Source organism: Nyctereutes procyonoides, unplaced genomic scaffold (genome assembly GCF_905146905.1).
Source record: "Nyctereutes procyonoides isolate TBG_1078 unplaced genomic scaffold, NYPRO_anot_genome, whole genome shotgun sequence".
Lineage (NCBI taxonomy): Eukaryota > Metazoa > Chordata > Mammalia > Carnivora > Canidae > Nyctereutes > Nyctereutes procyonoides.
The window spans coordinates 27792428-27864516 of NW_026575142.1; the positions used below are offsets into that span (position 1 = coordinate 27792428).

General features: G+C 39.8%; 1 protein-coding gene across 1 annotated transcript; it reads left to right on the plus strand.

Moving 5' to 3' along the window:
• Window positions 1-7631: 7631 nt before the first annotated feature.
• On the plus strand, window positions 7632-38324 carry CYTIP (cytohesin 1 interacting protein). The gene is given in 9 exon segments (XM_055307652.1): window positions 7632-7774; window positions 7777-7847; window positions 14062-14111; window positions 14339-14393; window positions 18154-18256; window positions 18465-18558; window positions 21402-21471; window positions 32379-32445; window positions 34988-38324. Coding segments are annotated over 9 exon segments (1065 nt in total). The 5' UTR covers window positions 7632-7677; the 3' UTR covers window positions 35446-38324.
• Window positions 38325-72089: the final 33765 nt, after the last annotated feature.

Sequence of the window (72089 nt, forward strand, 5' to 3'; positions counted from 1 at the left end):
TATTTGGCAGCTCCCACATTCGGGGCATATATATTGAGGATTGTTAAGTCCTCTTGTTGGATAGATCCTTTAAGTATGATATAGTGTCCCTCTTCGTCTCTCACTACTGTCTTCGGAGTGAATTTTAGTTTATCTGATATAAGGATGGCTACCCCTGCTTTCTTTTGAGAACCATTTGAATGGTAAATGGTTCTCCAACCTTTTATTTTCAGGTTGTAGGTGTCCTTCTGTCTAAAATGAGTCTCTTGTAGACAGCAAATAGATGGGTCCTGCTTTTTTATCCAGTCTGAAACCCTGCGCCTTTTGATGGGGTCATTAAGCCCGTTCACGTTCAGAGTTACTATTGACAGATATGAGTTTAGTGTCATCATGATATCTATTTAGTCCTTGTTTTTGTGGATTGTTCCACTGAACTTCTTCTTAAAGGGGAATTTTAAGAGTCCCCCTTAAAATTTCTTGCAGAGCTGGTTTGGAGGTCACATATTCTTTCAGTTCCTGCCTGTCTTGGAAGCTCTTTATCTCTCCTTCCATTTTGAATGAGAGCCTTGCTGGATAAAGTATTCTTGGTTGCATGTTCTTCTCATTTAGGACCCTGAATATATCCTGCCAGCCCTTTCTGGCCTGCCAGGTCTCTGTGGAGAGGTCTGCTGTTACCCTAATATTCCTCCCCATGAAAGTCAGGGACTTCTTGTCTCTTGCTGCTTTAAGGATCTTCTCTTTATCTTTGGAATTTGCAAGCTTCACTATTAGATGTCGAGGTGTTGAACGGTTTTTATTGATTTTAGGGGGGGATCTCTCTATTTCCTGGATCTGAATGCCTGTTTCCCTTCCCAGATTGGGAAAGTTTTCAGCTAGGATTTGTTCAAATACATATTCTGGCCCTCTGTCCCTTTCGGCGCCCTCGGGAACCCCAATTAAACGTAGGTTTTTCTTCCTTAGAGTGTCATTTATTTCCCTTAATCTGTCTTCATGGTTCTTTAATTGTTTATCTCTTTTTTCCTCAGTTTCCCTCTTTGCCATTAACTTGTCTTCTATGTCACTCACTCGTTCTTCCACCTCGTTAACCCTCGTCGTTAGGACTTCTAGTTTGGATTGCATCTCATTCAGTTGATTTTTAATTTCTGCCTGATTGGATCTAAATTCTGCAGTCATGAAGTCTCGTGAGTCCTTAATGCTTTTTTCTAGAGCCACCAGTAGCTGTATAATAGTGCTTCTGAATTGGCTTTCTGACATTGAATTGTAATCCAGATTTTGTAGCTCTGTGGGAGAGAGGGCTGTTTCTGATTCTTTCTTTTGAGGTGAGGTTTTCCTTCTAGTCATTTTGCTCAGTGCAGAGTGGCCAAAAACAAGTTGTATTGGGAAAAGGAGAAAAAGAGAGAGAAGGAAAGAAAAGAGAAAAAGAAAAAAGAAAAAGAAAAGAAAAAGGAAAGAAGAGAAGAAAAAGGGAAAGAAAAAGAAAGAAAGGTGAAAAAAAAAGGGGTGGGGGAAGCAATCAGAAATCAAAAAGAAAAGAAAAAAGAAAAGAAAAAAAAAAAACCACGGGGGAGTATTTCTGTAGACTTTAAGTCCCTTGACTTCCCCTGGAACTGGTCCGTCCAGCTGGTCTTCTGGGGGAGGGGCCTGTTGCGCTGATTTTCAGGTGTTAGCACTTGGGGGAGCTGCTCTGCCCCTGCCTGCTGCAGGGCTCAGCGGGGGTTGTTTACCCCGTGAGGTCTCAGGAGGAACAGTTGCAGTTGCTATGGCAACTCTGGAAGCCTGGATTCAGCCTCCGCAGGAACTACGGGGCTCGGGGCTCTCGGCTTTCCATCTGCAGGGCCTGGAGGCTCCCGGGCTGGGCCGCTGATCTGCTCAGTTCGGGGCAGGAGCGTCCTTGCTGTCCTGGGCCCTCCCGGCCTCTGCCTGTCCCGGGGGAGGCCGGATCCTGGGCTGTGTCCCGGCGCCCTGTGCTCCGGGGCCTGCGTTGTTGGATTCGCGCTCCCGCCCCGCAGCTCCCTCCCTGGAGCCGCTCCCGAGCCCCTCCGAGCTGCTCCGGCCCCGCCGTGCGCGCTGCAGCCCTTAGGGAGCTCGGAGCACTCTCCCTGAGCTGCAGGTGTCTGTTAGTGTCCCCGGGAGCCCGAGGGCATCCCCGCCCTCCTGGGTCCTGCTCCAACTCCCTGCGAGCCCCTTTCCGCCGCCCGGGAAGGTTGGTGCAGCTCCTGCTCCTCCGGGACGGGGCTCTCCTGTCCTGGGGACACTCGCCCCGGCCTCAGCCCGGCTCCTCGCGGGGCCCCTCCCCCTCGGAGGCCTTTTGTTCCTTTATTTCTTTTTCCCCGTCTTCCTACCTTGATAGAAGCGTGAACTCCTCTCACTGTAGCATTCCAGCTGGTCTCTCTTTAAATCTCAGGCCGAATTTGTAGATTTTCAGGATGGTTTGAAGGTTATCTAGGTAATTTGTTGGGGACAGGTGATTTGGGGACCCTACTCTTCCGCCATCTTGCCCCTCCTCCTCCTGCACAGTATATGTTGATTCTTTTCTCTCTTCTATAAGCCTATTCTTTTCATTCACTTATCTTCTAACCCAAGGAAACTATGTGATAGGAGGAGAAAAAAGTAGAAAAAATATAAAAGCAGAGCAGCTGTGGTTGAAGTCAGGGATGGAAATCTCAGAAGCTCTCACATCTACTTTCGCCTCCTCTCCAGGTAACTCAAAGGATCTCCTTACATTCAGAAGTGTACAGCCTTAAAATCATTGTAGAGACTTTCTCCTAAAGACTTAACTCCTCTGTACCTACGGAGCATTTTGTCTAGATAACATTGATGTGCCTACAAAGATCCCATAAAAACCCTGCATACCTACCTATCACCTCCAAGTGGCCCACGTGTAACTTTATATCTTTAACATGGACACTCCCAGAGATCCATCTTTGGTATGTTTCACTGTGCTCACAGGATTCTCCTTAAACCTGAAGGGGGTTAAAAAATAAATAAATAGAATTTTTTAAAATGCAGTTGATGACTTTTCTATAGGATAAATGCACAAAATGAACATATCAAGATCATGCATTTTTACATTTAAAAGAAGGCTTGAAATTATCTTACTGAGTGGATTCATGAAACACTGATCTAGATAATCTGTTTAAAGACCCAGATGAATTCAGTGGCTAAATCTCTTGTCTGATAGTAATATACCCATAGCTTCATGATTTGTTTGGATTTAGCTTTAATAGGTCAGAAAATAGTTTCCTTGCACTTATAGTAAAACATAATGGATATGATCTATTGTTACTGCTATTTATATTAGATTTAGAGTTGTGCGTATGTGTGGTTTTAAACACAGACGTCACAACTCTTAGCTAATATTTGGTTTGTACCCACATTACGATGTCCAATATAGAGACTTCATGACCTCGTTTTCTGTTATTTCCCTTTCCTGAGCTCGCTATTTTTCAGAACCAGGCCCAGTTGTAATTTACCCTTTCCTGAAAAAGGTTCCTCCTCTCTAGGGAATGCTCTCATAATCCCAGTGACCCACACTGAGTGTTTGGGGAAGACAGAGACGCCCATCCACCCAGTCCAGTTACTCAAATGAGGTGAGAAATAGGACAAAGCAGTTGTCACTATTGATTGGCTCTCAGATATGAGAGTAAGCTTACCAAACTAAATTTACTTTATATAAATTCAAACATAAAAGACTCAAATATTATCTGGATGACTTTATCCTGTCTCTTATTTCAGTCCATGTAGCCAAATAAGGACTTCCTGAACAAATAAATAAAGGCAAAATGCTGAAATAAAACAAATAAGCAAAATGAAGAAGCCAAACAAAACAAAACCCTATGGTATTCCAGGAAGCAAATAAAGGCCTCCTGTGCAAATAAAGGCAAATGGCCAAAATAAAACAAACTAACTCAGCAACTATCTTAAAATCTGAAGGACACAGAAGAATTCTTGTTTATTTTGAACAATCACTTACTCCTTTCCCATATCTACGCTAATGAATAGATGAATTGGGCTGATGGTAACCCAGAAATTCAGACATTGGCTTTCACAATGCTTTACCTGGTACACGACAGCAAGGATTTGCATATGCATTCTAGCCCAGTCTGCTCCTGGATTCTTGCTTTCTTGCTGTATATAGGAGCATTTGGTAATAGATAAGACAGTTTGTAGGAAATTCGAGTAATTTCCTTTGAAGTTTTTCCTTTGAATTCTTATTACTTAAAACTATTGAGTAATACTTTGTACCAAGTGCTATGCTTGGACTATTTTATCTGTTCCTCCCTATAAATTTTTATTTTAGATATGTGAAAATTGAGGTTTAGAAAGCATATTAGGCAGCTTGCACCAATACCATAATAATGAATACCACAGACCGGATATCTTAAACAACAGAAATTTATTATAGCTCTAGAATGTGAAGCGTCAAAGAGCAAGGTGCCAGTAGATTGGGTTCCTCACGAGAGTTCTCTTTCTGGTTTGCAGACGGCTACCCCCCTCTCAGTCCTCACACGGCAGACAGAGGATATTAGTCCTGTGGGATCAAGACTCACCCTATGACTTCATAATTTTAATTTTAATTACCTCCCTAATTATAGGTCCTGTCTCCAAATACAATCACATTGGGGTTTGGAGCCTCAACGTATGAGTGTAGAGGGACACAATTCAGTCCATAGCAGAAAGATTAAGTGACTTTCACAAGGTCACAATACTGTTGAACAGCAGAACCAGGCTTTGAATCTAAGCAGTTCAACACTGAAACCCATGTTGTCAACCTCCTTATAGCTGTCTGTGAGTCTTATGGTTGTTACAGAGTTGGCCAAGTTTGTCTTCTAGCCCCTTCTGCCTTTCTGTGTTCTGTACTCTGGGCATACCTTTTTCACCTGCTCCATCACATCTTCCCCATGTTCTAGCTAGTTCTTCAGGGGTCATCTAATTTGTGCTAAAGCTTTATCCACTCCAAGAGTACTTGCACATTTATGAACAAAATGCCTCAAATAAAAAGGCTCTTCCCCCCAATAATGAGATGTTAGCTTTCTAAATACCTGACAGACATATTTTAAAAGAGATTCTTTCCACATCCCTCAGATTACTCCTTGCAGAAGATTGTGGCACTTTGGAATATGAGTGCATAATACAAACATTTTCTGCTAGTTTAGTTTTTCTTCTGTGATGCTTTAGAAGAATATTGTTTAATTCATTTTGTTAAACATCTACTTCCTTACCCTTTTCACTTTATTCACAAACATATCTTGAACACTTTTTATATATACAACATGAATGTAAATTTAAAGATACAAAATGGCCCTTGCTTCCAAGGTATAATCTAAGTATATTAAGTCTCAAAAGACAGATCTGGGGAGAAAAAAAAGGATATGACATTTCAGAGAATAAAGTTAGATAAGAACTGCAATTTTTAAAGTTTTATTTTATTTAATGAACAAGGAGGCCTTTCTGAAATCTTTTGAGTGGGTAGGTAGCTTGATCTGATTCATTTTCAGAATCACCTTTATAAAATAAAGGGGAGGATGAAGAGGAGGAGAGTTCACAGAATAGCGTAATTGTCCTGAGGTAAATTCCACAGAAAAAAGAAGTTGTAAATAATAGAACACCTTTGTGAATCAAAGGTTTGAGGCTTGAAGTCATATTTGTATGAAAAAAATTAGTGTTTCCCCACATTATATCAAAAGGATATGTTTGATCCAGAATATTATTCAGAATATTTAATGACTGGTATGATGTGATACTTTAACAATCAGAACAGGGAACTGGCCAATCAAACCAGAACAGGTTTTTATATATATATATTTAACAAATGTGACCATGATGGTATGTTCTGGCTGAATGTGAGACATGTCTTAGTCTCTACTTCTACAGCCATAAATCTCATGATTTGAAAGATTCTTCTCAAATGCATTTCATAAATTAAGTAAAAAAATTATTTTCCAATTTCTTAATTTAATAATATACTTCTGTAATTTATATTAGCTTAAGATCAGTATAACCTACTAAACTGATACAATTTTGGCATCCATCTATAACACTTGCTTGTCAGTTGGCCTATATGGCCTTATATCAGGCAAATGCATAATTTCTGCTTGGCATTTTGAAATATTAAAATATTTACCTAATTTCATAAAATTCGTAGGCGACAGATGGACTGATGTCCTTAATTAATAGTGTTGATTTAAGTCATGTACCTCATAGCCTAGAGATGTTTTGAAATCTCTCTCTCTCTCAGACACACACACACACCATAAATGTCTTCATAATTGACATATCATTTAGCTGCCAAAGCCTCTACCACTCTCTTTTGTTTTACACATTTACGTTACATTATTTTACCCACCTGGCCCCTGAAGGCAAATGCATTTATAATCCCTGATTTAGATATTTTTAAGTTTTTGGAGACATCATTTTGTTCATGTCATAATCCAGTTCCAAGTGTAGTGAATTATGCTGTGATCAGGTTTTAGAAACTTCTGAAGTAGTTCTATCTCTTGAAGTACTGTTAACTCAGAAGATTTTACCAGTTATATCTGGCAGGGTCTGCTTGAACTGTATCACCATAGCTTCCATTTTAGTTTAAAATGTTCATGAGTAAATAAATAAAATCTTTAAAAATAAATAAATAAAACTTTCTCACCTTTCATGTTCTACTACTGACCTTCAAAATTATTTTGAAAACCACAGTTGACTTTTTGTAGTATGTTAAACTTCTCTTTTTGATTTTTGTTTTGATTCTTTCCTCTGCTTACATCCCCTGCTCCTCCTCTGAAACCAATTCTCTTGAAACTGCAATGCCCCACACCCTCACCAAAAAAAGTATCTGTGATCTTGTGTATGCCATGATGGGGCCGTTGGCCCATATGAGCAAGCAGGGGCCAACAGGTGACATGCTTGTGCTACCTTGGTTTGCCTGATACCTTCCTGTCCTTTCCATCCCTCCCCCAGGACCTCATGCTGATGCTGCAGCAAAGTCCAGTCTAAGAAAGGGCCAACTTGGAGCTGTGAGTGTCCCGGTCTTCTCCTTCAATTGTTCCTTGTAAATATGATGGATAACTTTAGTCAGGACAAAGTAGTAGAAGGGCAACCAGAAGAGTGCTGAATGGTTACAGCCCAAGTGGCAGATGTAATGTCTTTTAGATGAACATTAATGAGCTAGGGTGTGCTTTCGGGAAAGTACGTTACAAGGACTTCATGAGAGACGCTATGACTGGACCCTGTAATTCTTGCTTAGGTCCACAAGAACTGAACGTCTGCATATCCTGACTTTGACATTGCGCTGCCCATATTAAGTAGGAGAACGGGTGGATAACAAATGGCAGAACTTGGGGACATTTTTCTTTCTTCCTTTAAAAAAAAAAAGGCAGATGGTGTTTTGAACACAACTTGCGGTAGAACATAAAAGCATGAGAGTTCTGGCTGTTTGAAAGAGAAAAAAATAAGTTGATTTTTTTTTTTTTTTAATGGCAGAACTAACTTTAGTTTCTCCCAAGGCCTTAAAGAAAAAAAAAAAAAGCCTTGAGAAATGGGAGTGAACTGCAAGAGAGGGTTTGTGTAACAAGTACCTAAAACCACAGAAGTCACATGGGTTCTTTCTGCTTTGCTACTTTTGATTACTTGTCAGAGTTCTACTCTTAGCTTCCCCCATCCTGCGGCCGGTCAACCATGTGCGAGCTGGAGTGATCTTTATTCACTATGTCTTTGCAAAGGCTCCTGCAGCAGAGCAGCAATGGCAACCCGGTGGACTACTGTGCTGGTCCAGCCTATAGCACTTACCCCCCCTCCCGGCCTTCCACATGGATGATAATAGAAGGATTCAAATGCTGGCAGACACGGTGGCCACTTTGCCCCGGGGAAGAAAGCAGGTAGGATTGCTCTTTTGTACTTTGAGAGTGTGTGTGTGCTCTTGAGAGCAGACTTGATAGGTTTGTCTGACTTGACACTAAAATTGTATTTTAGAGGCTTTGCAGTGAGTCACCAAGAGTATGGGTGAGGAAGGCAACAAGGAGTCCAGAGAGCTCGTGGACTAGTCCAAAATATGTTAAGACCGTAATAAAAAAAGGGGTTTCTTCGAGGCAAAACTTAAAAGGAGATTGTTTTTCTAATTTGAAGAGGCGTTAAGGTAAAATGAACATCATTAAGGACATGGAACGTAGACAGTGCTTATAGACACGGCCAGTTGGAGAGTTAGCGATGTGTTCTCCCCGCCTGGGTCCCATTGATTCCGTCCCTCCCAGCTTCACTCCTTGGCAGTCACTTCCAATCCAATGAGGCTACTTTTTCTTCAGGATGAATTTTGTCGACTAAATTATTTCTAGCTCTGGGGCACAGGCACGCACCTACTGCTATTGGGAATGAAGGCTTTTACTGGATAAGTGGATGGCTGATCGAATACAGCTCAGCCACGTCCTAGCTGTGGGACCTTGGGCAAGTCACTTGCCTCTCTAAGATTTAGTTTTCTTTTTCCTGCAATGGCGATTATAACAGAAGCACCCGAAGGAGCTCTTCTGTGGCTTCAGCGAGGAAATGTGCAGTGCTTACACAGAGACTGACATGTAGTGTGTGCTCTAAAATTATGCTACCATTTTAATTTTTACTGCAAGGTATTTCCCTAGAGATGAAAACTTGTTTAGAAAAATCCACATCTAGTCGCATGTCTTTAGTTTCATTCATGCTACAATTTCCAATTTTTATTTTTATTTATTTATTTAAGATTTTATTTATTTATTCATGAGAAAGGGAGAGAGAGAGGCAGAGACACAGGTAGAGGGAGAAGCAGGCTCCTGCAAGGAGCCTGACGTGGGACTCGATCCTGGGACTCCAGGATCATGCCCTGGGCCAAAGGCAGGCACTAAACCGCTGAGCCACCCAGGGAATCCCCAATTTCCAATTTTTAAAACAATGTTTTGACTATAACACCTCGTCAGGTTTTGGTAATACAACTTGCTACCAAGCCTCCAAGAACGTTTCTAAATTTAACATTAGAATTGGTTTAAAGCATGAAGTTTTGCCCTTAAATCCTGCATTCACATCACGGGCTCCTCTTAAGCCATCTAATTTCAGGATTAGAGAGTCAGAGCACAGAGGGAGAGTCATGATCTTTTCTCAGTGATGTATATAGCTGATTCCTCGTTATTTTTCGCAACGAAGATAAGGGCATAATTTGCCATGGTTTGGATTTTTGATCTTTTTTTAATCCAAAATGCTTTTATGACATTAAGCTTAATCAAATGATGAACATGTCTATCAATTTACTACTTGCCTGAAAGTAAAGCAGCTGTGGGAAGCACCAAGATCTTTGTTGAGGTTTCAGATATAGAGCAGTGTGGAAGGACAGAGGTGAGAAGAACCTGTTTCCCGGCCTTGTAGGGTCAACAGTTCAGTTCGCAGGACCAGTAGGCCTGATACACCATAAATGCTCTAACCCAAGGACACGCCTTTTAATGTAACCTTGAAGGATAGACGTTCCAGTTACTGAAGGGTATTCCAGAGCAAGGCAGTCATTAGCGCCGAGGCACAGATGTCCGCCTTTAGGGTACATTGAGGTCACAGCACCTTGGCGCGTCTGTGGGAGGGGAGGGGAGCCCTGGAGCTGGGCTGCTTTCCTAGACACTTGAACACTCCCCCCTGAGGAAGTGGTAATTTGACCAGCACAGGAGCCACGGGGTGTGTCTGAGCAGAAGAGGGTTTTAGGAACCTCACCCTAGAAATGTGGTGTTTCGGTAAGTGGGTAGGGAGCAACTTTTGCAGTAATTGGAGGAAGAGGAAAAGGGAGGGGGTAAGGGAGAGGAGACCCAGAGACGTGGCTGTGAGAGGCAGGGAAGATGCAGGAGTCCCATCTGGGTTTAGGGCTGCGAGAAGCAAGCATGGCCTAGAAGGCAGGCGCCTTCGTAGGGGGTTATTGGAAGGAGATATTGAGGGGGACTGAGGCACACCAAACACACGCATTGTGCGTATGAATCTACCACTTCCACTTCCACGCACACCCCGATGGCTTTATCTCCTGTTCACATCTTTTTAGGTCCTCTCTCCTCCCTTTTCTCCTATTCTTTCCCAGAGTAAATCCCTATTGAAACAGCTTTTTCTTCCTGTTGTGAGAATCACTTGAAGGGGGGGGGGGGAAGCAAAACAAAACCTCTTCTACACGATACTTAGGGTTCTGTACAATTATCATCAATGAGACTTGATGCAAGTTTATCCCAACATTTCAGAATTTTCCAAATGGATGTTCATTTCTTTTAAGTGGTTTTTAGAGAATAATCACCCACTTGGCACCGACTGAATTGCAGGCAACAAGATCCCTGTGAGGCAATCACATGAGCAGGTGTTTCTCTGCCCACTGTTATTTTCAACACTTTCGGGGCTGACGTCAACAATTCATACTTCTCCTTATTGTTGGCTTTGGTTTCCGCAAAGCTGTATCTGTGAGCCTGTAGTTTCAGATTAATCTTCAGAAGCATTTGGGTGTTTACACTTGGAATGGCTTAAAAATAGACTTGTGTGTGTGCCTATTACCTCGATACCTGTGTTTGTGGGAGGTGACAGGCACTGCAGTGCGGCTTCTCCTCCTGAATGCAGTTTTAGGGGAAAGAAATCCCTGCAATGTGTGGGAAGGAGACAGGAGGAAGTGAGCAGAGGCTCTACAGGCGGCGGATGGCAGAGGAGTAGTGACGGTGCCGGGCCCCGCCCAGGGTAGGAGGCTGCGTTTGGAGGGCAGGTTTCCCCAAAAGCTGCGACGAGAGCCAGGGACCTGAGGCCCACGGGCGAGAAGCTGGAGTGTGCCTCGGTGGTACCAGCGGCGCCTTGGCCCGGCAGCCTCCGGGGCATCCAGTGATTGCTAAGTAACAGGCAGCTTCTGAAAGGGTGATGCCACTGAAGGGCTCAGACGCAGGATCCGTAGGGCTGTAGTTGTGGGGTCCGTTCCGCCCCCTGCGGGCCTTCGCCTCCTTTCTGGCCGCACCGCCGCCTGCTGCCCGAGCTCCCGAGTGTTCCTAACGGGATCGCGCCTTCATTCCCCAGGGCTTTAGGGAGGAGGCTGTTGGATTCACTACAAAAGACTTGGAAAAATCCTCTCCAGTCCATACTGTGACACGTTCGCGACCAACAGCCAACTCCCCTTGGGAAAGAGGCTCCTGGGTCCGCAGTGGGGCGTTCTCGGGGGGCACTGACATTTACCTGGGCTCCTGGGGGGCGCTGCCGAGCCCGTGAAGCCGGCGTCGGGGAGCAAGTCCCTTAGGCGCAGGCGCGCGCCGAGGCCCGGGCGGGGGCGGGGCGGGGGCGGGGCCGGGGCGGGCCCGGGTCCCCCTGCGCCCCCCGCCCCCCGCACGCCACGCCCGCCCCTCCAGCCCGCCCGAGGCTTCGTGCCGAGGCGTCGCACGTGTCAGGCGGTCGCTGAGGTGCGCTCGAGTCTCCGCGTTCAGGGATTCAGGGCCTGACACGGGGCGCGGCCAAGGCGGTGCGGAGCGGGGCTCCCGGGCCGGGGGGGGGGGGGGAGCGGGCGGGGGGACTTGCGCCTGCGCAGTTGCACCACCTGCCCCGCCTGGCGCCCGCACCCCGAACCCGGGACGTTTGCTTCGGGCCCGGGTCTTGGCCTTGTCTCGCGGACTTTCTGTTTTGCGCCTCAGGCCCCCCGGCTGCAGGTCGAGTGGGTCCCGGCGCCGCTGGCCTGGGGGCGCTGCAAGCCCAGGAGGCCGGGAGTCGCGGGGACCCGAGCCTGACCGCGGGACAGCACGGCTGGGCCCCTGCCTGCCAGCCCCCCCCGCTGCGGTCCTGCAGGCTCGGGTCGGGAACGTTCTTACTGGGCTGAGCTTTCTTTATTTTTTTAAAATTTTATTTATTTATTCATGAGAGAGAGACACACACACAGGCAGAGGGAGAAGCAGGCTCCATGCAGGGAGCCCGACGCGGGACTCGATCCCGGCACCCCGGGTCACGCCCTGGGCGGAAGGCGGCGCTAAACCGCTGGGCCATCCGGGCTGCCCTGTCCAGCTATTTGTAACATTCCGCTCTATTCCAGGCCCAGCACTAGGCCCTGGGGTAGAGAGGAAAACGAGAACATTCCCCAGGAGGCCCAAGGGATACTGTAATTATGGACGGAGGTGAGGTATTCGGCCCAGCCTTGCCTTTGTATGAACCTGCATCCACGTCTCACAAGTATGAATATACTGAATAAGGTGATGAATATTGATAGCAAGAGGGGCGTTTTTAAAAAAGTATAAGCCCTGCTTACCATAACGTAATATAAGTAGACTTGACCTCCCGAAGTACTTCAAAATCAGAAATAAGGGTAAAAGCCAGGGAGATGCACATAATGAACATCGATGAAGACAATGTGAGTATAGCATAGGGGAGAGAGGAGAACGCTTGGGAATGTCGTTTGCTGTCCCCTCCGTAAGAAGGTGGCCCCATCACATAGCTCAGTGGTCCCCATGCTTGTGCAGTAGGTAGGACAAATCAGGCTGAAATAAACCATCACAGTAGGCCGCCTACGGTCAGTCCTTGCAAATTAAAAAAAGGGGCCCGTGGGTGGCTTAGCAGTTGAGCGTCTGCCTTCTGCTCAGTTCATGATCCTTGGGTCCCAGGATCGAGTCCCGCATGGGGCTCCCCTGCATGGAGCCTGCTTCTCCCTCTGCCTCTGTCTCTGCCTCTGTGTGTGTGTGTGTGTGTGTCTTTCATGAATAAATAAATAAAATCTTTTTTTAAAAAAAAAGCAAATTGAAAATACTTTTTCACGAATCTAGAGACTCTTTTTTGGTCTGAGCCTTCCTGTTGCGGTTTTCAGGGTGATATAAATGATGTGAGGTCCAGACCTGAAAAGACAAGCAATTGCAAAATGTAGTTAATTTACATCAGATCCATGAGAGAAGATCAGCTCTTCTTTACTGTGACGTTAGTGATCAATAGCCGAATTCTGAACACGGAGCCATTCCAGGAAGTTTGTGAGAACGCTGCCATTTGGTACTCGGTAATTCAAATTCATTAACAGTGGTAATAGGCTTCTCTCCTAACAAATGCCTTAATGAGGCTTTTGTTTGTGCATTCATTTCTTTTACATGTTTTTCTCCTGATTTTCATTCTCTGTTTGTCTTGTTTGTATTTGTCTGGCCTATGTGTCGATGTCCTGACATTTTTTTATGTGTTCACTGAAAGATGACAAGCATACCAGGTTGACAGTGAAACCCCATGGGTTAGCTAGAACCATAAGCTGACATTTTGGGTCCCCAGACCAAGACTTGAGAGAGAGCCAGTTAACATGTGTCAAATTTCTAAACGAATAAAATGAAAACACACCAAAACTTACAGCAATTATCTGAAAAATGAGGTGCCGCCTTTTGCTTATTTTTTCTACTCACAAGGGTAGAGTGTATCCTGGAAGTTTATGTTTATATGATCTCTCTCCAAAGCATGCACGGGAGTGAGGGTGACAATTCACACTGTTTATACCATTCTGTAATTCCTTTCCTTTCTTGGCTGGAAATCTCATTACACTTTTCCAAAATTATTGTAAAAGTAAATCATAAAACGGAACTGAGGTTTTGAGTCTCTGGTTTCACCTGAATGGTGTTCCTGAATAGAAGTTGGTTCTTTACAGATTATTTTATCTTGCTAAAAACAGTAACATATTGAATTATTAATAATAAATACAGTCATTTCATCAGTATGTCAAAAAAAAAACTATCAAGTATTGGAGTTTTATATGCCATTCTATGGGTGGTGTTTTCTTTGGATTTCCATGTGATTATAACTTGATACGGTTAATCTTTCAGAGGCTATTTTAAATACAGATTAGATATGACGTTCTCTTTGGAAGCTTTGGAGTTTTGCCACATTATGGGAACTCTTTTGCCATGGTGTATCAGTATCTGAGCCTCTTGTAGCCTTTTAATGCTTGAATGTTGCCTTTCCTGGCTCTGGCTCTCCTTTGCTACCAATAGATAATGGAAATGACTTCCTTTACGTAACAATTTCCCAGAGCTGGGCCAAAGAAGGTGATAAAGAACAAAGTCCTTTGTGATTTAGAACATTTTATAGATGTGTATTGGGACCTTGTAATAACCGTGTGCTTGTTATATTTTTCAGCTTGCTTTGACGAGATCAAGTTCTTTAGGTGACTTTTCCTGGTCTCAAAGGTAAAGAGATTCATGTATTTTTTTGGTCTCTCACCAAGGCATTTAGGGCCACAGCTCTTTAGACTGTGGACTGGGTGTGCTCGCATGTACACGCATGCACACATAGTCTTACATACTACAGTTTGCATGAATGTCAGCTATCTGTAATTGTGACAGTTATTTCGTGATAAGAATGTGCCAAGTGTGATTATTTGATCTTCATGCATATTTTTAATTTTTTATTACAGAAAGCTCATTACCGTGGAAAAGCAAGATAATGGGACATTTGGATTTCAAATTCAGGTGGGCAGTTTTCAATTTTCCAGACTTTTAATGAAGAAAAGTGGTGCTGGTAGTTATGATATTTGCAAAGGAAGAATGAAGTCAGGATTAGAGAGTGATGAACACTGTGACTTTTCTTCAATAAGTTTTTCAGCACGCTAGGTACCATCAGGCAAAGAAAACATTGAAGCAGATAAAATAAAACTCCCGAGACATGCTCAGCTCCTTGTTCTTATTGCTTTAGTTTTCCTCTAAGTCTGAGACTGATCAGAAGTACTTAGAGTGAAACACTCTCTACAGGTGTGCATTTTTATATATCTGCATTTCAGATGTGTTTTGGATAATCACTTTTATACCATATATCAGGTTTTAAATCTGTACTTTGGTATTCAAGAAATACTTGAAAGAATGTAGATTTGTGTGTATGAGGCTACATGTATTCATACATAACTCCTGTTACATTTTTAAATACTAATGATTGTGTCTCAGATATAATGAAGGAATTGGGACCTGTTTCTTTTTCTTTTAAAGATTTATTTATTTTAAGAGAGGAAGAGAGAGAGTGAGAGTGTTCGTGTGCATGAGCAGGGGGAAGGGCAGAGGGAGAGGGAGAGAGGATCCCAAGCACACTCCATGCTGAGCATGGAGCCCACGCGGGGCTTGATCTCATGACCCTGAGATCACGACCTGAGCTGAAACCAAGAGTCGAAGGCTTAACCGACTGAGCCACCCAGGTGCCTCGTGGCTTTTTCCTTAATGACAACACCTTATAATTATTATTTGAAATTTCTTTTGCATTATCATGCTCTTGCACTGCACATCAACCTCTAGGTCTTAGCCTTGGTGCTGCTTTCAGAAAACTCTGGTGGCTGAATACCAACCCCCAAATGGAAAAGTCGGTGTGTATTTGAACCTTAGGAACAGGAAACTGCCGAGTAAAACATGCTTTCTGAATAAAGAAGCAAAGTGGAACTCCAGCGATAATGAATAGGGAGAGGGCTCCAGGAGGAGGAAAGATGCTTTCAACTTTCTGAGCTATTCTATTTTTAAATTTGATGAAATCTATAATTTTTCTATCAGGTTTTACAAGCAGCGTACTCTTACTTATTCCTCATTCGCATGAACCACTCCCTTTCTGACGTGGAGAGTCTGTTTTTTGTGACTGCTTCCTTTTAAATGAGAATTGGGCAGCCCCGGTGGCTCAGCGGTTGAGCACCTGCCTTCAGCCCAGGGCATGATCCCGGGGTCCTGGGATGGAGTCCCACGTCGGGTTCCCTGCATGGAGCCTGCTTCTCCCTCTGCCTGTGTCTCTGCCTCTCTCTCTCTTTCGTTCTGTGTCTCTCATGAATAAATAAACAAAATCTTTAAAAAATAAATAAATGAGAATTAAACGCAGGATTTGAAACAGTTGCTGCTGGAAACAGGATCAATGACCACTCCCTAATCCTATGTAATGTAACAAATGGGGATTATTTTTCTCACTCTTCTATGGTATATGCCACTGTTTCCCCATGTTTCTCCCCCACAGCGCGGATGCTGACTCTACAAGGGAGTGAGAGTCAAAACTTCTATTAGTGGACTACAAGCTCCAGCCCCTTGATCCCTGGTAGATGAACATGAGCTCATGATTTCACTTCTGAACTGCAGCGTGTTCCAGAAAAGCAGGAACCCACTCCTCTGCCAATTTCTATTTGGTGTACACTTTCACTGCCAGCTCCACACCATAATCCATTCTTTAGCACTTCTAAGATTTGCGGGAGTCATCAAATAGGGGAAATGGCCTGGGAACTCTTAGAAGACCAGATAGAGCCTCATGTACCCCTATTGTGTGCCCGTCGGTCATGTTGGAAAAGAAGCTAAGTCCACCTCCTCTGAATTTCCACGTGTGCTAGTTTTATACTGCTAGTGAGAATCGTGGGGTACGGTAGCGGCACAAATGTTAGATTCATAGAAACAAGTTCCTGTTCTCTCAATGCTGCCTTGTGGGGTTTTTAGGAGTTTCAAATGAAATAACACATCTTGTAAAGTACTTAGTAACATGCCTGGTACCATAGATCAGCCAGTGGCAGATGTTAGCATGAAGGCCATTGGACATGAGAGAGGGCAACGTGACTTTTGTATCTCTAAGAAATGCAGTGGATTGTTCTGTCATTGGCTTCTAAAAATGGGACCAAGAAGTTCTGGTGAAAGAGAAAGACGTATTTGACTATTTCTGTTCATAACTTTGGGGCCTCTGTTTTTCTCTCTGTCGCCAAGCCGCACATTTTACCCTGGTTGCAGATATATATGCCCGCTGTGAAATCAGCACGTTTCTCTCTCACTGTACTCCCTCGGTCACTGGACCTGGAGGGGTAGATGCTCACTGCTAATAATTCAAACTGTTAGAGGAGTGGTTTCCCGAAGGAGTGACTGTTAGAGCCTTGGTTCCTATACCAGATCTAGATCACCTTTCCATTCCTGGAAGGGTCCAGGCCCTAGGAAGAAGACTTCTGGCAGAAAAGCCATTAAAGAGGTCTCTGTCATAGATGGGAAGTATATTAAATGATCTTTAGAAGGTCTCTTCTATCTTTATGATATGGGGATTCTAAATGCCTTGCAGAGTGAATAGCAACTCCTTAGATGTTAACCAAGTCAAGCTTCTGGCAGTTACTTGTATGCGATTGACTTCTGGTTCTGGAGCCTGTAAGTCTATAAAATAAGGAATGAACATCAGACCTTAATTTCTCCATGAGGAAGCAGTACTGTAATGTGGCTTAATTTTAGGAATCAGATTACTTGACTCGGATACTGATTTTGGTTCTAAATAGAATAGGCTTCATAACTTAAATGTGTGAAAAAGGAAATATGTTTGGTATAGGTCATCAGGCCACTATATCTAGCAATATTTGTGCAGTATTCGTGGTACAAGTTGAAACAAAAATAAAAACAGAAAGAAAACCAAACTGCTTTTGCCAAACTGAGGCAAGAGACGAAGCATAACTTTTTCTAATTTGGTTGGCGAACTAACGAACCGGTGAGTATTCAGGGCAGGCATACGAGACCACTTAGACAAGAAGGTAATCGCGTCAATTATAGTACTTTTGAAAAAATGCAGGGCAGATTGTCATTATTTGCAGAGCTCTGATTTAAAATAATTATTGTTGGCATATCTCCCTCCCTGGATATGTACTGTTCCATATGCTCCTGTAATGAGTACTTTAGCTTGGGAGAACTACACAGAGATTTTTTTATTTGCTTTTGGCTGCTATTGTTTTATCCTATTGGGAAATAAGAAACCTGATTTTTCTTAACAGATACCAAATAATGACAGCATCAGGTGATCTCTTGGGCTTGAACATTCAAAATCTTGAGCGAGCCAGTCTTATCCTACTTTGTCTCAAGCCAAGATTCTTTTTTCTTTGAGAGAGAGCACCAGTGGGGGTGTGGGGGCCAGGGGCAGAGGGAGAGGGAGAAGCAGACTCCCCGCTGAGGAGGGAGCCCATGGGGCTGGATCCCGGGACTCCAGGATCATGACCCCAGCCAAAGGCAGACGCTTGACTGACTGAACCACCCAGGTGCCCCCACCACACTTTTTTAAATGAATGGAGTTGGCATCATAGAATTGCATCATAGAATATCAAGATTGGTATCTTTGGTTCAGTTTATATTCAAGAAAGCCTTTCCAAATTGTTCTTTGTACTTACCTACTGTACTGCTTAAGGTAACCAACACCATTTTATTTTTTGACACAGAGATTTTGAGTTCTTTGAATAGTAATTATGTATCACTCTAATTTTTGCAGACTTACAGGCTCCAGAACCAGAACATGTGCTCCCTAGAGATGTGCACTCTGATTTGCAAAATCCAGGAGGACAGCCCAGCACACCATGCTGGCCTGCAAACTGGTAATTTGTAGCTTTGCTCTTGTTAGGAATTATTTAAATAGCAAGAAAAGAAAACTTTCTGAAATCAAAGGTTGGGATTTGATCATTGCTTTGAATTTTCTTAGCTCTCTTATGTTGCTAAGGTTTGGGGCTTGCTTGTTTTCTTTTCGTGTCAGGAGGGATTATTTAGGCAGCATTTTAACGACTCGTTTTTCTTGGCATCTCCCAGGTGATGTCCTTGCAAACATCAATGGTGTGAACACAGAAGGCTTTACCCACAAACAAGTTGTTGACCTGATCAGATCTTCAGGAAACCTGTTAACGTAACTATCCATCTGCTTCCGCGGGGCTTCAAAAATGTTACAGTCTCTTATAATGCCTGTTGAGTGAATGAATAGGCTTTTTGTTCAGGATCACAAGAAGGGAGGCAGTGCACCATAACTTTGGGATTGGGTACAGACATTCTTTATCAGTTCCTTTTGTTTCTCAAGGTTTCCTCAAACTTGAACATACTGTCAACATCTGAAGTCAGAAGACATCAATAGCCCAAACGCCTGTGTGGGAGGGATAGCATTTAGAAAATTTATTTTTCTATGTCAAATTCAATTAAATTGGCACACATTCTCTTTGGTCAGAGAGGAACTGGTCCAATTTCCATGGTTGATATAATCTTGTGGTTAGAACAAATAAAAGGTCAGAAGGGCTGAAGTTTTTGCTCTTATACCACAAGGCAATTGTTACTCTTTTCTAGTGTCCCATTTGGAAGGAAGAAAAAAGTCTGCTCAATCCTCTCTGCCCTACAACACACACACACTCACACCTACTAATATTCCAGACTTACTATTGGGAGATTGGCCTCCTCAGCTAGAGATTTGACTGGCTTTTCTAATAAGACTTCAGTATTAGTTAAAAGATGGAATTTGCTCAATCATTTAAATGATATTTACTGAGCACATACGATGTTTCCAGTTTTGTGATAGACTTAGGAGAGACAGACAAAAACTCTTGTAGCGCTTTATTAATTGTGGAAGGAGATGGACAAGGAAAGCCCCCAAAATAAGTAGTTTTGATATTTCAATTATTAATTACTGCTGTTAAGAAAGTAAGGTAAGGAGTGGGATAAAATAGTGAGTAAGGGGGCTGCTCCTGTAGCTTGGGTGTTTAAAGGGATCTTCTCTGAGGAGGGGAAATCTGAGCTGAGACCTAAAAGAAGGGATGGTCATGTGAATTCCTGGTGAAAGCATTTGAGGCAAAGAGAGAGGCCTCTGAATTCTCAAAATAGGCTTGGCATGTCCGAGAGAGAGAGAGAAAGAGAGAGAGAGAGAGAACCAGTGTGATGGCTGGTTGGTAGATTAGAGAGTATAAGAAATGAAGACAGGGAGCTTGCCAGGGGACAGAGCATGGGTCTTGTCAGGCTTATTCTAACCAAGGTGGGTCTTACATGATCTCCTTCATTCTTCACAGGCACCTTGTGAGGTTAGTTTTTTTTTTCTATTTATAGATTAAAGCGATTGAAGCTTAAATTAGGTGGAATTAAGATCAATGATCTCGTAAGTGACTGGGCTAGGATTTGACCACCTGCTCCGGATGCCAGGATCCATTCTCTTCAGCTACCCCACAGCTGCTCATTGCAAGCTGCCAATAGAAAGAAAATCTGCGGGATGCTCTTCCTTTAGCGATCCTAGTCTAAAATTTCAAAGATGTCCTGGGAGTTTGCGGGTGTCATTTTAAAAAATGACTCCTGATGGTGGGGGGACTTAGTCCAACTCTGGATCCTGTGAGTTCAGGGTAGAGGATGGGGGTGCTCTTTACTCCAGAGAGCTTGCATCTATAAGGTTGGAGCCATAGAGAGTCTAAGGGGGAAAGGTGGCAGTTAGAAACAGAAAGCTACGTTCCAAATGGGTAAAGTGGCAGGACACAGGCATACAGTTGGGGAGGAAGGGGTGGAGACAAATGGAGATCCAGAGATCAGGAAAATGAGCGACATCTGTGTAAATACTGGAGCGAACAACTGATGTGTGCCTGTGGTTTTGTGCATAGACATCTGTTGCTTGGGCAGGTCAGATGCACATTAGAGTCCGATTGAAATGGATTCATAGGATCCTCCCAAATGTCCAGACACAAGTCCACCCTAATGAGAAAGCAGACATCTTGGCTTGAATTGTCATCGCGTTATCTTGGGAAGGGTGCTATTAGAAATAGAGGAAAATAGGTCTTCATATTTAATGCTATTGTTTTACCATGACTTGAAAAATTTCTGCATCTGAATATAATAGTTCCAGCTAACTTATCAGAAGGAATCTGAACCAATATTTTAAAAATGCTTAGGTGTGTGACTCACACATGAAATGTGTTATCCTATTCAGATTATTGACTTAGTAGTCAAAATAAAGGCCTCAACATGAGCCCACAAGACAAATCAAATCACTCAGGATAGAACAAATCTTTTTATTTTTAGAAAGGCATTTGGTATAGGGAGAAACAAACACCATTAAACTGATAATTCTAGGATTGAAGTTTATAAACTTAAAAGGTTCTGAGATGTGAGAGTCATATGAAGGTTTTTGGCTCATAATGGTTCTGGCTCTGTTTGTTCTAGTTGCAAAATGAAGGCAATTTCCAGAGGCACAGGTTCCTAGAATCCTAGGAAAGAAGGATTTTCCCTTTTCCAAGAAATGGCATGTTGATTCCACTGTTTGAAAATTCCCATTACATGTCGTTCTCACTGCTGGACCACTCATGCTTAGCATGGCGTCGACAGTCTGGCACATACTAAATGCCCTGTGAGCATTCACTGAATAAAATAGGTGATTCAGTCAGAGCCCATAAGAGTAAATTCCAGGAGAGACCAATAATCGTTGCCCTAGAGTGGCGTCTGTACAAAAAAGAGCTACAGTTTACAAGTTAACCAATATCTTTTCTTTTCAACCACCCTCTCAACGGGATTTTTGGGATTTTTTTGTTTTTCCATTTTCTTTCTCTGAATGTTGTCGGAAGATTTGACCTAGGTCCAGGTACTTGAAACACCATGAGAATCATAACATTTAGGTTGCTTTTCAAAGTATTGTCTGTGCTCAAAGTGTAGTACTCCATAAGGCTGGTGCTAGTTTGAAAGGATCTCTCATGCTGTTCCCCTCCCCCCGCCCTTTTTTTTTTCTTAAAACAGGATAGAGACTGTTAATGGAACAATGATTCTCAAAAGAGCAGAGCTTGAAGCAAAACTGCAAGTTTTAAAGGTAATTTAATTTAATACAATGAGGCACATTTTTCATCCTTGAATGTGTGAGTAGTAGAATAAAAATGTATTTGAGGGATTGAAATAGCCCTTGAAGATGAAATGTCTTGATGAGTCTAAACTGCTGAATTATCAAGAGCCACACAATTACCTTTACAGGAATATTAAATTCCATAAACCAGTGCAAATCACTTTCTTCCTTCCTCCTTCCGTGTTTCTATGAGGCTCAGGAAGGCAACAGGAAGGCACGTCACTTGAAGAACTTTTCACTCATGCACCTGTGATCTCTCTTGATTTACATTTGTCTGGGGAGAAAAAAAACAAAAAACAAAGGAGTCGCTGGTCTTTTCCACATTTTTCCAAGTGCTGCATGTGTCCAGGCGGGCCTGGAAGTTTTGCTTTTCCATTGTCCTCTTCTGTGTCCTGTTCTGCTTCATTCTTCCTACAGACACGGTTCTCCCTCTGCTCCTGTGGCTGTCCTTGAATCTGCTCTCGTGGCAAACACGCAAGCAACAGTGGAGTGGAAAAGAAAGTTAAACGTTTCCAGGAGATAGCACACGATGCAGGATGTTCAGAGAAGATTCCCTGGGATGGCTCTTTGAGGGTCTTGAGAATCTCAGTTTGCTAGCCTGTGGCTCTGGCCGGCCTGTCACGTGCAGACCCCCGTCGAATGCGTTTGAGTCAGGGTCCCGCGGCCGCCTGACCCCTCTCCCTGAGACCTGCCCCACGTGGCCGTGCGCTGGCAGGGACTTGCAGGGCTTCCAGGCGGGTTGTCGCTTGGACTGTGTTTAGTGACAGCTGGCATTTATGAATTTTCTTTATGAAGTATGTGTTCTTAATTATTGAGCCCGTGAGGATAGAATTACTATGTTTATCTTTTATCTTGTATACCCTCCTCGTGTCTAATTCCTCAGTGAGCCCTGCCTGTTTCCTTCTGTGTCAACTCTGGTTTTATACTCTTGCCATTTTACTTATTGTGATATTTTGAATTAGTTTGTAAAATTCCTCTATTCAGATGATGATCGGAATTGACATTTATAGAATAAATATCAGTTGACATCTTTATGGTGTTCACCTTTCCTCCTTCAGACACAGAATCTTGACCATTTATTTATTTATTATTTATTTATTATTTATTTTTAAGATTTTATTTATTTATTCATGAGAGACACAGAGAGAGAGAGGCAGAGACACGGGCAGAGGGAGAAGCAGGCTCCGTGCAGGGAGCTCGACGTGGGACTCGATCCCGGGTCTCCAGGATCATGTCCTGGGCTGAAGGCGGCGCTAAACCCCTAAGCCACCTGGGCTGCCTGAATCTTGACCTTTTAATTCAGGTCTTTTAGGTACTTCGAAAACATTTCATCATTTCTGTATACACATTTATATATCTTTTATTATACTTATTCTGATGTACCTTCTAAGTTTTCTTACTATAATAAAGGTGATCTTTTAATTTTAAAAGATCTTTTATTTTGTTGCTATTGATTTTTGAATAATTTTTTAAATATGACAGTCTCGCTGAGCTCTCTATTCCAATAGGTTTGTTGATTCCCTTAGATTTTTTTACATAGGCATAACATCATCTGCAGATACTGAAAAATTTTCTCATTTACCCTTGATGATTCAACTACTGAACTGCATCAGGTTTGAATCGCATGGATCCACTTATATGCAGGGTTTTTTTTTTTTTTTAAATAAATGTTACAATATTGTAAATGTATTTTCCTTGTGATTTGCTTAAAATACTTTTTTTTCTCTAACTTGCTTTATTTATACAGTATATATATTAATCAACTATTTATGTTATTGATAAGGCTTCCAGTCAACAGTAGGTCTATGAGTAGTTAAGCTTTTAGGGAGGCAAAGTTATATGTGGATTTTTTATTGTGCAGGGGTCAGCACACCAACCCCCTGTATTGTTCAAGCGTCAACTATACAATTTGCTTCTCTTCTCTTACAGCATTGGCTAGGACTATTGTAAATAGTGATAATCTTATTCTTGATTTTAAAGGGAATGCTTCTAACATTTTATCATTAAATTTTTGTATGGAATAAACAGTACTTCATATTATATTTATTTTTTAAAGCTGTCAAAACATAATTTGTTTTTATAAAAAAGAAAATTTTAGTGAGGATCTTTTATTAAGTAAACCTAGCTCTTTTACCTCTCTGCAGAAAAAGGAAAGAAACAAAACAAATTGGTGGTGTTATTCAAAACATAACTGAACAAATAGGTCTGGATTTCATGGAATATAGTCCTGTCCTGCAAAAAATACATTTCATGTCTCTAAGCAATTTCTGTTCCTTCAATGTTTTCTCTTGAAGTTGTAATAACCATACTTAGCAATTTTTTCAAATGAGGGATAAATTTTTCAATATACCCATCCTCTCTCAGAGCATCATGATGCCTCAACATTTATTATTTTTTATTTTATAAATTTAATTTAATTTAATTTAATTTAATTTATTCATGAGACACACACACACACACACACACACAGAGGCAGAGACACAGGCAGAGATTCCAGGATCACGCCGTGGGCCAAAGGCAGGCACTAAACCACTGAGTCACCCAGGGATCCCCAGAAGACCTCAACATTTAAATGTTCATCTTAAGACTCCATCTTTTTTTATTATTGTTTTATCAATTTTTAGAATGAAACACTACAAGTGGTTGTTCTGAGTAGCTGGTAGTGAGCACATACACTCACTCGTGTTGAACTGACGTGCTTGCTGCTTATTTCTCTTCCTTCTCTGTGGGTTTACTTTTTTGCTGTGGGACTTCCTTTAGGAAGAGTAAGTAGGGCTTACCCCCAAAAATCTTTTATTGCTAATGTTGAAGGAGAGTTTGATTAGGTGATTAAACTATTCTCAGTTGTTCTTTTGTCTCCTTAGCATTTTAAATGTATTATGCCTTTGATATTTTTGCTTATGAAAGAGCTCCTATTGTTTATCCTTTGTAGGTAATCTGCATTTTCTATATTTTCTTCCAAAAGTTTTAAAGTTTTTCCTTTTTTTTATACTTAAGTCCTCAACTCATCCAGAATTAATTTGTGTATGTGGTAGATATGGGATTCTAATTTTCTTTTCCTTTTATTTTACTTTATTTCTTTTATTTCCATACTCTGTTCTCCCAAGTATCATTTATTTTAGTCCTCCCCCCACCCCCCTAATGCTCCTGCAATGAAGCCTCTGTTTTTAAGCAAATTTCTTATATGCATGGATTTTCTAACTGGCTCCATATTCTGATCCATTGTTTCTCTCAAATTCAGTATATATACCTTTGCAATAAATATTGCTATCCAGTTAAACAAGGCTTCCAGGTTATTCTTGGTTCTTCTGACCATCTATATAAATTTTAGACTCAGATTATCTAGTTCTATAGATAAATTTTGGAATTTTGATTGATACTACATTTTATGTAGATATTTCAATTTGAAAACACTTAACATCTGTTTGGTAGTGAGTTTTCTTAGTGATGGAGGATCTCACCATTATTTTCCCCTTCCCCGTCTCCCTTCCCCACTGGTAACCACCACTTCTCTGTATTTATGAATCTGTTTCTGCTTTTTTGTTTGTTTGATTGTGGGTTTTTTTTTTTTTTTTTGCATTCTACTAATAAGTGAAATCATATGGTATTTGTCTTTCTCTCTGACTTATTTCATTTAGCATAATACCCTCTAGGCCTACTTCTGTTGTCACAAATGGCAAGATAGTATTCCTTATACGGATGAGTAATATTCCACTGTGTGTATATACAGTGGAATATTACTCATCCGTATATATCAACACCTTTATCCCTTCCTCTGTTGATGTATACTTTGGTTACTTATATATCTTGGCTATATTTTTAAAATGCTACAACTTAGGAGTGCGTATATCTTTTAAATTAGTCTTTCTGTTTTCTTTGGATAAATACTCAGTAGTGGACTTAGTAGATCATATGGTATTCCTATTTTTAATTTTTTGAGGAAGCTCCATACTATTTTCCACAATGACTGCATCAGTTTACATTCCCACCAATAGTGTATGAGGGTTCTTTTTTCTCCACATTCTTGCCAACACTTGTTATTTCTTGTGTTTTTAATATAAGCCATTCTGACAGATGTAAAGTGATATCTCATTGCAGTTGTGATTTACATTTCCCTGATGATTAGTGATGTTGAATGTCTTTTCATGGGTCTGTTAAAATCTATATTTCTTCTTTGGAAAAATGTCTATTTAGGTCTTCTGCCTATTTTTAATGGGATTATATGGGTTTTTTTGTTGTTGAGTGGTATAAATTATATTTTTTGGATATTAACTTTATTGGATATATAATTTGCAAATATCTTCTCCCATTTGGTAGGTTCCTTTTTGCTTCATAGATGTGCAAAGGCCTTTAATTTTGTTGTAAGTCCCATAGTTCATTTTTGCTTTTGTTTCCCTTACCTGAGGAGACATATCCAAAAATATGTTTTTAAGACCAGTGTCCAAGAGATTGCTGCCTATGTTTTCTTTTAGGAGTTTTATGGTTTCATGTCTCACATTTAGGTCTTTGATACATTTTGAATTTATCTTTGTGTATGTTGTAAGAAAGTGTTCCAGTTTCATACTTTTCATACTTTTTCATACTTTAAGAAAGTGTTCCAATTTCATACTTTTGCATGTAGCTGTCCAGTATTCCCAATTTATGAAAGACTGTCTTTCCCTCATCATATATTATTAACTACTTTGTCATAGATTGATTATCCATATAAGTGTGGGTTTGTTTCTGGGCTCTCTATCCTAATTCATTGATCTATGTATCTATTTTTGTGCTAGTATCATACTGTTTTGATTACTTTGGTTTTATAGTATATCTTGAATTCTGAGATTGTGATACCTACCTCTAGTTTTGTTGTTCTTTCTCCAGATTGTTTTTTGGCTATTTGGGGTCTTTTGTGATTTCATACAAATTTTAGGATTATTTGTTCTACTTCTGTAAAAAATACTAGGATTTTGATAGATTACTACTCTGTAGGCTGCTTTGGGTACTTTGGACATTTTAGTATTAATTCTTCCAAATCATGAACAGTGTATATCTTTCCATTAATTTGCATTGTCTTCAGTTTCTTTCATCAATGTCTTCTATTTCTTAGACGTAGGTCTTTCACTTCCTTGGTTAAAGTTATTTCTAGATATTTTTTGATGTAATTAGAAGTGTGATTGTTTTATTTCTCTTTCTGCTATTTCATTATTAGTGTATAAAAATGCAATAGATTTCTGTATATTAATTTTGTATCCTGCAAATTTACCAAGTTTATTAGTTCTAATAGTTTTTTGGTGGAATCTTTAGGGTTTTCTATATATAGTATCACATCTACAAATACTGACAATTTTACTTTTTCTTTAACCAATTTAAATTCCTTTTATTTCTTTTACTTGTCTGATTGCTGTGGCTAGGCCTTCTAGTACTATATTGAATAAAGGTGGTGGAAGTGGACATCCACGTCATGTTCCTGATCTTAGAGGAAAAGTGTTCATAATATTACCATTTTCATTTTTCTATTATTATTTTTTAAATCAATGTTTTGTGGGGTTTTTTTTAAAGATTTTATTTATTTATTCAAGACACACACACACACACACACACACACACACACACACACACACACAGAAGCAGAGGCAGAGGGAGAAGCAGACTCCAAGCAGGGAGCCTGACGTGGGACTGGATCCCGGGTCTCCAGGATCATAGCCCGGGCTGAAGGCAGCGCCAAACTGCTGGGACATCGGGGCTGCCCATAATATTACCATTTTTAATTGTTTTCTTATATCTTTCAATAAAGTGTGATCCTTTTATGCAAATAGATCCTATATATTTTTCACTAGATATATTCCTTTCTGCTTATGATTTTTGTTCATATTATAGTTTCTTTATAAAAACAATAAACATTTTGATTGAGGTTGATGTATGGATACGTAAAACAATTTTATGCTGTTTTTCAAACTGTGTATTTCAAACTATTTCTAAACTATACAATTTCTAACAAATTATCTGTAGATTATTTTGAGTTTTCTGTGAAGACAGTGACTCTTAAGGATAACATACAGTTCTCTTTTACTGCACTGGGTAGGGTTCACGATACAGTGATGAATAGAAACTATAATAATAGACATCCTTGGGGTACCTTGGGTGGCTCAGTCAGTTAAGCATCTGCGTTAGGCTCAGGTCATGATCCCAGCCGGGGTCCTGGGATCGAGGCCTGCATTGGGCTCCCTGCTCATTGGGGAGCCTCCTTCTTCTCTCTCTGTTGCTCCCCCTGCTTGTGCTCTTACATGCTCATTCTCTGTCAAATAAATAGATAAAATCTTTTTTTAAAAAAATAATAGACATCCTTGTTTTTTCTTGATTTTAAAGGGGATTTCTACTTTTTCCTGTCAGGAATGAGCCTTCTCTATGAACATACTTTTCAGATTTGAGACACTCTCTTCCATACTAAATTTTCTAGTAGTTTTCTTTTCTTTCTTTTTTTTTTTTTTAATTTATTCATGAGAGAGAGAGAGAGACAGAGGCAGAGACACAGGCAGAGGGAGAAGCAGGCTCCTTGCAGGGAGCCCGATATGGGACCAGATCCCGGGACTCCAGGATCACGCCCTGGGCCGAAGGCAGGCGCTAAACTGCTGAGCCACCCAGAGTTTTTCCCCCTCTAGTAGTTTTCATAGTGCTTGTGTATCAAATTTTATCACACACTTTTTTTCTGCATGTGTTATTCTCATTTATTTATTTTAAAAATATCTGTCAATATGGTGAATGACCTTTAAAGATTTTCTAATGTAAAACCACCCTTGTGTATCCAGAATAATACAGCCTGGTCATAATTTGTGATTGTTTTTATCTAATTGTAGATTTGATTTGTTAATATTTTCTTTAGGATTTTTGAAAGTAGCTTCATTTTATAGGTAGTATGGGCTGCAATTTTCTTTTCTCAAACTATCTTTCATTAGTTTTGGTATCATGTTTACTGGACTCTTAGCATGAGCTGGGGAGAATCTTTCTCTTTTTCTTCTCTGGTAAAATTCTTATAACTATCTGAATCATCTGGACTTAAGGTTGTTTTTTGCCCTTCTAGCTTCTAAACTTCTACTTCTCAACTCTGTTTCAGTTTCTTTATTAATTATAAGATTTCTTGGGCTTTCTGTTTTGTTTGTTTTGTTGGAGCTGGTTTTATTGAATTAATGTTTTTTGTTCGTAAATTTTTAATTGTTCAAATTTATTGTATGTGTGGATAATAAAAATTCTGTTCTCATAATTTTCTTTTCTTCACAAAAAAGATTGTCTTCATTTTTATTTGTACTTCTTTTTATGCCTTCTCTCTATCTTTCTCTCTCTCTCTCTCTTTTTTTTTCTTGGTAGTTCTTTCTAGAGGATTTTGTTTTTGAGTCTTCAAAAACCAGTGTTTCAAATTGTGGCAATCTTTTGTCTTTCTGGTTACTTTTAAGATGTTCTTTTTGTCTTACTGATCTAAAGGTTCACTGAAATGTGATTAAGTCTAGATTCACTTCTAAATCTTTACTGCTTAGACATCGCAGTGCCTTTTCAATCTAAGGACTTGTGAGTTTCTTTAGTTTTGGAAAACTATCAGCTTGATCTCTTTGAATATACCTTCTTCACCATTCCCTGAACTATCATCTGGAATTCCTGTTAGACATTTTTGAGCATCCTTTCTTTTCCTTGCTTCTTAACCACTCTTTTATATTTTGTATCACTTTATGTTTTTTGTTACTTTCTTGTTGAGTTCTTCAGTAATGTCTATATTCTGTACAGAATGAGTTGTTTCCATTGAGTTTTAAGAATTATTTTTTTTTATTTTCAGATCATTCTTTTTCATGTTCATCTGTTCTTGTTTTATTTCTTTGTTTCAGATTTCTTGTTCTGATGGACATTGATCTCATTTCTTCCTCCGAGGACTATAAATATTTTTGTTTTAAAGTCTTCTTTGGACAGTCTTCTGTTTTCCTTTTCTTTGGAGAGAATCCATGTCCTGACTTCCAAATTTGTTGTCTTTCATACCTTTTGGAGTTTATATTGCTCACTTCCTATGCATGGTGGTCTTTCGCCTCCACTCAGTATTGTACTTGGGTTGTCTGCACCCTGCATTGTCAAGGCTCCCAATCTAGAGCCAGGCGTGGCAGCTAGCATGCTTTCCTAGAGGGTTAGTGTACTGTTTGGCTCAAGTTATAAGGCTACATTTATGTTCTCCTGCCTCTCTGGGCATGTCTACATGAGCCGTAGCCACCGTCACCAGCTTTTTTTTACTGTCTTTTTCATGGTAGTAGAGCTTCAGCCAAGGTTCTTTTCTCAAGCAGGAAACTTGTCTTTGTTCTTTGCTTCAGATAAATAAGTGCATTTAAACTATATATTGCCACAGGATCCAAATTCCTACCTACCTGTTTCTGTTTCTCCAGTCCCAGCAGATCTTTGAGTTCATTCCTTCTTATCTTCTTGCATTTTTTTTCCTTTTCTAATCTTGAAAATTATGAGATTTCCAGTTCACCTCTTGAACCAGAAATGTCTGGATCTGACCTATAACTGAGGTTAAGTTGGCTCCCCCTTCACACAGTGACATTTTGTTTGTGTGTCCTATGTAATTATGTATTCATCTTTCAAAGACTCCATGAGGCCACAAGCTCTTCTTTAGAAACAGTGGTCCCTTCTGAGCCATGTTTTTCAGGGATTCCCTTTATTATGACCTATGATTCAAATGTTTAACATGAAAACAGCACATCCCCTGTGCTAGCTGGAGGAGCTACATTTTAATCTAGCACTGCTTTTTATTGGGTTTGTAGCCCTTGGGAAGTATTTTTACTACCTTACACCTTTATTTTCTAATCTGGAACTTTGTAGGACAGTTAAGAAAATTAAACAGCATATTATTCATGAAAGCACTATAAAAGTAGTAAAGATGGAAATGTGTAGCTGTATGTCTTATGTATATTGAAAACATTGGAAATATATCCAACTCAAAATATCCATCTGTGATAGTTGAGTTTTATTTCAGGAAGCCATTCTTTGATATATTTATTCAATCAATATTTACTGAGCAGCTGCTATATCCCAGGCTCCTAGCTTGATACAATGAGGTGATAGGGCCCAGTATGGTTAGAGCTCCCAAGTGCTTTAATTTCCTTCTAATGGTAAGAGGTCTCATTTGTCCAAATATACAACTATAATGTTAATAACAGGCAGAAACAGATTGTGAGGAAAATGGGGAAGCTGAGAGAGAGACTAAAAACTCTTAGTCACTTTGACACATCTGCTCTTTACACTGGTGTTTTCTTGGTTTAAGTGATGACGTACTTAGATGACTGGGCCAAATCAACAGATTCGATATTTTAAAACCTTTATTTTCACAAAAATTATCTATTTGGCAAGGCCTGACTTCGTATTTCTGAATAGCAAGTGCAAAAATACAGTTTCCTCTTCTCTCTGTATTTAGTTTTGACTGTCAACCTATCCTTATGCTCTTCCCCTGGACTCTCTTCTCTTGCGGGAGATAGATTCCTTTAAGAGAAAAGGAAGGGACTAGATCCTTGCTGGTTCTTTTCTCTGTGGGTCCGTAACTCTGACCTTCATGGGACCACAGTTTGCACAAATAAAAGGAGCTGTGGCTCAGCTCAGCAGTCTCATAGCCATGCTGACTATCATATAGTGCAGAAAGAACAAGAAATTTTAACTAAGCCGGGCATTTTATGGCTTTGATTTAGTGCTTGCATATTATATACGTAATCATAAGGATTAATGCTAAATGTTACAGTTACCAAAGCTTGGAAATCCAGCCCAGTGAGTGTTCAGTCCCCAAACTGAGGAACCAGCCATTCTTCCCTTAAGCACTTGATGACATTCTTGTGATTTTATTATTTTCTTTTCCTTAGGCCTTCCCCTTCCAAATGTACTTTTGTCCCTCCCTCTTCCTTTATAGCCTCCATCTACCTTTCCTAGACTGCTTCTTACAAGGGAGCGCTCCTTTCCAACTAGGCTGCCTTTCCTTGGGATTAAGTGGCCATAGGCAAAGCTGAGCTGTGCCTGTCTGCTGGGCTTGATGTGGGGATCTGAGCCGGCAGGGCAAGGCCGAAGGGTGAGAGGGAGAGTGAGCCTCTAGCTGTCCTTGTCAGATGTCTCTGCGTGGTTTGCTTTGATTCTCATCACCCCCTTTGATGGAAGAGGCCACGCCTCATGAGCAGTCTTGACCGTGACAGCAGCCACTTCATGGCCACCCTGGGCCGCTGCTCGCATGTGCTGGGAAGCTGAGGAAGGAAGCAGCTAAGAAGTCAGGGTGCTTAGCCGTGTTCTAAGTTTAGCCCTCCAAGGAAACCTTTCAGACAGGCTGGCTTCCCCTTTTTGTTGTGAAAGTACATAGGTGTGCAGCGATAAACACTGCTTTAACAGTGCAGGCTGATAGAATGATGATACTTGCTGAACATTTACTAAGCTTTGTTCACTGTTTTGCACATTTTCTGTCCTACTGACTCTACCAATTCTCAGGATAATCCCAGGGTTTAGATACTATTATTGCCTTCATCTTACACACGGGGGAAGCCTAGAGTGTAAATCCTTGCCTCAACAGCTAGTAAATATACACAAACCCAAGCAATCTGGTTCTGTAATATTTTTAAGAATATATAAATAAATAAATGTCATTGTTTCTATTGCCGGTTGTTTCCTTTGTCATAGTTTCAACTTGTTGATGCTACTAGATTATTTCTTGCAGAAGTAATGTTCCCAATATCTCCCTTTTGTGTAGAAAATAATCTTTCAAATGAATGGAGGAGTTTGTTAGTGCTAGGAAGGAAGGAAAGATATTAATGACAAATCGCAACATCTAGAGGTAAATTGCTACCTTCACTGGGGATTCCCAATAATTAACACTTCTTTTTCCTTTTTATCAGCAAACCTTGAAGAAAAAATGGGTGGAGTTCAGATCTCTGCAGTTACAGGAACAGCGTCTGCTTCATGGTAAGTGTGATTTCCTGTTCAGAAGAAACCACACTAACATTCATCTTTTTGGTATTTCGACCTCTAAGTTGTTGTAAGATTATCATCATTATAAGAAAACATTGTCTAGCATGGATCAAAAATACTGGTCTCTGGGGGTTTTTTGGCATGGCCTTTGGATTTACTTGTGCTTTCAGAGAGTAAGTCAAGTCACATCCCTTCTTCCATGCATATAACACATATGCACACAAAACCACACACACACACACACACACACACACACACTCACATGTGTGCACACACTTGCAAGAAGCACCTGGAGATTTTAGAAGATCAGTGGGAATAATAGTCTGATTTACCTACTATTACAATAGATGAATTAAATTTCTGAGAATGCTTGTGGCTCAGGGTTGTGTAGTTCTCAGAAACTACTGAGGCTGGAATGGTAGCTTGCTTCTTGGGTAGAGCTCCTACCATTTGTACATATTATATAAGTTACGTGAATGCAGAGAAATGCTTATTCATGGCCTGCAAACCCAAGACGGGAAATACCAGCGATCATTCTAACAGTAAATGCATGGCTCTTGCTGCTGTGTAAATTCTGAAAGGAATGGTTGAGTTTAAAATTAATTGATTTGGGGCACCTGGGTGGCTCAGTTGGTTGAGTGTCTAACTACTGATCTCGGCTCCGGTCTTGATATCAGGGTCATGAGTTCGAGCCCCATGTTGAACTCTGTGCTGGGTATGGAGCCTGCTTAAAAAAAATTGGGGGACCCCTTGGTGGCTTAGCGGTTTAGTGTGAAATACAGGTTATACCTTCTTCAGATAACCCTGAGCTAAAGTCTATTTATAACCTTTAACTTTGTTTGTTTCAGGCAATAATTTATTTACAGAATAAAAGATACATTTAACTCATAATTAGGCACTAATATATGGCTTTGATGTTTATTTTGAAATTCTGTTTTTTAAATGAAGCTTCTATATAAATTATTTCTCTTGTCTGTTTTTAAATTAATGTTTTATTATTTTTTAAATTAATATTTTAAAACAATTGTAGCAGATTTTTTGGGGGTCTGACGTTTCCTAGCAGGACACAGGTTTAAATCCAGCCACTCTTGGATTTCTGTAGACTTTGAGGATGTCTGGGAAACCTCTGCGTCTGCTTCTGGAGCATTCTAGAGTGGAGATGAGGTTTGGCCTAATGTGTATAGGCAGTCCTGGGGTTCTATAGGAATAGCTTCTGTAGACAAGATCTTTAGTTCAGGATTAAGGGGAATGACTCCTCATTAAAGCCATTGTTTTACACTTTTTTTTTTTTTTGAGAGATTGAAGGAATTCTTTAGTTTGCTTTTTCTAGACCTAGAATAAATACACAGGGTATGAGATTCTCAATTGCTTTCCAATCAGGCTGTTGCCAGATGAAATAAAGTAGGTTTTATTAGGAAAAAGGAAAGCATTCTGACGAGTCAGTGCAGAGCTGGCCGTCTTCAACCTTGCAGATTAAATGGAAAATCAGGCTCTTTTTGTATTGCTCATCAAGGACAAAGGAAAGTGACAGTAGAGAAATAATCAGCGCAGAGTAAAACCATTACTGAGTGTGCAGTGTTCTATTGCTGTTCCTGAAGCAGAGTCCCCTTCTAATTACCGTGTTCTCAGGCTTGTGTAACAAATAATCCCCTTCCTTTTAGCAGCATACCAGCCAGCTCAGTGCATAAGCAAGTGGGGCAGGGACAGGATGTTGATGTGCAATTAAAATCTGAGCTTGGAGAGCCCAGATGCAGGTTATGAAAGGTTGATGAAAAAAATCGGCTAAGCAGATAAAACTCAGCTCCTACAAATAAATTGTTACTTATTTGAGGACAGGGATGTTTTCTGGGTATGGTACTATTCCAAGCATTTAAGTATTAAAGTATTCTAGGAAGAAATATGGAATATTGAGGTTGGAAGATACCCTTTCTGTTTTGACTTATCTATAATCAGCCTACAGGTGGAGGCTACATAACTGTGTTTCCCATACACTTCGGGTGATGTTATAAGAATTTTATAAGTCCTTGAAAAATGTGGTAACTAAAAATCAGAGGAACTTAATGGAAGAAGTCTGTAAGACAGCATTTCCTCAAGTATATTCTTTATTTTATTTTTTCTGAGTGTACTCTAGAATGCCATTTCTGTGAGAATTTCAATAAAAGGTTGCAGGGTCACTTCTGTTTAAAAAGTGATACTTTTGGAGCTTGACAAGTCATACCAGCATTATCTCAGATGACTTGACTATTCTTACATGAAGAAGCTATTTAAATTTATTTAATTTCCAGTACTATTTCTGTGACCAGGGAACATTTTTTACATGGAAGCTAGTCCATGAACAATAGTTTGGGAAATACCACTATAAGGTTTATCAAGCAGTCTCATAAATAATCACTTATTCATACAGGTGAAACTCAGGGAAAAATATTACTCACCTTTACTCTTTCTTACACCCTTTGAAGAGAAATTTGGGTGTGTTTACTTATGGGGAATGATGCTCATACCCATTCCACAGTAGACTTTGTTTTCTGCATTCTAGGTAACACAGGTAACTGCCCAAGTTTGGAAAACATGGACATAGATGAGTCAGTTTTGTTTGGAACCCTGCCTGGGCCAGGCCCAGCCCTCCTGGACCGGAATCGATTATCGAGTGAGAGCAGCTGCCTGAGCTCCATGACCGTGGACAGCGAGGATGGCTACCAGACGTGTGTGTCTGAGGACTCAAGCAGAGGAGGCTTCAGTCGACAGACAAGCACAGATGATGAGTGCTTTGTCCCCAAGGATGGAGATGATTTTCTGAAGAGGTCTTCTTCGAGAAGGAACCGAAGTGTTAGTACTGCCAGCAGCGGGTCCATGTCCCCCTTGTGGGAGGGCAACTTCTCAAACATGTTCGGGACCCTGCCCCGGAAGAACAGAAGGGGAAGTGTCCGGAAACAACTCTTAAAATTCATCCCTGGCCTTCATCGTGCAGTGGAAGAGGAAGAGAGTCGGTTTTGATGGGTTGTCCTGACCTTTCATATTACCTTATTTCGCAAATATCTCTAGACTTGTGTAGATTATTCCACCCAGCCTGGTGGGAAATTGCAGATGGGTTGCAAAACTGAAACCCCATATCATGACAATAGTGACCTTTATTTAAATTTTTGTATCCTAATTTGTGCTTCTTAAATCATTTTTTAGCCAGCAAAGCTCAGGTTATAAACAGAAAGTAGGGAAACTAAGTAATAAGTTGGATAATATAACAAATTAATGCACATTCCTGCTCATTCTAATGCTGCCTGTGAAGGCAAGGGTGATATTTATTTTCTAGATTATGTGAAAAATTGAGAACTTTCCAGAGTCAAGTGTAAATAAAAGAGTGTTGGAATATAATTATTTGGGATACCTTCCATAGGTTAATTGGTAGGTCAAAAAACTTTGCTTAAGATCAGTAGCCTCCAGGGAGGCTTGATAATAGGTCATTTTGAATGTTTTTGTTTAAACCTGTAAAAGATTATAAACAAAGATGATCATCAGCTATTTTTCACATCCATAGCAACAATAAAGCAGGAAGTATAAGATACAATAATATGAGGGTTTGAGATCCATGGAACATGTTGTCTAAGATGAGTGCTGAGCAAGATTATGATAAAGTTTCCTTTTTTATAGACAGCCTCAACAAAATGAGTGAGAATGTCATTCTCACTAACTCAGTTTTTGTTTCGCCTGAACATTGATGGCAAGTGTAGAATTCTCAAGATCCTTCATACAGCTTTATAATTTTTTTGAGCAAATATCTTAATATTGAAAAATTAGAGCCAGGAAAAGGATCTTCCTCCTATAGATTTTTTCACATTACTCCTCACTTTATGTTGTATATTCCAAACAATTATTGCCTCAACCCTCTCTTGCCTATTGGTTACATATTGGTATCATATTACTTCTAACTTTTCAATCACATTTTTATTTAGTACCCATTCCAGTCCATGATTTCTCTGTTTTGGTGATACAGCTGCTAATGACCTGTGTTCTAGAGTAGATAATCCAGACAATTAAATAAATAGTCCTCATTGAGTTAAAGCTTTGTGGTGTGTGTGTGTGTGTGTGTGTGTGTTTGGGAGGAATAGAGATATTTGGTAGGTGACTTTGAATGTAACCACACTTAGATAAATTGAGTAAAGAATGAGTCATTTTGAGAAAAAAAGGGGAGAGAAGGAAGCTTGTAGGGTAAGAAATGAATATTAAAATAAAGTATAAAAAGATTTCTAATTGGAACCTGCTTTCTATTAATTATTTGAACTCCGAATTATCCAGTGGGCTCTGCTTAGGAACCATTCATATGAAAACAGTGTGCTGCGTTTCTCAGGAACAGTAACAATGCTGTCTACCATTTACTGTATATCTGGCAGGTTAAAGATGTTTTTCATGTGATTCCCTGAAACAACCCTGATAGATGTTATCCATACAGATAAAGAGCAGGAATTCAGAGAAGTGCCCATGACCAGTGGCAGGCCTGAGACTGGAAGCTAGTTCTTTATGGCTCTGGCCTATTCTCAGTCTTTCTAGATATTGTTTTCACTCTTGTGCTGATTGTGTGTGGTCATCACCACAGGACCCCCACCCCCACCCCACCCCTGTCCCGCCCCTCATGGAATACTTAAAACAGAAAATTGTAGATACTACATGGATAAAAATTATCTTTGGTAAATGAGAGAACAAACACATTTGTTTTTCTCTTGGCCTCCACAACAAGTTTTCAAATATAGGCACATTGATAACTGCATGGTTAACAATACATTTATTTTCAACAAGAGCTTGCACACCAGCTGTGATCGGATGAACACTGCTAATTTCCCATTGTAGACTAGAATTATTGTGTTAACGGTCTGCTTACATGAATGCAACATATAATCCTATTTTGCCAAATCCAGGGGAAAGAAATAATCAAATTTATTTGAGGAAAGGTGACTTTAATTCTTCTACAATATGATCGGTGTTTTGAGAACTTCTGTAAGTCACCTGGGAAAGCAGATTATAGGTCATTTGCTTATCTCATGGCTTTAAGTGTTAAGTATAGTGTAATTCTTCTTCCGTACAGTAAATATCAAATCCAAAAAGGTGCAGGAAAGGGACAGAACAAGTTTCACCGTAGTCTGAGGTAAGAATTAGACTCAAGAGTTTGAGATGTTCTGGAAAAAGAGAAAAGCATTTCTTCATTTCTTAACCAAAGTACAGGAAGGAAGGGTATGTCATGTTTTGTGTGTTCACAAACTATAAGAAAACTAGCTATTGTTTAGTGGAAATGCGGGTAAATTTCTCACAGCACGGCTTTTCAGACTATCTGACCTCAGTGGGGCTTTAGAAGATTTCATTTCTGTAATCTGGTGTGCAATGACTCTGATGTAACTTACTGGGAAAAGAATTGAAAAGTGAAGTGTTTTGTTTTTTGTTTATCCTGAAATGATCAAATAATGTGATATTGGTGGATTTCATTAATTGACAATTGGTTATGAAAATGCATTTTTGTAGTATGGCATTGATAAACCAAACTCCAATCAAGCTTATTGAGAATTACTCTGTTCTGTGGCTAAAGGAACACCACACCACTCAATATATCAAAGTGGTCGGTACTCTATTTTTTGAAACTTTTGTCACTTTCTACTTTGCAATACTTTTATATCTTAAATGCATGTACAAACAGTATTAAAAAATCCTAGTTTGAACTAAAGAAATCAAACTTGGGTACAATTCATGTGTATTGATCATATAGTCTTAAGTATTTATGGATGTATATAATCTACGTATAGTGAATAATACATGACAACTATATTGAACCCCTTAGATCAAAAGATTATTGTACTTTATATATCCATTTCCTTATAGAAATATAGCAATAAAAAAACCTTTCTGAATTAAAGAATGCTATTCTTCAGTGTCAGAGCTCTCTTCTCTCCCTTTTTCTCTCTCCTCATCTTTCTGTCTTTGCCTCTTTACCTATCTACCTTAAATGAAATGATTCTTTCCAAAGCAGATTTTCCGAAAATCTGGGGCAACATCTTGATACCTGCCTCTCTGAGGTTTTTAAAAGGCATGGACTGCTTAATTGAGGCTTTGCACATATATTAGCTTTCTGATTAACAAATTTCTACACACTTAGAGGTTTAAAACATATTTATTTCCTCAAAGTTTCCGTGGGTCAGGTACCTGGGCAAATCTTAGCTGGGTCTGCTCAGGGATTCATGAGGCTGCAGTCAGGGAGTCACCCAGCATTGAGTTCTCACCTGGAAGTTTGCCTGGGGAAAGATACACTACCAAGCTCCCTCAGGTTGTTGTCAGAATCATTTTCTTGTGCCATAGGATTTGCAGCAGCTTGCTTAGTAAAAGCCAGCAATGAAAAGAGAGAGACTGCAAGCAAGACAGTCTTAAATAATGCAACATAACCATAAGAGTGACATCATCTTCGCCATATAGCAGAACATAATTATACAAGTGACATCCTACCAACTGGGCCATATTACGTTTGCTAGACACAAGTCATAGAAACCATCCACACTCAAGGAGCAGGGATTACACAAGGCATGAATATCAGAAGGTAGGGATCAAGGAGGTACCTTAGGGTCTGTTCAGAACATCATTCATGGAGTTCACAAATTTGGTAATATATTGTGTCTTTTCTAAACTCCTTTGAGTAAATACAAATGGTGAATGTTTTAATTTTTAAAAGAGAGGTAGTAAGATCTCTGAAATTTAAGAACCTGGGCAAGACTGTTTAGCTAAAATGTTGAGTAGGAAACTGAATTCAGGTCTGTTTCTGATCTGATTTTGTACTAAGTGCATGAAATTGTGGGAGATTTAAAAGAATATTAAAGTGTGAGCTGGTTACTTGCCTTAAAATTCTTCTCAAGGAATTTGAGTGTATTTAAGTGAATTCAGTGATTGGCATGATGAAATTTATCACATCTATATTGGTAGATCTTTATGAGCACAGGACAGGAATTCCACAGAAAAAATATCATAATCAAAACTACAAAGCACAAAAACAGATAATCAACCATGAGCAAAAATTAGGAGATGGCACAAATACCAGAATTATCAAAACTAGAGAAAATATAGCAGTTTGAAAGAATATAACTATTTCTTAGGAATAGAGGATAAATGAAGAACATATGCAAAGAACATTTGCAACTCAACAAAGAACATATGCAAATATCATAATGGTGAGAAACTGGCTGCTTTCCCCCTAAGATCAAGTACAAACCCAGGATATCCTCTCACCACTTTTATTTACCATTGTACTGAAAGTTTCAGCCAGTGTACTTAGACAAGGAAAGGAAACAAAAGGTATACAGAGCAAGAAGGAAGAAATGAAACTTTTTGTTTGCCGATGACATGATTGTGGGAAAAATCATGAAGAATCAACAACAACAAAAAAATCTTGGAAGTAATAAGTGAATATAACAAGGTCACAGAATACAAATTACTATACAAAAGCCAATTGATTTCTTATGTAAAAGCAATGAAAAACTGGGATATGAAATTAAACAATAACTTTAAAATAGTACCCCCAAAATGAAATACTTAAATATAACCTTGACAAGTATCTATGTCTGAAAAACGTTGTCCAAGAATATCTAAATAAATAGAGATTCTGTGTTCATGGATTGGAAGACTTAATAGTGTTAAGATGTGACTTCTTTGGGGATCCCTGGGTGGCTCAGTGGTTTAGCGCTGCCTTCAGCCTAGGGCGTAATCCTGGGGTCCCGGGATCGAGTCTTCTGTCGGGCTCCCTGTATGGAGCCTGCTTCTCCCTCTGCCTGTGTCTCTGCCTCTCTCTCTCTCTCTCTCTGTGTGTGTGTCTTTAATGAGTAAATAAATAAAACACTTAAAAAAAATTTGACTTCTTCTTAATATATAGATTTAGCAAAATCCCAATGAATATTCCAGTAAACTATTTTGTAGACCCTGAGAAACTGATTGTGAAGTGTATATAGAAAAGCAGAAGACCTAGACTAGCCAAAGTGAAGAATGAAGACAAGGAACAGAAAAAGGAGAGGAAGTTGAAGGAATGACAATACTCAATGTCTTGATTTTCTGTCAATCTACAATAATTAAGACAGCACAGTATTGGCAAAAGAATAGCATATAGATCAACAGAACAGAATAGCGTGACCAGAAATAGACCCATGCAAATATAGCCATTGACCTTTGACAAAGGAGTAAAGGCAATTAAATGGAGAAAGGACGGTGTTCTCAACACATGGTTCTGGAACATTTGGACATCCATATGCAAGACCTTACACATTTCACAAATTATAGACCTATATATAAAACATAAAAGTATCAAACTTCTGGAAGATAACATAGGAGAAATCAAAATCAGTGTGATCATTGAATTTTGGATTTGGTGATGAATTTTTAGGTACAATAAAAGGATGATTTGTGAAAGAAAAGGTCAATATTTGTACTTTATTAAAATTAAAAACTTCTGCTATGGGAAAGAGAGTTCTGTTTTTCTTTGGGGGAAAAAAGGCATAGATTGAGAGAAAATATTCGCAAAAAAAAATTTGACAAAGGACCTGTGTGCAAAATATAAAAAAGAACTTTTAAAATTCAAAAATAAGAACAATTTAATTAGAACATGTTCAAAACATCTGAACCGACACATCTCCAAAGATAATACATAGATGGCAAGTGCATCAAAAGAATGCAGTGTCTTTTGTCATTTGGGATTTGCAAATTAAAACAGCAATGAGATACCAGTACATGGCTGTTAGGATGACTAAAATCCAAAAAACTGACAATGCCATTTGATAGCAAGGATGTGGAGCAACAGAAATGCTCTTGCATTGCTGGTAGGAATGCAAGATAGTACCACCAGTTTGGGAGAGAGTTTGGCATCTATTTTTTTACTATGCTAAAGAAAGCTTTACCATATGGTTCAGCAATTGTGCTCCTAGGTATTAACTCAACTGATGGAAAACTTATGTTCACACAAAAACCCACACGCAGATGTTTGTAGCAACTTTATTCATAATCACCAGAAATTGGAAGCACTGAAATGTCCTTCAGTAGGTTAATGGATAAATTGTGGTTGTATCCATATAATGGAATATGATTCGGGTAAGAAAAATTGAACTAACAAGACAGGAAAAGAAATGATGAATCTTAAATGCATGTTGCTAAGTTAAAGAAGTTAGTTGGAAAGGGATTTTAATATGATTCTAATTTACATGACATTCTGGAAGAGGCAATACTGTAACAATAGTAAATAAATCAGTGGTTTCCAGGGGCCTGGGTGTAGGATGGAATGAGGTGTGTGTGAAGAACGTTGAGTAGATTGAGCCCTGGTGAGTTTTATAGAGTTGTCAAAGTCTACTTGATCTGCTGAGACAAAATCTACCTGATCTACTGCAGACTGAGTGGCTTAAACAACAGAAATTTGTTTTCTCACGGTTCTGGAGGCTGACCGCCCAGCAGCAGAGCCATGGTGGGTAGGAATGACCATTTGAGACCCAAACATCCATCTGCAAGCTGGGGAGAGCTCTTCTAGAAATCAAACACTACAGAACCTTAATCTTGGACTAGACCCGGAACCAGCATCCAGAGCTGTGAGAAAACTGTTAAGTGAAGGATTGAATGCAGAATGGACAAGACACTCACTATATGACTAATGTATGAAACAGCCTACTCAAGAAAATAGAAGGACTTTGGAAATGATTAGAGTCTGTAACTTAAAGCCAAGGAAACCATACATAAACATTGTAGTCCAGTTGAGAAAACTGTTTCCCATGGGGATAGCTATTAACCATTATGATACTGCTGTACCTATATATTGGAACTGAACTAGTAATAAATGACTGATGGGAGCCACGGTTTTTTCTGTTGGAGTGGTAGTTTGCAGATAAGCAAAGGAAGAGGCTAGGATGATCCATGTGGAAATAGGTTAGAGATGCTGACATCAATATGCACTCAATACTAGCTTAATATAGGTACAGATGGTTACATAGAAAAATATTTATAAATATTTTTTATACAAGGGTAATATACATACACATATTAATTTGCTCTGTTAGCAGAAAAGACATAGAAGAAATGATAACTAGAATCAATGAACAAACTTAGCACCAAGATCTTGGTTTCTAATACTATTTCCAATAAAAGAAACCAAGATTCCCTGGGGAAATGATTGATTCTAGGACTGGGACAGGAAATGTGAAAGAACCTAGATTATTTTGCAGTGCCATAATTTAAAGAAGTATTTGAAGTATAAAACAAAAGCTTCACAATAAGGGAGATACATCAAAGGGAGACAGAAATCAATTGAATGAGACTCCAATCAATGGTCAAATATGGAAGTCGGAGCAGCAAACTAAGTAAAAGGATATTAGACTGTAGCCAAAGATACAAAATAAATATCCATGGATGGGTCCATACCAATGTAAATAGATGAACATTTATTATATTTATTTATTATGAAATGAATAATAAATGGAATGAAGAGATGACTCTTCTATGCAGAAGAACTCCAAGTAACTTACATAAGATATTCCACTCTGGAGGAGCTGGAGCGGAACACTTCACTCCTTAAACATGGTCACTTCCAAAGAGTACAGCATAGAAACGGGAGGAGAAAAGTAACTCTACAGCAGAGATACCTGAAGAATGTTACTCAGTCAGATGATCAAGGCCATTATCAATAGCGACAGGTCATGTTGATTTTATGTACGCTTGATATGATGTAGCGAGAAGAGCTACATATTTGCAGTCTTCCTCCTTAAACCCATAGCTGAGTCCAGTAATGGGAAAAACATCAGACAAATCCTAGTTAAGTCATTTTACAAAATACCAACTGGAACTCCTCAACACAGTCAAGGTCCTTGAAAACAGGTAAAGTCTGAGAAGCTATCATAGCCAAGAGAAGCCCAAGTGGGCATGATGACTAAAGGTAATGTGGTATCCTGGATGGCACCCTGGAACAAGAGAAGGATACTAAGTAAAAAGAAATTCTGAATAGAGTATGGACTTTAGTTAGTAAAAATGTATCCATATTGATTAATTAACTGCAGCATATGTACCATAATAACATAAGGTGTCAGTAATAGGGGAAACTGGATGCAGGACATATGGGAACTCTGAAGTATCTCCAGAATTTTTCTGTAAATCCAACATTGTTCAAAAAGTAAAGTTTATTAAAAATAAGTACATGGGGGGTGGCACCTGGGAGGCTCAGTTGGTTGAGCTTCCAACTTGTGGTTTCAGCTCAGGTTGATCTTAGGGTTGTGGGAATGAGCACTGCTTCAGGTTCCATGCTGAGTCGGGAGTCTGTTTGAGATTCTCTCTATCTCTCCTCTTACCAGCATGCACGTGCTCTCTCTTTCTCTCTCTCAAATAAGTTTATCTGAGAGAGAGAGAGAGAGAGGGAGCAGGAGAGAGGGAGAGAGAGGATGAGTGGAGGTAGAGGCAAAGGGAGAAGCAGACTCTCTGTAGGGCTGAGAGCCCGATGCGGGACTCGATCCCAGAATCCTGAGATCATAACCTGAGCTGAAGGCAGAAGCTTAACTGAGCCATCCAGGTGCCCAAAAAAATAAACTTTAAAACAAAAGTACATGAAAGTTGATTAAAGAGAATAAAAGGAGGGAATAGAAACCATATGGGAATTTTTTAAAATATCAAGATCGACTAGGACAATTTAAATAAAGGCATTTTCATTCTGAAAACACTGCCATTGAAATTAAGTCCTCCGGATGGGAGGAGCAGCACATCCAACATAGATACAGACAATCTGTGAACCAAAAGATGTAGGAAATTACCTTAATGTAGAGAGAGAAAGAAAAAAAGGGCAGAGGGATTAAGAACAGGTTACAGATAGGGAATAGAGAATGAAAACATCCAATAAACACAGAATGAAACAGAAAATGAGAGCAAAGTTATATCTGAAAAGCTGATGAATGAGTATTTAACAGAATCATTAAAAAAACAAGCAACCCACAAATTATGAGAATCAGAAAGTCTATGTTAGGAGCAGGGTAAATACAATAAAGCCACCCTCATACATTACAGTGGAACCATGGAGCACTTACATCAATGAGAAAATCTTAAAGGCAACCAAAGAGAAAAGACAGATGACAAGGCACCGTGAAGATGCTAGCAGAATCAAGTTCCTACTGGACAGCAGTGAGGACACCTGCCACTAACCAAATCCTGCATAATAAAGAATACCACCTTGTGATAGCTTTTGTGAGACTGGCCCCTAGCCTTGTGTGGGCGCACGACTTCATTAACCTTGGCGGCATGTACAATTTTCCTTCTTATAATTTTGTAGCCACCAGCTGAAGACATTATTTATTAAAGGGACAGGAATTTTGAGTAGGAAAAGCGTGCTCATGTTCAATTTTCATTGGTTTCTTCAATCACTCAACAAGTCAAAGAACAATTGACCAATTTTAATTAGTGGAAACTGGGTTAGAAACTCAAAAACAAATAAAAGCCTCTCACCTCAACAGTTAAGAGTCATGTCAGAAGATGCACATTGGAGTATGAAGTACTAATTTTTTTAAATTTATTTATGATAGTCACACACAGAGAGAGAGGCAGAGACACAGGCAGAGGGAGAAGCAGGCTCCATGCACCGAGAGCCCGACGTGGGATTCGATCCCAGGTCTCCAGGATCGCGCCCTGGGCCAAAGGCAGGCGCCAAACCGCTGCGCCACCCAGGGATCCCAGAGTATGAAGTTCTAAAGGAGAGGAGATACAGAATATATTTTAAGAGCCTCTCCAAGGGCCACCTAACTTTTTGAAGTTAGAAAGGTGGTAATTTTTGTACATAAACCCTTCAGGGAAAGCGTGCAAAGAACTTCACTTAAGCTATGACATCAAATCAGATATATGATAAGGGAAATTACAAACTTGTTCATCCAAGAAAATAACCTGGATTTGAAGTAAGCTTTCCCTTCTGTTTACAACAATGTCAGTTTGGTGATTATAACCTGAGAGCTTTCCAGTCGGATTACAAATTCATTACTGATGTCCATGCTCCGAATGAAAAACATACAAGATACCACCTGGCGCCCACTTCCCTTCCTGTGGGTGTTTGAAGTCAGTGTCTTCTATTCCACAATGGTTTATAACCCGGGTCTTCAAAAGCTAACGGACTCGTAGTGCCAGAAAGGAAACGAGAACACTATTTACACTGTTTGGAGGGTGAAAGTTTGTAATTGCTTTTTCCTCAAATGTCTAGGATTGAGTTAATATATCTTTCAACCTCACCACTACCTCAACTAACTGGTGGAGAATGATAAACTAATTGACCAGACAATGCAGTTTAATGCTATAAAATTCTATAATTATGCTTAATTATAGTAACTATCATTCTTGACCATCAATGGATGATGCCTAGGCAAATGCTTAGCGTTTTTTTTTTTAAATAAATAGGTAAAACACAGAAGATGATAAGGGGTGTATCAATCTGTTCGTAACTAGCTTAAAGACACAGTTGTCATTTCCTCACCACAGTTTGTGACTCTTTTATTTTTGTTTTAAAACTATAGACAGAGCCACTGATTAAAAACAGGATGTGGGTGATTAGTCATGCATAAGACTTGGTGGACTAGACATGAGCTAAGATAGTGGTTCTGAAACAACAGTTTTCAGACAAGCGCTGGCTTGTTGCATAAGAACCACCTGGGAAACTTGTAAAATGCAGATTCCCAGGCATGGGATCCCAGGAATTCCATCAAATAGGTCTGGGTGGGGTCCAGGAATCTTGGTTTAAAAACAAGTTTCCCGACGGATTGTTACACAGGTAGCCAAGGAACCATGCTTTGGGAAACACTGCCCTAAGAGCTCACTATTTCTCTGCCAGCTCTGTGATTGGTAAAGAGTTGGACTCTGAAAAGGAAAAAAAAGTATAAGAAAAATTATGAAAAATGTCAAAGATTAAGTGTCTTTAGGGGAAAGCTACCTCCTAGTGGTTTCCTTTTAGATTTCCCATTATAGTTGTGTGAGACCTTTGCTCTTCCCGACCTCATTCCTCCCTCAGTTTTCGACAAGGAGTGATTCTGACTCCTACTTCACTGAAATGGAAGGCATCTGACAGGAACGCCCTCAAATCTTTTACCCCCAGTGATTTCTGTCTCCCTTTCCCTCTGCCCCTGTTTCTGGAAAAATGTACCGACTGGTGTGAATCCATGTTTTTTACCTACCCATAGATTCCTTCCGTCAGGCCTATGAATGTCATTTTTCTTTATTTTGAATTTAACCAACATAAAGTAAAAAAGAAGGTCATATGTCTTCAACATTGGAATTAATTTTGTGAGCCTCTGATTTGCTCCACGTAGCATGAGAACGTTGCCATTCATGAATCCTAGTCCATCGTCCTTCCCATGTTCCCTGAGACTGTTGGGGCCTTACTTGGTTGTGCTTCCAAACTTCCTGAGAAGAGAAACAGAGAATGTGAAAAGTTGATAGGCAGCCGGGTTCAGTTACTGCTGCTTCTGTTGGTGTCACAAAATATTGTTACTGAAGCCTGCCCTCCAGACTTCAATGCACTGATATTGTTTCTGGTCCCAAGGCTTCAACAGCTTGAGAGTTTTTGGAAAGAGGCCAGCCTAGGTCATCTGGTGCTTAATTCAGCGAGGGGAATGTGAGCTCCCAAGATGGCAGTTCTTTTATGTTTTAATTTGCACGTTTAGTCTTTTGTCTTCAAGATCCCTTTCGTGATGGGATGGCCGAAGTGGAAGCAGTTATGGTCTAATTTTCACACCAGAGCAACCTTCTTTGCATGTCTAGCAGGGTTCTGGGACTGAGCAAAAATCATCTGCTGAGACTACTTCTTCCCTTATGAAATCTCCTTTGCATACTTTTTCTGTGAGTGTATCTCATTAAGGACAATCTCGATGCAATTGATATTTGATTGATATTTGATTGATAATTGATGCAATCGATGTCTGAAATTGCTAATTTTAGAACCTAAAGAGAGGGATCAGGTTTCCTGGTTTCTTGACTCATCTGCAATAGTGTCCAACTTTGCATAGCAGGACACCTGTTGTTCGCTGATGAAAGGTCCTATTATTTCTTTGCATCTAGGATAGTGGGTTACATTTAGTAATTAAAGAGCCCCTGTAGTGGCTTCCTTTAATAATAAAATCATACTCCAAGATAACTTGTCTCCACTCCTAGATTGAGGGAACTCTGTCATAATTTTATATGTTTAAAATATGTGCGTATACCTAGAGGTGTGCGTATGGTCAAGCCACATAAATGCATATATAGGTACGTATACATCTGTATCTATGAAGCTTCTCTTGGCTGATTTCCCTTGAATCTGTTACTGTACCTTCTTCCGTTTCTTGACATAACCAATCTCCTCTGAAGAGTGTGGCCCCCGTTCACGGTCTCCACGTTCTTCTAACCCGACTACTTGTTGGCTCCTTCCTCTGTGATCTGGTTTCTGTGCCACTCCATGTCATCATTCAAACATACAACATTCTCGTCATTGATCGCCTTCTAAAGAACAATACTAATGTTTACTAGACTGGGTCTTTCTCGATCTTTTTGTGACATTTACTGTCTGGGATCAGACTCTCTCCATTACGAAATACTCCACTCTTGCCTTCCTGATCATTTCTTTTCGAATTCCTCTTTCAGCGAACTAAATGGAGCCATTCCTTGAGCTGTCTCCTCTGCTTTCTGCTTTTCCTTGTCTCTGCTCCTTCCCCTGGGTTCTCATCTTCTGTCATAACGTGAAATATCACTTGTGTTCCTCAGCCATTTTCCCAGGCCAGAGTTCCTTGCTTCTAATCTAACCGTCTGACCCCAACACCCCATTTCTCACCTAGATATCCTGCATTTCAATTGTACCAAATGGACAAACTTTCCTGTTTCTATAACTACAGAGATGACGGAGAGTACAGTATGTGGGTGAGCCGTGTGGGCAAGAAAAAGACAAATCAGCCTCAGAGTCAGGACAACAGAAAGAAATGGGGACCACCGGGCTCCTGGCTAGCAGGCCAGTCGCTACTGGGCTCCTGTGAATTGTTCTCCAGGTGTTCTGTTTTTAATTGAGTTGTACATGGTCTCCTGGTTTCTAAACATCGACACAACTAAGTTTTGAATTTTAGAAAATACAGTGCAAGCCAAAGAAAATCATGTCAGCCATATTTAGCCTCCTGGACACCAGTTTACAATTTCTGACCTAAATCTAGATTTTTGAAGAAACTCCTCACACAATCCACACTCCTACTGCACTCTCTGCCTATCCTCCTTGCCCTACTCAATTGCTAGATCAATCTTTCCAAGGGCAAAGTCAACTGCAGAGTGTGTCATTTCCCAAGAAAAATATTCTGTTATCCACTGGATTCATCATGAAACCTTAGCAGAGCTCTAAATGCCCCCTTCAACATAGTTACGATTTTATTTATTTATTTTCCTGCTTCCCTCCACGCATCTCAGTACAGTAGTCTTTTTAAACAGACTTCTGCAAAAGTGCCTCATCAGACCAACACAAGCTCTCCGTTCCCGCGTTAATTCGCATTTGGTGTGCTCATGCTGCTTCTGCTCCCTTTTGTCGAGGTGGTGTCATGCTGTCCAGGGGTTGGTTGTCTGTGTTCCCAGTTGTACTTGCTATTTAAAAGCTGTTGCTGAAATTGGGCAGGACAGTAAAAAGCATAGGAAGAAAATAGTAAAAATCTCAAATTCTGCACTTAGATTCCTTCACGAGGGTCTTTTCATTCTCCTCTCACTTTAAAGAAACTGGAGCTGGATATGGTGGGTTATGCTATATACGAGAATGATACTGTTGGAATTCCAATTAGTGAGTCCATCCTCAAAGGTGAGGACCTGGTTTTAGGTCAAAATGTTGGTGAATGAATCTACACCTATCTATTTTAGGTGGAATCTTCAAGTTTTTATGATTACCTGCTTTAACAAACTTTGTAGATTGATCAAATGGATGTCAAATTATCTTAGGTTAAATCTGGTATTTTGCACCCTTATTTCACCCCCAGCTTTCCTGGCATTGCTGTTTTGTGGATGCTGTTCCCATAGTCTCTGAGTCCCCCTCTTTTCATTTCTAATTTTCTCAAATTCAGTGAATTGTTTATAAATTAGTTCAGATGCTACCCTGCCCATCACCCTGTAGATGTGCAAATACACACAGGCGCACACACACTCATCCACACACCCACAATTTTCCCCTTGGTTTCTCCTTGCTTTGAACTCTCCATCCTTTACCCTTCTTTGGTCTTTACACTTTGTGTAGGACCTTTCATCAGCGAACAGCAGGTGTCCTGCTATGCAAAGTTGGACACTATTGCAGATGAGTCAAGAAACCAGGAAAGAAACCCTGATCCCTCTTTTTAGGTTCTAAAATTAGCAATTTCAGACCTCTGATGCATCGAGATTGTCCTTAATGAGATACACTCACAGAAAAAGTATGCAAAGGAGATTTCATAAGGGAAGAAGTAGTCTCAGCAGATGATTTTTGCTCAATCCCAGAACCCTGCTAGACATGCAAAGAAGGTTGCTCTGGTGTGAAAATTAGACCATAACTGCTTCCACTTCGGCCATCCCATCACGAAAGGGATCTTGAAGACAAAAGACTAAAAGGCAGTGACAAAATAGAACTGATTTTTTGCAATAGCACTGATTGTATTCCTCTTTGTTTTTCTGTATGTAACAGTGTACAATATATGGTCATTTCATGTTCTTAAGCCTCTAAAAAATGATACCTTCTTTAAAGGTAGATTTGTTTGCTTATTCATTTTCATGTCTCCACAGTACCTAGTATTGTCTGTGCACACGGGGAGTATTGAGACTGACTTGATTTCTTGTGCCTCAAAACTCTTTTCTTCCTTACTCTGATGGAATAATGCTGACTGGCAGGCTCACCTGGGCCTCAGATGGGTGCTCAAACCTATTGTTAATCAGAAGGTTTTGGATGGATTGTATCTGAATACTCAGGAGACTTAGAATCTGCCTCAGAATTTGCCCGCCAGTTATGACAAATGAGTGTCTCCCCTTTCTCTGTCATTGACGGTAACAGATGAAGCAGCCCCTGGCAAAAAGACACACTGAAGTTAGAAACGGTGTTGCCAGACCAATGCTGAGTTGACGTTCATTGCTTTTAGCAAAATCTTTGGATTTTAGTGTGTGATCGATCATGCTTACAGTATCCATGCTGGTTTTTACACTTTGAGGGATCATAAAAAAATCCATTTGCTTTGGGCAGCCCCGGTGGTGCAGCGGTTTAGCGCCGCCTGCAGCCCAGGGCGTGATCCTGGGGACCGGGGGTCGAGTCCCACGTTGGGCTCCCTGCGTGGAACCTGCTTCTCCCTCTGCCTGTGTCTCTGCCTCTCTCTCTCTGTGTCTCTATGAATAAATAAAATAAAAAAATAAAATCTTTAAAAAAATCCATATGCTTTACCTTTGTGTGTAATTGGAGAGGTTTAATTGTTGCTATTTTAGGGGGGAAATCTAATATACAAAATGATCCAAAAGACATTTATTGACATTTTTTCTTATAAACCAAAAAAATTTAAATGTTGTGTATGTATCACTAAGCACAGGACACACAAAAATTAGCAGTTGGTTTAGAATGCGTTTGAAGCATGTATGCCCTTTGGACTTATTTTGGAAACAAGAAAGAATTTAAAATTGTCAGGTTTATAAGAGCAAAATCTCCTGTGAGGTGCCAGAAAAAGGAACATACTTAATGGGAGTCAAGCATGAATTACCAGACTATCCTCAAATGAGAATGTCCATGAGCATAGCTGCTTGTCAGTGACAAAATAATTTTTATGCTTTTATTAAATCAAATGAAAGATGTTTCCAGTTAACTCCTACTAACATCCTCAGAGATATTGTTAACATTTTAGTGAGCTTTCCTACAGACCTTCGGGCATTTATAAATTAAACTGTACTTAAAAATACTTATAATTTATATGTTAAATTGTAGTTTTAATATCTAAAACCCATAAACATTTAATGCATTAACATAAACTGAATTTTACCAAATTAATGTTCCACAACTTTATTTTTAAACTTAATCAGATGCGTATTTTCTGAATCTTTGATATATCAACGCATCTCTGCTTTGCTTTCTCGAAAGAATGCTCTATTAGTGGGATATGCTTTAGGATGACAGCCCTTTCTCAAGATGGTAATATTGTTGCTCTTTTGTATTCTCATTCTGCATGTAAACAATCCAAAGCCAGTTTTTTTTCCTCTTACAAAGTATATTTTTCAATACTTATTCTTGAAATTCTTGGATACTTATTCTTGGAAAACATTCTTGGGAAAATTTTGCCTATAAATTGGACTAAGAAGTAACTGGTGTGTGTGTGTGTGTGTGTGTGTGTGTGTACTAAACTTGTTTACATTGATCTTTCGATCTGAAAAATTCATCTTTTTTTAAAAGGATTTCATTTATTTATTCATGAGAGACACAGAACAAGGCAGATAACATAGGCAGAGGGGAAAGCAGGCTCTCTGCAGGGAGCTTGATGCAGGACTTGAACCCAGAACCTGGAAATCACGACCTGAGCCAAAGGCAGACATCAACCACTGAGCCACCCAGGCACCCCTCATCTTCTTTTTAATCTCACTGATAGTTTACTTTTATTTTTGTTCTTTGATTATTGGCTCTAGCTGTTCTCTGTTTTCTCTTGTTCTTGAATTCCCATCACTGGTAGTGTAATAATCTGAGTATTCTGTTCTCCAAGTCTTTTCTCTTTTTTCCTCCAGATTGCCATTGTTTTTCTTCATTTCTGCTTTATTTATGATGGTGTTCCTTCATAAGTGAAGGTCTACCTTCCCTTTTTGTACCTCTACTTATTTTTGTAAAACTCAGAATCAAGTTCTTAATACCAGAACCATTTAAAATTGAATTAATCGCCTTGAAATGACTAATTACCTTCCTAAAAATTCTCTTCTAATTAGTATATTAACTCGACCTTAGAGTCCCTGGTTCACTGTGCTCACACCTGCACATGCTAATGATTCCTGATTTTCTTATTCCTTGTCTCTGTTATTCAGATATTCAGATATTCAATCACACCCTCCCTCCCCATTCTCTGCATTCCAGCTGAGGTTTAATATTATCCCAAATTTCCTGTCATTGGCCATGAACTCTTACCTGAATCATCTTCATTTTCCTTATTGTAGCCCCGGGGACTATCAAAATAATGCTAGTCTAATGACAGAATCAAAGAATATTTCTTCTTTTTCTCTTCTCCTGGGAGTTTTTGGAAGATTGGCATGACCTGTTCCTTGAAAGCTTGGTAGTACTCACCTATGAAGTCATCTAGGTCTGCTATTTACTTCTAGGAAAGACCTTTAAATGTTTATATGACTTTCTTCACTAATTACAGGATTATTCAAGAATCCTGTTTCTTGGGATCCTTGGGTGGCGCACGGTTTGGCGCCTGCCTTTGGCCCAGGGCGCAATCCTGGAGACCCAGGATCGAATCCCACATCAGGCTCCCAGTGCATGGAGCCTGCTTCTCCCTCTGCCTATGTCTCTGCCTCTCTCTCTCTCTCTCTCTGTGACTATCATAAATAAATAAATAAATAAATAAATAAATAAATAAATAAATAAATAAATAAAAAAGAATCCTGTTTCTTCTTGTGGTGCCTGGATGGCTCAGAGCAGGTGACCCTGACCTTGGTGTTGTGGGCTTGAGCCCCGCATTGGGGGTAGAGATTATTTGAAAATATAAAACCTTAAAAAAAAGACTTTTGTTTATTCTTGAGGGATTTTTAATAATTTACATACTTCTAGGACTCTGCTTATGTCATGTAAGTTTCCAAACTTTTAGTATAATAGTCTTCATAATATGACTTTATTTTCTTTTTAATCTGTCAAATATTTAGTTATGTTATCTTTAAAAGTCTGAATATTTGTTTGTCTCTTCTCATTTTCCCCTTTCAATCTTGGATGAAGCTTACCTATTTCAGCAGTCTTTAAAGTATACATTTTGTCTTTGTTGTACTTATATATTTTGTGTTTTATTTTATTAATTTTTGCTTTAAAATTTTCTCCTTTCTACTACTTTCTTCAAATTTCATCTACTATGATATTTCTAATTTGTTAGGATAGTTTCAGGTTTTTAATTTTTATTTACTTATTTATTTTAATAATAAATTTATTTTTTATTGGTGTTCAATTTACCAACATACAGAATAACACCCAGTGCTCATCCCGTCAAGTTCCCCCCTCAGTGCCCGTCACCCATTCACCCCCACCCCCTGCCCTCCTCCCCTTCCCGCACCCCTAGTTCGTTTCCCAGAGTTAGGAGTCTTTAATTTTCAGACTTTTTTAAAGTGATTATTTAAAGCTATAGATCTCTTTCTAATCCCTAGTTTGGATGCATCCCACGGGTTTTGACAAATATTGGATATGTATTATTCTTATTATTGCTTAGTTCTAAATATCTTTAATTTGCATTATGATTACCTTATTTTGCAAATGAGCTATACAAAATTATGTTTTATATTTCCAAATGCATAGGATGCTTTATTTAAGTTTTGTGTTATTGAATCTTTTAATTCATTACAATGCAGATAATATAGTTTGCATGATACTTAATGTATATGAATAGCTGGGATTTGTTTTTAGCTTGTTACGTGGTTGACTTTTTTGTTGTTGTTCAATGTGCATTTGAGCAGATGTGTATTCTTTAACTTCTGGATGCAGAATTAGGTATAATTCAATTTTTTATATTTGACCATTAAATGGAGACAAATATTTAGAAGTTTTTGACTCTGGGTTAGATTTTTCTATTTCTTGTGTTTTAAAATGTTTTTGCTTTATATATTTTAAAGTTATTTTATAGATGAATAAGTGTCTAGAATTATTGTATTTTTCTGATTACTGGAAACTTCCATCACTATGTAGAGATTTCATCTCAAATTCTTTTTTGAAATAAAGCCAATATTTTTAACATTGAATAGCTATTACAGATTTTTTGTAGCAGTTTTTTATTTGATGTTTGCTTTTCCACAATTTCAACATATTTAGATCTTTTATTTCAGATGTGTCTCTTGTAAACAGAATATAGCTGGATTTTTTTAAAGTCCATCTGCAAAAATTCTATCTTTTATTTGGATTATTTGGTTTATTTTATTTGTTTTGGCTATTCATTTTATGTGTCCTACTAACTTATATTGTACTGTTGACTTGCTTTTTCTCTGCCTTTAAAAATTCTCCTTTTCAAAAAATAAATACAGAAGCACCTGAGTGGCTCAGCCAGTTGAGGGTCTCCCTTTGGCTCAGGTCATGATTCCAGGGTCCAGAATTCATCCAGAGTGGGGGTTCCTGCTCATCAAGGAGTCTGCTTCTTTCTCTACCCCACCCCCTGCTCCTGCTCTCTCTCTTCAATCAATCAATCAATCAATCAATCAATCAATCAATATTTTAAAAATTAATACATAAAAACAAGTAAATAAAATTCTCCTTTTTAAATGAATGGGTTTTATTTTTGTTTTTCACTCTACTAGGCTGGATTTGAGGGTATACATTTCTTGTTTGTTCTTTTAGTGGACACACTCGAACTTGTAGCATGTGCACTAAATAGCCTAGTAAGGTCCAAAATTAACAAACACAGTTAACCTTCTCTTTTGAAGAAAGGATATTGCCCACTAACTGTGATCACTCTTCTCTTGACTTGTATGCTATTGCTTCCAAGCATTTCAATTAGGTCTTCTACAATATACAAATTAAATATAATAACAATGATTCTTTTCTAAACATTTCTTACTCTCATTGTTATTAATTTCTTCCCATTTCTTCTTGTATTTCAGACAGTCCTTCTGAGATTATTTTCTTTCTTTCTAATATTGATTTTTTAGTGAAAGTCTAATGACAAACTCATTTTTTAATATAAAAAAACCTTATTTCACATTTTTTGAAATGTGCCTCGGTGTTCATTTCTTCTGTTCATCCTGAATGGCATTCATTTCACTTTTCATACCTAAGCCTTCTTCTTTTTCTTCTTTTTAAAGATTTTATATATTCATGAAAGGCACAGAGAAAGAGGCAGAGACACAGGCAGAGTAAGAAGCAGGCTACCCGTGGGGAGCCCGATGTAGGACTCGATCCTGGGACCCAGGGGTCACGCCTGGAGCCAAAGGCTGAAGCTCAACCACTGAGCCACCCAGGTGTCTCTAAGGCTTCTTATCTATCATCTGATCAGGGATTTTTCAGCCATATCTCTTGAATATCACTTTTCTTTCATTTCCTCTATTCTCCCCACCCCCCGAATATTGAAATAGATGTGTGCTAGAGAATCCCATTCTGTGCTTCTGTGTTTCACGTCTCTTTTGCATATTCCATTTCCTAGTTTCACTTTGTTTTCATCTTGCTTTACTCATCTTCAAAGCTACCTAATTCTTGATAATTTCTTCAGATAGCCCTTTCAGCTGTGCTTATCTCCTACTTAATCCGTCCACTAAATATTTATGTTCAGTGCCTCTATTCTCTAAACATCCTACTGGATTCTTTTTCAAATTTTCATCACTACTCTTTGTTCCTTGCACATTAAAAGACAAGTCAATGTTTTATTTTTAAAAATACCTAGTATACGGCTATTTTATCTTCTGTATCTTGTAACTTCAATATCTGAAGACATTACTGACACAATCTGTTGTTTCTTGTGACCCTTACTAAGGCTTACTTGTCTTTACAGTGTGGTCTTGATCACTGTAGCTCCTTATTAGGTCCCGTTTCAGAATTCATAATCCCTTTGATTTTGTAAAAGCGTTGAACATGATAGCTTAATTGTCTTCTATTTATTAGTGTACTATTTTATTTCCTTGTCCTTGTTCTTTTGTTCATTTTTAGAGTTTTGTTTTGTTTTTTTTTTTTTTTGCAGGTTCTGGTTGAAGGTTTCATGTTGGAATCTTTATGTTTATTATTCTTCTTGAATGAAGAATTTGCTGTTAGTGGCACTTAGATTAAAAACTGCATGGAAGGGATGCCTGTGTGACTCAGCGGTTGAGCTTCTGCCTTGGGCTCAGGGCATGATCCTGGCATGGATGGAGTCCCACATCGGGCTCCCCACAGGGAGCCTGCTTCTCCCTCTGCCTGAGTCTCTGCCTCTCTCTCTCTCTCTCTCTCTCTCTCTCTCTCTCTGTGTGTGTGTGTCTCATGAATAAATAAATAAATCTTAAAAAAAAAAAAAAGAGCTGTGTGGAAAAGCACCCATGGCCTGAGCAGGGGCCATGGACAGTTTCAGATCAGAAGTTGTTGCCTTGTTAGTTCTCATTAACTCAACATAGTTTCCTGACCTTGCAGCATGTTTCCTTTCAGGGTGAGCAGGTGAACTGGTCCAAGGTCATCTTGGGTTTCAGCAGAGCCTCTTGGTTTACTGTGGTTTTAGAAGTGATCATTCTGGATTTATTTCTCCTCAGTTGCATTCATTTTTAACTACCAATCTGGTCTTTGTTCTCTTTTTATTCTTTTCTTCCTCATGTTACCCCTAGATGGTTTTCTGAGGTCAAATATCCCAGCCTTAGTGTCCGTTTTTCCTATGCTATTTGCACAGTATTGACTTGGACTTTCTTAGGGCTAGTTCCTAAGTCTTTTGTGGACCACCATGCCCTTATTTTTTTCTTCTTTTATATAAAATGTTATTGGAAAAGTCTTTAGCAATCCTCTGGCTTACTCTAAGATGTATGAAGTTTATAGTTTACTCCTTTGTTTTAGGCCACATTTTACAGAAATTGGTAGGTTTTGTTGGGAGCACACTCCCATTACTTTTTTTCTGTTTGTTTGTTTTATAGCTCTTTTCTGAACTTGTAATGTTCTTCCCTATTTAAAAAGTTTTTGGTACTTTTAATAGATTCCAAGGAAAAATACAGAATAAATATGTTTTAAATCTGCACTATTTTCTTGAAATTCCAAATCAAACAGTTTCAGAAGGATAAGGCTAAATACAAGGCCTGTTTCTTTTTCAATGTAAACTTGTAGGATAGTAGTTTCATGTGGGGTACTCTGAGATGCCATCTAAGGGGGCCAACCTGAACAGCAAAGCAAGAGACAGACTGTACACACTTCTTCCCAGAAAAAACATTTTTAGGAGAATCTCTTTCCTCCATGTGGGCTTGATCATAAAGAAGTGGTATCTTGTGTACCTGTTTCTACACAAGTCTTACAAATATTGTGGATCACAGAAACAGTATGGGAGCTTTCACTTAGAGGGTTCTCTCTCCATAGAAATTGGACACTAGTTTATGTGGAGAGTGTGGTTGGAGGCACAGGACATAGCATTTCTATTCAAAGAATGTTGTTGAATAGAATTAAAATTTTAGTTGGTATTTATTTTAATGCTTACTTCTAGCGTTCCTCAGGCTCTTACCTATACATTCTGTCACATATGTTTATCTTACTCTGAGAACCAGTTATATTATTCTTATTTTTCAGGAGAAGATTGTGGCCCCTTGAGGTTATATATCTTGCCCAAGGTGCACACACCTAGTAAAATGTGACTTTTTAATTTTTTAAAAGATTATTTATTTATTTATTCATGAGAGACACACACAGAGATAGAGGTAGAGACACAGGCAGAGGGAGGAGCAGGCTCCATGCAGGGAGCCTGACGCGGGACTCGATCTCAGGACTCCAGGATCATGCCCTGGGCTGAAGGCCACGCTAAACCGCTGAGCCACCTGGGCTGCCCCAAAATGTGACTTTAATTGAATTTTACAATGATTAAGAGTTTGGGTTTATAGTCAGATCGCTCTGGAATCAAATCCTGCCATTACTTTTTGCTAGGTTTGAAATGTTGGGCAAGACAACCACGTATCTTTTGTGGGTCTGTTTCCTCAGCTATACCGTGGAGACGATAGCAGCATCTATCTGGAGAGATCTGTGAAAATTAAATGAGATAAGTTATATAGTGAGCTTAGCACCATGTCCGGTCCATACTAAGCTTTCAATAAATGCTACCTACAGAAACAATCAGTACCTCCCATCTCCACGGAAAGAAAAGGCCCATCCCACGGCTGAATTCCTGCAAGCGACCTGACAATCGGTGCTGGGTGAGAGGCTCACCTAGTGCTACTTACAAGAGGAAAAAAAAAATCATTTTGCTTATGAATTCACTAAAAATAGGAAGCCCAATATGGAGACTTTCACAGGCTCTTATGGGGAAATGACAGCAACAAATTGTCAGATTCTGTCCCATGTCATCTGGCTCCTTTTGAAAAATTCAATCCCATAAAGTTCAATCCCTCCTGGCTCAGTACCAGGAGGCCGTGCAAGTAGCGGCGCCTACCAGTGTTGCCAAATAGTGCAGCGAAGGAGGTGAAAGCTAGGCCTTTGGAATCAGGTGCTGGGATCCTCTGTCTAAAAATGGTTTGATCTCGGCTTAGTTTGTTAACTTTAAAATGGATGTCAAACTATTATGTGCCTCCCACATCATTTGGTGATCACATGAGACTTAATAGAAGCTCTCATTGCAGTGCCTGACCACAAAAAAGATTCAGTAAATGTTAATTATGTTGAAAAACTTCCATACTTTGGTATCTACCTGCCCAACTGTTTTAAAAAAGTGAAAGTTGGTCATTTTTTTCATTGGCCTTAGAATTTCTCTTTATTTATGGATGATCCTACTTGAGTTTCTGTAACTTAGATCATTACTTTCCAACTAATAAAATTCACCTTAAATAATTCCACATTTGGTGCTCTTCTCTAGAAGCTCTGATCTCCTTTCTAAAAATACCATCAAGAGAGAAGAAATTGCCTATCTTGTTAGCCTCTTATTTTAACATACTCCCTTTATCCCTAAGCCTGTAAAAAAAAAAAAAGAAAAAAAAAGGCAAGTTTCCCATTAACTTTTATCCTGAGAGTCTAAGGTAACAGGAAGAAGTGTACTTGTGTAAAGAAGTGGTTAATTCATTGCCACTAATAAAATCCCTCAGTATACAGAGCAGGATGCAGTATTTTAAAGAAAAATGAAAATATGGAATTCTTTTAGCTTTCTTCTTTGTTGAGTAAATGTAGATTTCCTTTAAATGCAAATTGATGTACTTTTGGTACCTACACTACTGAAAACGTTGTGAATTAGATGTGAGTGTGTTTTAGGTATTATATACCATGGGTCAGAGCTTTTAATGTGATGGCTCAGTTACATTTATGAGATTAATTTTTGGATTTTAATTTTTACAATTAAAGACATCGAGGCTCAGAAAGGTGAAGTAAATGGCCCTAGATCATCTGGCTGGTAAATGTTAGGGCATGGATGTAAACATAGCTTGATTTTTTTTTATAATTTTATTTATGTATTTATGTATTTATTTATTTATTTATATTGTATATTTTTTATTGGACCTCAATTTTGCCAACATATAGCATAAAACCCAGTGCATCCCCTCAAGTACCCCCCTCAGTGCCCATCACCTAGTCACCCCGTCCCCCCACCCACCTCCCCTTCCACCACCCCTTGTTCGTTTCCCAGAGTTAGGAGTCTCTCATGTTCTGTCTCCCTCTCTGATATTTCCCACTCATTTTTTCTCCTTTCCCCTTTATTCCCTTTCACTACTTTTTATATTCCCCAAATGAATGAGACCATCTACTGGTTGTCCTCTGATTAACTTATTTCACTCAGCATAATACCCTCCAGTTCCATCCACGTTGAAGCAAATGGTGGGTACTTGTCGTTTCTAATGGCTGAGGAATATTCCATTGTATACATAAACCACATCTTCTTTATCCATCATCTGTCGATGGACACTGAGGCTCCTTCCACAGTTTGGCTATTGTGGACATTGATGCTAGAAACATTGGGGTGCAGCTGTCCCGGCATTTCACTGCATCTGCATCTTAGGGGTAAATCCCCAGCAGTGCAATTGCTGGGTCGTAGGGCAGGTCTATTTTTAACTCTTTGAGGAACCTCCACACAGTTTTCCAGAGTGGCTGCACCAGTTCACATTCCCACCAACAGTGCAGGAGGGCTCCCCTTTCTCCACATCCTCTCCGACATTTGAGGTTTCCTGCCTTGTTAATTTTCCCCATTCTCACTGGCGTGAGGTGGGATCTCATGGTGGTTTTGATTTGTATTTCCCTGATGGCAAGTGATGCGGAGCATTTCCTCATGTGCATGTTGGCCATGTCTATGTCTTCCTCTGTGAGATTTCTGTTCATGTCTTTTGCCCATTTCATGATTGGATTGTTTGTTTCTTTGCTGTTGAGTTTAATAAGTTCTTTACAGATCTTGGAAACTAGCCCTTTATCTGATAGGTCATTTGCAAATCTCTTCTCCCATTCTGCAGGTTGTCTTGTAGTTTTGTTGACTGTTTCCTTTGCTGTGCAGAAGCTTTTTATCTTGATGAAGTCCCAATAATTCATTTTTGCTTTTGTTTCCCTCGCCTTCATAGATGTATCTTGCAAGAAGTTGCTGTGGCCAAGTTCAAAAAGGGTGTTGCCTGTGTTCTCCCCTAGGATTTTGATGGATTTTTGTCTCATATTTAGATCTTTCATCCATTTTGAGTTTATCATTGTGTCTAGTGTAAGAGAATGATCTAGTTTCATTCTTTTGCATGCAGCTGTCCAATTTTCCCAGCACCACTTATTGAAGAGACCGTCCTTTTTCCAGTGGATAGTCTTTCCTGCTTTGCCGGATATTAGTTGACCATAGAGTTGAGGGTCCATTTCTGGATTCTCTATTCTGTTCCATTGATCTATGTGTCTGTTTTTGTGCCAGAACCACACTGTCTTGATGATCACAGCTTTGTAGTACAACCTGAAATCCGGGATTGTGATGCCCCCAGCTCTGGTTTTCTTTTTCAATATTCTCCTTGCTATTCAAGGTCTTTTCTGATTCCACACAAATCTTAAGATGATTTGTTCCAACTCTCTGAAGAAAGTCCATGGAGTTTTGATAGAGATTGCATTAAATGTGTAAACTGCCCTTGGTAGCATCGACATTTTCACAATATTAATTCTTCCAATCCATGAGCATGGAATATTTTTCCATCTCTTTGTGTCTTCCTCAATTTCTTTCAGAAGTGTTCTGTATTTTTTAGGGTATAGATCCTTTTCCTCTTTGGTTAGGTTTATTCCTAGGTATCTTATGCTTTTGGGTGCAATTGTAAAGGGGATTGACTCCTTCATTTCTCTTTCTTCAGTCTCATTGTTAGTGTATAGAAATGCCACTGATTTCTGAGCATTGATTTTGTATCCTGCCACACTGCCGAACTGCTGTATGAGTTCTAGCAGTCTTTTGGGTTTTCCAGGTACTGTATCATGTCATCTACGAAGAGGGAGAGTTTGAACTCTTCTTTGCCTTTTATTTCTTTTTGTTGCCTGATTGCTGAGGCTAGAACTTCTAGTACTATGTTGAATAACAGTGGTGAGACTGGACATCCCTGTCATGTTCCTGATCGTAGGGGAAAGGCTCCCAGTGTTTCCCCACTGAGAATGATATTTGCTGTGGGCTTTTCATAGATGGCTTTTAAGATGCTGAGGAATGTTCCCTCTATCCCTACACTCTGAAGAGTTTTGATCAGGAATGGATGCTGTATTTTGTCAAATGCTTTCTCTGCATCTATTGAGAGGATCATATGGTTCTTGGTTTTTCTCTTGCTGATATGATCAATTACATTGATTGCTTTACGAGTGTTGAACCAGCCTTGCATCCCGGGTATAAATCCCACTTGGTCATAGTGAATAATCTTCTTAATGTACTGTTGGATCCTATTGGCTAGTATCTTGTTGAGAATTTTTGCATCTGTGTTCATCAGAGATAATGGTCTATAATTCTCCTTTTTGGTGGGGTCTTTGTCTGGTTTTGGAATTAAGGTGATGCTGGCCTCATAGAATGAGTTTGGAAGTACTCCATCCCTTTGTATCTTTCAGAACAGCTTTAGTAGAATAGGTACTGTTTCTTCTTTAAACGTTTGATAGAATTCCCCTGGGAAGCCATCTAGCCCTGGACTTTTGTGTCTCGGGAGGTTTTTGATGACTTCTTCAATTTCCTCCCTGGTTATTGGCCTGTTCAGGTTTTCTATTTCTTCCTGTTCTAGTTTTGGTAGTTTGTGGTTTTCCAGAAATGCGTCCATTTCTTCTAGATTGCCTAATTTATTGGCATATAGCTGCTCATAATACGTTTTTAAAATCATTTGTATTTCCTTGGTATCAGTTGTGATCTCTCCTTTTTCATTCGTGATTTTATTAATTTGAGTCTTTTCTCTTTTGTATTTAATAAGGTTGGTAGGGGTTTATCTATCTTATTCATTCTTTCAAAGAACCAAATCCTGGTTTTGTTGATCTGTTCTACAGTTCTTCTGGTCTCTATTTCATTGAGTTCTGCTCGAATCTTTATTAACTCTCTTCTGCTTGGTGTAGGTTTTATTTGCTGTTCTTTCTCCAGGTCCTTTAGATATGAGGTTAGCTTGTGTATTTGAGTTTTTCCCAATTTTTTGAGAGATGCTTGTATTGCGATGTATTTCCCTCTTAGGACTGCTTTTACTGTATCCCAAAGATTTTGAACAGTTATATCTTCATTTTCATTAGTTTCCATGAATCTTTTAAATTCTTTTCTAGTTTCCTGGTTGCCTCTTTCATCCTTTAGCAGGATGCTCTTTAACCTCCACGTGTTTGAATTTCTTCCGAATTTCTTCTTGTGACTGAGTTCAAGTTTCCAAGTATCATGGTCTGAAAATATGCAGGGGACAATCCCAATCTTTTGGTATCAGTTGAGATCTGATTTGTGACCCAGTATATGGTCTATTCTGGAGAAAGTTCCATGTGCACTTGAGAAGAATGTGTATTCAGTTGTGTTTGGATGTAAAGTTCTGTAAATATCTGTGAAATCCATCCGGCCCAGTGTATCATTTAAAGCTCTTGTTTCTTTGGTAATGTTGTGCTTAGAAAATTTATCATTTGCAGAAAGTGCCGTGTTGAAGTCTTCCAGTATTAGTGTATTATTATCTAAGTATGTCTTTGGTTATTAATTGATTGATATGCTTGGCAGCTCCCACATTAGGGGCATAAATATTCATGATTTTTGGGTCCTCTTTTTGGATAGATCCTTTAAGTATGATATAGTGTCCCTCTTCATCTCCTACTACAGTCTTTGGGATAAACTTTAACTTATCTGATATGAGGATGGCTACCCCTGCTTTCTTTTGAGGACCATTTGAATGGTAAATGGTTCTTCAACCTTTCATTTTCAGGCTGGAGGTTTCCTTACGTCTAAAATGAGTCTCTTGTAGACAGCAAATAGATGGGCCTTGCTTTTTTTATCCAGTCTGAAACCCTGCGTCTTTTGATGGGATCATTAAGTCCATTCATGTTCAGGGTTACTACTGAAAGATATGAATTTAGTGTCATCATAATACCTATTCAGCCCCCCCCTTTTTAAGATTTTATTTATTTATTCATGAGAGACACACACACACAGAGAAGGCAGAGACACAGGCAGAGGGAAAAGCAGGCTCCATGCAGGGAGCCCAATGTGGGACTCGATCCCAGGTCTCCAGGATTAGGCCCTGGGCTGAAGGTGGCACTAGCAGGTGAGCCATTCGGGCTGCCCTTCGGTCCCCTTTTCTGTGGATTATTTCTTTAGGCTTCCTCTTTCTTTTACAAGGTCCCCCTTAATATTTCTTGCAGAGCTGGTTTCGTGGTCACGTATTCTTTCAGTTTCTGCCTATCTTGGAAGCTCTTTATCTCTCCTTCTATTCTGAATGAGAGTCTTGCTGGATAGAGTATTCTTGGCTGCATGTTCTTCTCATTTAGGACCCTGAATATATCCTGCCAGCCCTTTCTGGCTTGCCAGGTCTCTGTGGAGAGGTCTGCTGTTAACCTAATACTTCTCCCCATATAAGTTAGGGATCTCTTGTCTCTTGCTGCTTTAAGGATTTTCTCTTTATCTTTGGAATTTGCAAGTTTCACTATTAAATGTTGAAGTGTTAAAAAAATAAATGTTGAGGTGTTGAATGGTTTTTATTGATTTTAGGGGGAGAATCTCTCTATCTCCTGGATCTGAATGCCTGATTTCCTCCCCAAATTAGGGTAGTTCCCAGCTATGGTTTATTCAAATATGCTTTCTGGCCCTCTGGCCCTCTTGGTGCCCTCAGGAACCCCAATTAAATGTAGATTTTTCCTTCTGAGGCTGTCATTTCCCTTAACTTATCATCATGATCTTTTAATTGTTTTTCTCTTTTTTCCTCAGCTTCCTTCCTTGCCATCAACTTGTCTTCTATGTCACTCACTTTTTCTTCTACCTCATTAACCCTCATTATTAGGACCTCCAGTTTGGATTGCATCTCATTTAATTTTTAATTTTTTTTTAAAAATTAATTAATTAATTTTTAATTAATTAATTTTTAATTTCGGCCTGATTAGATCTAAATTCTGCAGTCATGAAGTCTCTTGATTCCTTTATGCTTTTTTCCAGAGCCACCAGTTGCTTTATAATTGTGCTTCTGAATTGGCTTTCTGACATCGAATTGTAATCCAAATTCTGTAACTGTGCCAGAGAGTACTGTTTCTGATTCTTTCTTTTGTGGTGAGTTCATTCTAGTCATTTTGCTCAGTGCAAAGGTGGCTATATTAGCAGACTGCGTCAAGAATATCAACCACGACCTAAATAAATTTCACCCTGGATGATTCTGCCAAAGTCAGAGACCAGAAATTGAAGACAAAGATCATGACAAAATAAAACAAAAGGACCACTAAAGTGAAAAACAAATTTTTAAACAAAGTAGTAAAAAATAAATGTCCAGGAATCCTAAAGAAGAAGAGAAAAAAAAAAAGAAAAAGAAAAAGAAAAAGAAAAAAGAAAAAAAAGGAGAAAAAAAAAAAGGGGGGTACTGGGAGATGGTGGTGGTGATGAAGTTGTAGTGGAGGAGAATGTTGTCTTCCTGAGGGGTCCTAGAGGGTAATCCTCTTGGTTCTGAGTATATTAAAGTTCTGTATGTTAGAAGATGCTCAGTCACAAATTTATATAAACCAGCAAAACTTGTAGAGGCCTCAACATTGACCCCCAAACATAAAGGAGATAAAAGAGGGGGGCAGAATGGGAATGAGGAATCTCACAGAATGAAGCAGCCTGGTGTACCACTTGGTCTGGGTGCTGCTGGTCATGTGTTAGAAGGTATTAACTTCCGCCGTTGTAGAACAAAATGAGGCAGAGAAAACAAAAAACACAAAAGAAAAAAAAACATATCTCTGTATCTCCCAAAATTGAGTATGTTGAAGGGAATCTAGAAGTGGAAAATATATCTAAGGCCTGTAATTGTAGAAATATGAAAGTCAAAAAGAAAGAATCTTAAAAATGAAGAGGTGGTAAGATATTGTAGTTAAGGAGGGAAAAGAGAAAAAAAATTGGAAATTTACAGTCTGATAAAAAAACGAGTTGTACTGGAAAAAGGAAGAAAACAAACCAAAGAGGGGTCCCCTCTGGTTCTCTGTACTGTAAATCCGTCGACTTCCCCTGGAGCTTCCCAGCGCTGCTCCTCCCGGACCCGCTCTTCCCCGGCCTTCCCGCTGGTCTCGGGGAGGGGCGGCTGTGCTGACTCCCAGGTGTGTGCACCTGGGGAGATGCCCCCCGGGGTGCCGGGCTCAGTGGGCGCTGCTGACCCGGGACGCCCCTGTTCCCTGACGGCTGCTCCGTCCCAGGCACAGGTGACACCAAGAGGAGCAGTCCCAGGGGTAGCGTCCCCTCCCCAGCCCAGGGGTCAGCTCCCCAGTGGCCACTGCAGCTCCCAGTCCGCTCTGGTCCGGGTGACCCCGGGGTTGGGGGGCGCTCACCTGCACAGCTCGGGGCCCCCGGCGGGGAGGTCCTCCCGGTCCTGGGCCCTCCCCCTCCCCCCAGACAGGAGGGTCCCCCACCTGTGCCCTCCCCCCACCCCCCCAGGCAGGAGGGTCCCCCGCCCTGTGCCCTCCCCCTCCCCCCAGGCAGGAGGGTCCCCCGTCCTGTGTCCTCCCCCTGCCCCCCAGGCAGGAGGGTCCCCCGTCCTGTGCCCCCCCACGCTCGCCCCGGGAGCCGCAGGAGGGGGGCTGTGCCCGCCGCGCCCTGGGGTCCGGGGCCTGCGCTGCTGGAATCGCTCCCACCGCGGCCCGAAGGCAGAGGACGCAGCTCCCCGCCCGCAGCCCCCCACCGGCTTCTCCCCGAGGCCCCGGGCGCCCCCCTTTACTGAGCTCCCCGGTGAGGGTGCGCTCCCCCCGGGTGACCCCCCGACAGTGCCCCGGGGACAGGAGCCCCCTGCCCCCCCGAGCCCCCGCGGAGCCCTTTCCGCCGGGAGAATCCGGGGGCAGGTAAGGTCCCCGCGGCTGGGGGTTCCCCTGTCCCCGGGCCCCCGCCCCCCAGCCGGGCCCCCCCCGGGATCTTCCATACCCCACCTTCCTGCCTGATCAGGGGTGCAAGCCAGTGTCCGCCGCTTTCCAGCTGTTCTCTCTTTAAATCTCAGGCCGAATTGGTAGGTTTTCAGGATGATTTGAAGGTGATCAGGTCAGGCGGTGGGGACAGGTGCCTTGGGGACCCTGCCCCCCTCACCTGCTCCCCCCCCCCACCAGACGCGGCTTTCTTACTAGATACTCTGTGCTTCGTTTGTGCGGAACCATAGGGCTTTCCTGGGAAGGAGCCCAACTATAGGCATTCTGCCGTAATCTTGTTTAAGCATCTTGCATTTGACATTTTTTTCCAGACTTTTCTTTTACCATCCCTACATACTAGTTCTTTTTCCTCCCTCAGTGGAAAATATTGCTTCTAGAAGAGCACACCGGTACTAGAAAAAAGAAAAACTTGTTCTCCACATTTCTGTTAAAAAAAAATATTGTGTCCCTTCCTCCAGGCCCATTATCCAATTTACCTAGGCCACTTTACCATAATAGTTCTAAATAAATACTTATTTAATGAAGTAATACCTCCAGTTTTAATTCAACGGCCACTCTGTTTTATTTATTCATGTTGACAAAATATCTTCTGTAACTGCTAAAAAAAAAATGAGTTAACAGAGTTCAGAGCCTTGAGTCTTCAGATTCCTTCTGCTCTTTATTCGATGGCTAAAAGCAGCTGATCTGTCTCCCAGATGGAATGAACTGATAAAAGTTGGATGTTTACAATTACCTTGAGACTTACCGAAGTAAAGCTTTATAAAATTTTCTACGACCCAAGTCTACTTTCGTGACATTCTTATTGAAATTCCCTCACATCATTTATAAGGCTGAGAAACTAGGTTTACCAAAATACCAAGACGGTGAAGTTCAAGGAAGAGGCTTTCTATGGGAAGCCTGTGCAATCGTATTTGTACTTCAAGGACTCATCCTGTGATCCGAATTATTCTTCTATCGAGAACAGCAGGTCCTGGTCATTATCCCTGTCACCGCAATACAGATTGCACACTTCTCCTCTTGATCGTTACCTTTTACCTCCACGAATACAAAGCTCTGACGGATGTAATGTGATTATTTCCAACTCTGGTCACTGGTCACAAAGAGTTCAGACCTTTGCGTTGCCTGGCAGCCTGACACGGTTCCTAGATTAGATGACAAGGAAAGTAAAAACAAAAAACAAAAAACAAAAAACAAAAAAAAAAAAAAAAAAAAGAGGAGAAAGGTCTAAAATGCAGTGGTTTGCAGCCCTCATTCTCTGTTGCATTTTCCTTTCATGAAAGTTGGTTCCTTAGACTCCACTTTCACTAAGAAAACTAACATCCTAAAGGATCAGGTTTAGATTTTTTTCCCCCACTGAGAAATTCATTAGAGGACTCCTAGATATGCCTGTCTTGAGTAGATTCAGTTTAAAATTTTTCCATTAACAAAGACACTTTAGCTGTCGTGGCCACCTTTTGAACTTGCTTAGTTTAAAACTTCCTCAGTTCAAAAGTACACAGGAGCTGATGATCAGAAATGAACTTTTTTTGTATTCCCCAGGCATGATTCAGGCTTCTCCCCTCTATTTCTTTCATCCTCCTTGCCTTTACATATTTTTTAAACTTTTATTTTGTTTTCTCTTTTCATCATCTACATCTAGGTCGACCAAATTTTATTGAAATTAGGTAGTGGGGCTGTGTGCTTAATGCAACATTGTGCAAAAGGTATAGTCTTGTGTAAAATGGAAAGAAAAAGTAGAATCATCTGTTACTATATAGGAAAAAAAGTAGATGATTTAGGCTCTCTGGTCTTCCTACAGTGATCACAGAACCAGCCTATACAATGCAGAGACCAGTATAAAATAAACTGAGGGATAAGGTTCCGAAATTGCTGCCTCCACTCCTCATTTTCCTTCACATGTCACATCAAAAATCCATCGGCTTTGTCTCTATGTCTCCTTAACATGTCCTGAATCTGACCACTTCTCACCATCACCATTTCTCCCCACCCTCCTGTAACAGTGCTCCAAACCATTAGCTTGTTTTTTGATCTGTGCCACTAAATTTTTCAAAAGCTGAAATGATTTCACCAATTCCATTCCTATCTCCCAAATAATCAGACTAACCTCCTAAAAATGTAAATTAGATCTCATTGCTTCATTGCCAACACTCTAATTGCTTCCCATTCAGTTTAGATTCGGTATGAACTCCTCATCACAGGGCGTACGCCCGTGCAGAATCTGGCTGTTGTCTGCACGCTGACCACATCTCCAACTGCATTCTGATTTCTGTGCTTCAGCAATGCTGGCCTGTCTTCCCCAGATGTGCCATGCCACTGGAATTCCCTGTGCTTTGACTATTTTGTCACCCAGTGTTCAGGTGGCAGGCTTGTCATCATTCAGCTGCTCACCTCTTTGGGCCCACCATAATCACCCTATCTAGATAAGTTCCTCATCCTCATCTCTCTTGCTCTTCCTTATTCTGTTACCCACTTTCTTTTCTTTCTAACAGTTAATTCCATGTGGAATTATCTATTGATTTATTTCCTTGTTTACAATCTGCCTTCCTAAAACAGAATCGTGAGTGTATGAGAGCAGATCACTCATTTGTCTTGTTGACTGACTGTAGGACACTCATCCTCAGCCTGGAAGAAATGCCATAGTCCAGTGTAAATGTTCAAAAATGTTTGTTAAATGAATGAATGTCTAAAGATGATTGTGTATTAAGGAAAAAAAATGCACGGCATCTCTTACTCTGATGTAAATTCTTTATGAGTTAGCCACAATGGGAGATTGGTCTCAGACAAATCTATTGTCATGGACCTAAAGATGTTTAAATAACCCATTCACTTGTCTTTTTAGTAACCAAAAATTAACTGCAGCTTCCCAGCTACTCAGTGAAATGCTTCCCAGAGGCTAAATGTGCAGCATATTAAAATAAACATTTCAAAAAAGCCTTAGATGTGCGTATGACAAAAACCACACAGGAAATCTATTTTTAGTAATATCTCATGTAATTCTTAATTATTATCTCTGCTTATGTCAGAGAACAAGAAATGTGTCATGGCAGTCTCTAGGGTATTTCCTCTAGGATTTATTGTCTCAGTTGTAACTCAATTTGGTTTGCAGAGATTAATATGAACTATCAAATAATTGGTGGTTCTACACTTATCAATCATTGAAGGAAATCAGATGGTAAACCGTGACGAAGAGAAAGGTTAAGAATCAAGGCAGAACATGGCCAGCAGTAAGGTCATCACCTCAAAGGATGCCTGATTTTTTGTTGTTGTTGTTCCTTTGAAAATTTGAAATGCCCAATTTTCTTCTGAATACCAAATGCTCAATTTTCTCCAGTTGCTTGAAAGAATGTATTTTGCTAACTGGATACTGAAGGAAATAGAATTCCATGATGTGAATCATTTGTGGATTATTGCTTAAGGCATTACAGAAATTTTTGCAACTTAGACAGAATCATCATGCTCATGTTATAAAATTGATTCCCATACCCTGAAAGTTAGGTCATGGTTTCTATTTTTCAAATGAGGGAACCAAATCTCAGAGACATTGAGATCTGCTTAAGTTCAGCAAGAGCCAGGGTGGAACATGTAAAATAGATACTTGTGTCCGTGTGCACTCACACCTTATTCTCATTTCTCTTTTGTCTCACTTCTTAGTAAATGGTCTGGGTTAGAAGCTTTTATTAGAAGAAGTAACATTATGTTCAGTTATGTTTTGTATTAAATATGGTACCAGTAATCCATTATTTCTTTAAGACTCAACATTTAGTTTATCAACATGAAGAAAAAATAATGGGTTAGAGTTATGTCCTAATACAATAGAACATTGGTGTTAGAAGGAACCATACAAGAGATATTATTTAATCTCTCATACAGAGCAGAAGTACCTTCTAGAGTATTCCTATGGGATGGTGGTATTAGATGGGTCATTCAAGTGTCTGCCATTTATATACCCTCCTAATAATGTCTCTCATATAGGTTGCAGTGCTTGCTGCCATGTGATCACATCACCCTGCTCATGCTGAGTGGATCATGGCTCTGCGGCTGTCTCAAAGGCAACTGACTGGAGCGCACCATCTGTCAGACAGCGGTAAGAGGAATCTAACAGTGCTGTGCTCTACTGGATGCCAACAGGCCAATCCAATGAGATTGGATTATCTTCTAGGGGGGTTTTAAGGCGAGTCAGAGAGAAAATCATCGGAGACACAGATGTCAGAAGACAGATAACAGGGAAACTAGTGAGCAGAAGCCACCAGGCCGCTCCTCCTGCCTCGCAGTGTGGGAAGCCATGAGAGGGAAAAGCATTAGCTTTTGTGGGTTGTGGGGCAGGTCAGTGCAGTTAGAGTGGCAAAGAGGGAAGCACTGTCCCAAACATAGTTAATGACTGAAGTCGTGATGGGGTCAACAGAACAGTTCTTTGAGAAACAAAGGTGCTATTCAATTCTGGAAATCAGTTAATAAACTTTTATTTCTTTTTTAAACGTGACTATGGCATTTCTGGGACTTCCTTTTCCACTACTACTGAATTTTCAGTGTACCCCTATTAAGTGAGGCAATGGGAAAAATACCTCTATTCCTTGGTGACTTCTAAGAGACTATCTAATAAGCCTAATCTTCCGTCAGTCCATTTTCCTCTGAGACAGCTTATTGAATCATTATATTATGTGACACTTAAACTTAATCCCATATAACTATAAATTGTTACTCCTAGTTCAGGACTCTAAGAAAGCACCGAGTAAGTCTATACCATTATCCTCATCACAATCTTAGCTACGGGAAGAATGTCACTACCATATCTTAGCAACATCACACCTCCAGTCAAATATTTACATCAATTAACATATTTTCAGATTCCACAGTAAAGCCATATGATATAGTTTCCAGAATGTTCAACTTCGCCATCAATGTCTGTTTTTCCTTTAATTTGTCAACATTCTATTTCAAAATTTCATTTAGGGTCAGATGTATGCCTCAACCTCCCTTGATATAGACAGCATACTCCTATTAATGCAGCCTAAGATTTCATTAACTTTAGCTTTGTCATCATCTTTGGACTTGTGGTAGCTCTTTTCCTGGGCATTTAAAAATACATCCTTGGTCTGAGGCACCTGGGTGGCTCAGTTGGTTAAGCCTCTGCCTTCAGCTCAGGTCATGATCTCAGGATCCTGGGATTCAGCCCCTTATAGGGCTCCTCAGTGGGGAGTCTGCTTCTCTGCCTTTCCCCCTGCCTGTGCTCTCTCTCTCTCAAATAAGTAAATAAAATCCTAAGAAAAAAATACACGGATGACCTGAATTTTATTCTTATGTAATTGGACTTAAAATATCTAATATCTGA